Genomic DNA, 58,698 nt, shown 5'->3' on the forward strand with positions numbered 1-58,698 from the left:
GCCTCGGAATCCCCCCTGGAAGAGCTGGAGGAAGTGTCTGGTGTGAGGGAAGTCTGGGCATCTCTGCTAAGACTGCTGCCCCCGCCACCCGGTAACGGATGAGCGGATGAAGATGGATGGATGGACGGACGGACGGACGGACGGACGGACGTTAAAAACTAACCTCAATGCCCAGCAGAACCATTCTTAGCTAAAATAACAAAAGGGTGGTTCTTTTTTTTGGCACCTTCAGATAAATGCATCTGTCCCTACTAGATTCCAGATCATTCATACATAGATCTTTCAAGCATATTTTAAATCACATGAAGTTTGTTACACACGTGCCATGCACCAAACAAACGGACAAAAAACTAATTTTGTATTTTTAAACCTATAAAAACCATTTGCAGATAAGACAACGGTATGTTTAATATGCTTTATCGTGCTTATACTTCAGTGTCTTTTATGACAGGAAGCTGTTTTATTATTTCTTTGCTTCTCACTTTTTCAGGCACAAGTCACAGCACGGTTGTGTGCGTTCACCGCTTTGAATTTGTTTTGAGGGATGAGGCCCTGAAGGCTTCAGTGTTCCAGGAAGTTGTTTAACAAACTCTTTGTACTGTCCTAAAGTTTAGGGCACTGTTCTCTACAAATTACATTTTTCTGCTACTCATCTGACACCATCACCAAATGTCATTATTGATTTTAGACTTAGCAACTAGCAACTCTTTGGTAGCTTAGCGGTGGCCTGGTGTTTGTGTCTATCACTGTGTTGTTGCTCCAAGCATGGCAGGATGAAGATGTGAGACACAAGAAGACTGGCTATCAGTATGACTTTAATACAGCATGAACTATAATCACCACGAATAATATAGTCTCATTGTATACCACATATACAAAAAGCATTGTATATGTCTTTATAGCACCTTGTGACTGACGGTGGATGAAGCCTGTCTAGTTAAAAAGTGTATGCAGTCTACTTTTTTAAACTGGGTGTCCAAGAGATGGCTGGACAGCTAAAAGGCTGGTAGCCATGGTAATTTCAGAGAAAAAATGTTTTTTCCTGGCCACACCAACAATGACGTCTTTCCAGCACAGAGACAAATAATGCAGCTTACTTGCGCTACCCGCAGAGTTACACAGAGCTCTCTGCGTCCTGCCAGGTCACAGGGACCTGACACGAGACAAAGCATACAGCCTTTACTCAGCGAGAGTTAGACAGTCTCAAGCGCCACTCCTCAACCTCAATATTCTGTAATCTTGAAGAAAATAAATCACGCACTAGCTTTAATATTAGTCATGAATGTAATGTACTTTATGTACTTCATGAATATGTTAGTGAAAAGCAAGAATGTCAAAGTGAGCCTTCACTGTTTATCTGTTAAAGGTTTGGGAAAAGAAAGTATAAGTGTTTAGTTTTGATGATTGGTTCCAATTACGGACGATATATCACAGTTTAATATTTCTGTCCTTGTGCATCTACTCTGTATTAGGACTTTAAATCATACATTTTATGATAGAACAATATTACGTCAGTAAACTGGAAGATGGTTCGATGTTTACCAAACATTGCAGTGCTTGAAATCATTAAAATATATCATGTTGATTGAACACAATCACTGTCATTCATACTAAAATGCAGAAACAAACATTTCACATTATTAATTTTGGTTAATACAGATAACTAACACACTGTAGTGTGAAATGAAAAACAATCTGTTCCTTTAATAAAAACAGAAATTAAAGGGCACGTAACCCTATTAATGAAGGTTACATGTATTGATATCTGATCGATGTATTCCTTTTGTTTTGATGCATCATGGCACTCCTTCCAGGGCACCAGTGAAGCTGAGATACAATAAGTCAGCCTCTTACCGTATGGATCAAGTGTACTGTGATCACCTCTACGTCGGGGTTTTAAACATCCTGATTCACTGATGTTTTCAAAACAAGTGAATCCTGGGAGGGTCAGGACGGACAAAGAGTTCAACTGACTGATCATCTTCCCCTCCTACGTCAGACGTCAGCCAGGTAGAAAACAGAGATATTTCCTGACAAACACCTACTCAAATCTGTATCGAGCCAAGTTGCTCATTCAGTGTTTAATGCATGGATACATTTTAATTAATTCCATTTGGTAAACTGTTAAATAAATATCCAGTCCACACATATTTCAAATGGCTGAATCTTGAAGTAGTTCTGCATTGTTTATAGTTTAATCACCTTTTTCTACAATCATTAAATAATGGGGTAATTGGTTATTTAATTAAACAGTAAATTATACGGCCAATGATTGGGACTTGAGGATGAGCATAATAAACTTCACCTCAGTGTTTACCAGCCGGTTTTACAACTACAATTCTTTATCAGATGATGATGATGATAACGAGAAAGAAAAAGTTTTATCACATGATTTATATCACTGACTAATCGGATGACAATTTTATGTTTGCAGGAATCAAAACTGTGTCTACCATGACAAGATGTTGATTTAATTAGGAAAAGATTATGAATTATGAATATGATCAGTATGAAACAATGTAAGATGTTGTTTGAACTTAGTCACTTCTGTTCACATCAAAGTAACTGAAATATTATTTCTTGGTTCAACTGATCAGTTAAATGAAAAAAAACCTGTTCGTCTCAGCCATGTGAGCTTAATAAAAGGAATGAACCCCATATAGCTAATTAAATTTCAGTCAATATCCCACATACATTTGAGTGCTTGAAATAGTTTTCTTGAAAGCAATTTCTAAAGCGGTAAAAGGTATATTTTTTTGAGACCTCTTGGGAATGTGATGTGATTTTCAGGAAAACCTCGTTGCAATGACAGAAGTTTATGTTTATGTTTATGTTTATTAAGGATCCCCATTAGCCGACGCACAAACGCCAGGCTAGTCTTCCTGGGGTCCTATTTAAAAAGTACAATATAAATAACAATACACAATAACATACAATTCCAGTTACAAAACATACACAGATCAAATTGCAATTAAAAAGAGAAGAAAAGAAGAAAAAGAAAAGAATAAATCACAGTTCCCAAAATGAAAACATAACACTATTAACTCTCCAATCTAAAAAATGACTTAACATGTTTTTTAAATGATTTCTTGTTTGGAATGCTCCTAATATTTAAAGGAAGAGTGTTCCATGATGAAATTGATCTATACAACAGTGTTTTTCATTTAATTAGTTCTTGGTCTTGGTAATGTAAGTTGACGCTGAGTTGAAGCTCTGGTACTGTAATGATGAACATCTGAACTATAACTAATCTGATTTGAGAAGGCAGTGGGATTCCTGCTATGAATAATGTTTCGAATAAATAATAATAAACTGGTAGATAACCTATGGTTCACCTTCAAAAGTCAAGAATATTGTCAAGAAGGTGAGTGTAAATGCCATCTAAAAATTAATATATGTCCTTGTGCATTTAAATACAGAGGTTTTCAAGAAGGGGCAAACCCTTTCTAGAACAAGAGTGATTTTGTACTTCTCCATAAAACATTTGAAAGTTAAAGAAAAGTCTTCCGTGTTAGGAATCAGATCCTTTGTACTGATAAATCCAGAATGAACTGGTTTGTTGTTGTGTGTTGTTAGTACACTGGTTCTGAAAGGGATAAAAATGATGGAAGGAGTAAAGTGCAAGATACAAAATATAACACACAACGTGTCTAACATGGGCAGTAGGTGTGGGCAGTATTATGGTATGGGCATGCATGGCTGCCAGTGGAACAGGCTCACTGGTGTAGAACAACACTTCACAGTGCTGATGTTTAATGACCCTTAACATGTTGCAAAAAACAACTCAAGTGCAGAGCGTGATGTCAACCAAGTAGAGCAGCTTTTCAATCACTGAACACAAAACTGGGGAGATAAAAACCAACAAACAAGCAGCAACTGAAGGAGGCTGCAGAGAAGACCTGGCAGTACTCCTCCAGGTAAGGAAGGAGGTCGTATCCATGGGATTGAGATTCAGGTAGACATCGACTACAAAAGGATCTCCATGCAGCTATTTAAAATATAATTTACAGTTAAGCCACTTAATCCAAATAGCTTTAAGCCCTTGAAAATGGAGGCATGCTACTTAAATGGCTGTCTTCCTGAATAGTAAATGCAGCATTTTTGTGAAACGTAATTACAATTTAAAGTCTAAACTTTGATAAATTCTTGAAAACCTAGTGCGGTGATGTATAAAGGTGAAAATCCTAAAACTCTTATGTAGACATTGCTAAAAAAGGTATCAAACGTTAATTATTGTATATATTTCCAGAACAGGCTGCTGATTTGAAGGTTATGTGTATAATCTAAAAATGATCAGTTAAATTGGATCATTTGAATACTGTCGACAAAGTTAATACCCATAATAACTTTGTTCTCTATGTAGAGTACAAAGTTATTAGGAGTGAAAGTTGTAGGAGTGAAAGTACACAGCATTTTGACATAAAATTGCGAAGAGCTACTTTTCAAAAAAAAAAAAAAGTACACAAACACCTTAATTATATTAAATGTGGCTGCGTTTTAATTTGTCGCTCGGGCGACTTGACATGGTTAATGTTACTTTGCCACCACAATTTCATGTAATCTGTCCAATATTAATTAACGCCATTAGTTTCACCTGCGCTCCGCCGGCCACGCGACACGGCTGCAGGGACCAGTGATCATTTTACAAACATAAATAAAAAGTTTAACCCAACAAGTGCTTTTAAGATCAATAAAAACGTAATGATTTACTGAGTAAATTATCCGTAACTGCGTCTAAATATATAATTAAATAAAACTTTGAAAAAGAAACATATTTACACCTGGGAAACTGCAGGTCGCATAATTTAAAATAGGCTATTAGGCCTCCTTGCTACTTGCTTGGTTATTTAAGAAGCAAAAAGCTTGAAAAATAAACAAATAAGTGGTCCACTTTAATACTGTGATTAAAATAATGCTTGAAATATAACTAGTGTCATTGTCTCTATAAGACCAAATGAGCTCCATACTTGGCAGAAACGATAAATAGCCTAATGAATTAGAATAATACATAATGTGAAGCCTTACCTTGACATCCCGGCGATGACAGCACCGACATACAGCAGTTGGAGTCTGCCCCCTAGCGTAAGCTCCCTAGATCTGTGAAACCATAAACTAGTCTGAACATAGACATATATACGTAGACGCCCCATCGAGTGCTGAGCCGTACGTCAACGTCGCCGCCATATTGGATGTGGCAAGACTGCGCTGTAAACTAATACAAGTAAATTGACTTATTTTCATAAAGCGCCTTTCTACAAAGAAATTTAGGTTTTACGTCTCATTTATTCATTCACACACTCACTAATATACTTGGGAAACAGTTAGGCACCAAATATAATATATTACATTTTCTCAGATGGCAAAAATAAGAAGTTTATTGATCCCACATAGGAGTAATTCATGTTATATCAGCTATAGAGAACAAGGTAGTGACGAAAAACAATATATATCCCCCCTCACAAAAATAGGAAATAAAGAGAATCATATTTTCTCATCAACAAAACAAATTTTAAAATTTTCAAGTAACAAAATAACATATTTGAACCATTTTTCAGACAATAAAATAACATTTGAACCATTTTTCAGACAACGAAATTACATTTGAACCATTTTTCAGACAATAAAATAACATTTGAACCATTTTTCAGACAATAAAATAAATGTTTTTCGGCACTACCTTGTTCTCTGATGATATAACATGAATTACTCCTATGTGGTATCAATAAAGTTCTTATTTTTGCCATCTGAGAAAATTAAATATATTATATTTGGTGCCTAACTGTTTCTCAAGTATATTAATGCGTGTGTGAATGAATAAATGAGACGTAAAACGTACATTTCTTTGTAGAAAGGCGCTTTATGAAAATAAGTCAATTTACTTGTAGGCTATTAGTTTACAGTGCAGTCTTGCCACATCCAATATGGCGGCGGCGTTCACGTATCGCAGCAGCGGGCGAGCTGTCTATGGTTATAATAACCGCGGGTGCGAGCCTCGGGTGCGCGCCCTGCTCGTAGGTGGTCGTTATTGAGCTGCCTCGGTGCGCGTTCACGCCTCAGGTCTGCGGATGTCTCCGCCGTCTCCGCGCTCCCGCTGGAGGAGAGAAAACTCTGCAGTCTCCTCACAGGAGTCGCAAAAACTACAAAATGTTTAGGTGAGTCCCCTGGGAAAAAGTTTTTTTTTTCTTCTTCTTCACAGCAAAAGTGGGATTTAGAAGTAACTTCTTAAAAGTTATAGTTATTAGTTTTTATTAGATAAATAGTCATGGGTATGTGTGTTTTCATTGTTCTGGTGTGCAGGAAGTTTCATGTGAATTTGGTGGAAAAGTGGCCTCGTTTGTGGTCTTATATTTAATTCACATCTCTTTGAGGAATACTCTTTCCTTTTAGTTTTAATCTTATACCGCTTACACCAGCTGAAAGGTCCAAAATTCCTCTTTTCTCTCTTATTCGTTCTTGCTGAGTGCATTGAGGAGCAGCTCCATACAAGGGCCCCTGCAGTGATAAGTTTTGCAGTACTGATTGGCTGCTTTTAAATACCAAACATGCCTGATTAAACCACTAAAAACCAGCAAAATTACGATTTCAGTAGGATGCTGCTTATAATGTATCAATGAAAATAATCTTATTTGCCTGATGAAACACTGCAGCATCGAAAGAGTTCTGCACTCATAATTATGATGTATTTTTAGGAACATATTTAGTATCAAAAGTTTTTATGGTAATGTTATACAGTAGGTGATACGTTTTCAGCCTTGATTTTCATGCAAATGATGTCTTTACGTGTATTGAAGTTTAACAAGATGTAGTTAGAAAAGGGTTAAATTCCCCTCTCAACTAAGTCTAAATCCATGGTGCTTCAGTGATGACGCTGACTGACATGGAGACTTTTCTGTCAGCTAAAACACCCCAATGTGTTTCCCCTTTTAGCAGCCAGCTTCCCAGATTTTCAGACACTACGGGCCTGAGGAGGAAAAATGAGATGGAAAAGCTCTCGGGAGGAGAAAGCCCTGTGTGATGTGGCGAGTGTAACTCAGATTTAATCAGATTAAAGAATTACAACATTCCATGGCTGAAACACACATAATCATCCAGGAAAAAATGCAGGTTTAGCACGTTGTTATATTGGAAGTTTAGCCAGCATGTGGTACAACTGTGCTTGTAACAGCGTCTTAAACTGCATTGCTGTGTTGTAAGTGTTTTGTAAGGGTTATGTTAGATGAACTGTAGCCTACTCTCTGGAGAGGTGCCTATGCGGTGACAGCTTCCTTCCAGACGGTTTTCACACAGATGGGGAGTGGCAGGGAGGGTTAATGAGTGACTGGACGGCTGGGCAGAGGGCAGGTATACTACACACCATGACAGCCGAGCTAAATGTCACTGAAAACTGACTGTAGATCATCTGAAAACACGTCTGCCGAGTCTGGAAACAGATGGGAAGAAGAGGTCAGAACATGTTTTGGTATTCTGTAAAAGCTGCTACTCAAAGTGAGTGTGAACAGGATTTAACCACGCCGTGTTTGAAGCAGTTGTTTTTAATGACCAGCTGAAAGAATGACTCCAAATGTAGTTATTTCCTCCGAGCAGCATAAGAACGCTTATTATTATGCTAATCCTGAAAAACAAAGCGTAAGCATTATTCGGCTTCATATGCTCAATGTGGGTGTGCTTTATTCAGAAACAGCTAAACCCTCTCCACGGGTTCAAAGGGGACTTTTACTACAACAAAAACAACTTTCCCTCATGTTGTGTTGCAGTCAATGAGACTGAAAGTGTGCTCTCTCCAACAGATGAGCGGCCATCTTTGACCTGAGCTCGGACCGTCATCTGATCCTGACCGGACCCGTTTCCTGTCCGCCCTGCGGGGGACTCAGAGTTGCCATGGAGACGGTGGTGATCGTGGCCATTGGGGTGCTGGCGACTATTTTCCTGGCCTCGTTCTTTGCCCTGGTGGTGGTGTGCAGACACCGCTACTGCCACCCTCACGACCTGCTGCACCACTTCGACTCCAAGTTAGTGAATCGGCATGAGACCTTTTAATCCAGTTTCTATGTGGAGTTTTATAAGATGCATCTGTTGTGGGACATCTGAATGTTATACTTGATCCTCTCTCCTCCCCATATTTACTCAAATCTCTGCTGGGAGGGACAACAAATGTGAGGAAATGATTCAAGGTTGTGCAAATTAGGATATGAGATAAAGAGCTAACAGCACCTGGAACAAGCACTCCCCCTCTCCAAGCCTATAAAAGGATAAAACTGGTGTCACTATCACATTAATTAAATGTATGAGTGGACTATGTACACCCATTTGGCCTTTTAAGACACTCCTGAGTAAAACCATTTACAATATTCTCCCTTGTTGGCTTTAAACATGATATAACTCCTCATTTTATCTTGCTTTGGAGTTTCCACTACATTTTTCAAACTATGGATGCATATAGCTGGTGTTAGATTTAATGCTGTGGCAGTAAGTCAAGAGTAAGTTCAATTTAACTTGAATTATTTTTTATCAATGTATATTAACAAGAATTAAACAAAAAGTAACCAAAGATTAAGGAATATATCTATTTACATTAAGGTTTTTGATAAAATTGCTCTGTCCTAAATTGATTTTTTTCTTTTTTTTGTGCAATTTTTGACCCACATGAGCTCCAGCCGTTATGTGGAGATATACTGAGGCAGAGACGTGCACTAATAGTCTCCTTGTCTGCAAAATAGCTTCTCCTCTTGCCAGCCTTTCAGATATCCAGTCTAGTTTTAGAGTCTGTATTCAGTCAACCGTCCTCTTCTTCCTCTGCCGCTGCACAGACCCACAGTGGATCTGATCGGTGCCATGGAGACGCAGAGTGAGCCATCGGAGCTGGAGCTGGATGACGTGGTCATCACCAACCCTCACATCGAGGCCATCCTGGAGGACGAGGACTGGATAGAGGACGCTTCGTATGTCTGTTTTCTGGCATTCTGTAATGACAACTTCCTGTTTTGTTTTGTTGTTAACTGTAACTTTTGTCTCCTATAGCGGTTTGGTCTCTCACTGCATCTCCATCCTCAAGGTGACGCTACTTACTTTCTCTCTTCTAACCTTTTTTAATGCATCTTTCACATCTTATCCACCTGATGAGCTCATACTAATAAAATCACTTCAACATGCAGATCTGCCACACTCTGACGGAAAAGTTGGTTGCCATGACGATGGGTTCAGGAGCAAAAGTCAAAGCACCAGCCAGCTTAAATGACATTATCACAGTGGCCAAGCGCATCAGCCCGAGGTAACGAAGCAAACATTCCAACTCAACACAGCTTTCATATCATCACACATTTGGCACAAGCTGACCGGCTGCCTCCCTGTCCACTTCACAGGGTGGACGACGTGGTCCGGTCCATGTACCCTCCTCTGGATCCAATCCTCCTGGATGCCAGGTAATCGCATCTGAGTTTCACAGCCGTTGAAAAGGCTTGGAGTTCCAAGGATTGATTCTGAGGGGACTTCATTTAGCTAACATTTTGGAGATATAAGTACTTACAGGACTGTCTCAGAAAATTAGAATATTGTGATAAAGTTCTTTATTTTCTGTAATGCAATTAAAAAACACAAAAATGTCACATTCTGGATTCATTACAAATCAACTGAAATATTGCAAGCCTTTTATTATTTTAATATTGCTGATTATGGTTTACAGTTTAAGATTAAGATTCCCAGAATATTCTAATTTTTTGAGATAGGATATCTTAAGCTGTAAGCCATGATCAGCAATATTAAAATAATAAAAGGCTTGCAAAAAATTTCAGTTGATTTGTAATGAATCCAGAATGTATGACTTTTACAGAAAATCACAATATTCTAATTTTCTGAGACAGTCCTGTATATTCTTCCTTATATGACCGACAACCAAATATCTGCAATATGAGCATAAAGCATGTTGCCTAAAGATGCCAACGCAAGCATAGAGCATTGCATTGTCATTTTTTTTCTTTACTTTTGTTAATTTATACAGCAGTTGAATGCATTTCTTCTTCCTTGTCAGGGCCACCGCTCTGCTGCTTTCCGTCAGCCACCTGGTGCTGGTCACCCGCAACGCCTGCCACATGTCCGGCAGCATGGACTGGATCGACAAGTCGCTCCACGCAGCCGAGGATCACATGGTGGTTTTACGTGAGGCTGCTTTGGCCTCCGAACCAGAACGCAACTTACCCGGAGCCGACGCTCAGAGGGAGCAGGCCATCTAAAAGCAAACAAACAGCAGCTGCAGGGAAGATTTATGACTCAGCTGTGCTCAAATTCTGTACCAGATGGATATAAAAAAGGCTTGTTTTCTGTTGAAAGGTGATTTTTTTTTTTTTTTTTCCAAAACCTATCATCCTGCTCAGAATAAGAACATTTCTGAGCAGTGAACAGGCTGTTCTGACAGATGCAGGAGCTTGATATAATCCCTGCTGTTCACATCTCACATTAAAAAAACAAGACATGAAGTCATACTTGCACCAAGAGGTACGGGGAATTACTTTGCACTCACAATATTTGCAAGTGCAAGGTAATCAGTTTTATTCTCTGTTTGAAGTGTTACAGCAGATATTTTCTGTGAGGAAAAAAGTCTTCCTACGGGTTTCCTGATGTGTGCCATTGCCCAGCAGTGGACCTAAATCCAGTTTAACCAGCGCTACCCAGTCACATGGAGGCTTAGTCACCTAATCTACTCTGAGGAGAAGTAACAGCCACTAGTCAGTGAACCAGAAGGAGCTTCTACTCAGTGGATTCATGTAAGATTAGCGTGACTTCGGTTCTAACAGTATGTGGGGTCAGTGTGACTTCTGCAGGTTGACAGATGACAACTCAGATAGTCTGAAAGTGGTAGAAATTGTTGAGAGACCATGTTCAGTACCCTACACACACACACATATATATATATATATATATATATATATATATATATATATATATATATATATATATATATATATATATATATATATATATATATATATATATATATATATATATATATATACATACACACACACAAGTTTTATTTTCTTCCCCTTTTTTTTTTACTTTGGTAATAAATTGATTTATCAGGTTAAATTTGAAATTTGCTTGCCTCATGACTACATTCCCAGCTTGCCAACTTGCCAAAACTTGCCATAACGCTATCATGCTAATTTAAGCCTTTTCATGCGATATAGCTGCTGCATCCTCTGTAAAATTCCCAAAAGTCAGTATTACAAACACAGATGGAAATATATGAACAACAGAAATGAAAGAAATGTCTATAATTTTGTATCAAATGTATCCATTTAGCAGCTGTTTTCTTGTAGTTTGAGAAATCTAGACTTATAAATTTGAATTTGCTTTCCAGGTAAAACTTTCTATGTGGGTCTGATCTGTCAGGCTAGTTTTCTGTCTTATATTTTCACAAATAAGGAAAGACATTCACAGCATATAGCCTGGTGGTACAAATGTTACAAAACTGATTTATTTGTGTCTCATTAGGCTTTGACACATTATTCTGAGTATGTTAATGTATTCTTGTGTTGTGGGGGTATTCTGAGCAGCGTGTTGATTGAGGGGAAGCAGAATTAGCTTGTTGTTTTGGGCCGGGGGATGTTGTTGGAGCATGTCTACCTGTTCATTCATGCATAGCTAATAGTAAATCCCCAGAGAGCCCTAATAAGGCGTTATCAACAGACACTGCACGCTCCGGCTTCAGCCACAGAACACACGGCACAAAGCTGTGTGTTCACACGCCTGACACACAAATGAACACGTGTCCATTGAATGACATGTAAATGTGAAACACACAGTGGTGACAATCGTGAAGTAAAGAAGGCAGTTTTAGTTTGGTCATGAAACCTGAAGCCCAACTCTGACCCCAGGTTGACACTGAAAGATATCAGCCAACCAGGAAATGTTTAGAAAGTGGATGGCCTTGTTGTCTGATAACATTGTTTATTAGTGTTGATCTTTTATTTTGGTAAGCACTCTTGTTTTATCATTCTTAGCCAGTACTTTATGACCTGTGTCAGTCCTGTATGTCCACATTTCCACTGACTTGTACAGATACAATTATGCCTCATAGGAAAATGTCTTTTTTAATTTTTATTTAATAGTTTTTTTCTTCGCTTTCAAACATATGGTTGCCACAGAGAAAACCGTGTCCAATAAAAAGTTCACTCACTCATACTAAATTTGACATAAATAAATGTGACCCAGCCCCGCCTCTCTTTTATTACATTGTGGATAGTCCTTTGTGCGACAACGTGGCGCTAACATCCCTGTAGGATCGTACTCTCTCACCGAAGGAGGAAGTCGCTGCTGCCGGAGCTTCAGTCAGCCTCCGTTTGATCTGGATGTTTAACAAAACAGCCCTTTGCTTTTCTTCAGATCGGTTTGCTTCCAGCTCGGGAGGGAGGCATATTCGTCTCTCTTCATTTCTAAGATAGTCTGAAACAGAGTTGTTCGAGTGTATTTATGAAAGGAATCATATAGAAATCATTTAATAAGGAGAATATACATTTTTATATCAAAGTTGTGACTAAACATCCTTTTAAGATTATATCCATGGAAATGGTATTGTAATCTGTAAATTCTGGTGAACACTGCAGCCTGCTGGGGGAAACACATCCCTGCACTGCTGCTGCTGCTGCTCTGTCAGTTTACCTGGAAGTCCTGGTCAGACAGGTAAACCTCCAGGTGCTGGGGGTCCACTCCCTCGGGTAAAGGGCTCCTCAGCAGCTCCTCCAGAGGGTACTGGGTCTTCATGAGCTGGGCCAGGGCGTCCTGCACCACGGTCAGCATCACTCGCCCGGGTTCTCCCTGAAAAACACAAAGCACATGAATGAAAGAGGCGTCTTTGGCTTTCAGTACAGGCTGCACTGACAAATAGTTAGGTGATCGTATTTTACTTATTAAGCTGAAAACCATCACATATCCAAATTAACAGTATTTTTCTTGTGCTTACTCAACCGTCAGTAGCAATTGCCGACTATCAGCATCTTTTAAATCACCCTAACAATGATGCACCTGAGTGTCCTCTCATTATCAAGTGTTTTCAAAGATGCTCTCCTGTTCTATGGTCTATTTTAAGTTTTTTAGCAGTATGCACCAGTTCTTAATGTTTAAATATAAACTTTCAATCTTATCTGAGATCCTGTGTGTTCTGGAAAAAGTTCATATCCAAGATTGCTTTATATTTTTTTTTAGAATCAATCATCAATCTTTTACTGTTTCCTTACTAATGTCCCACAAATACACCTACATAGAATAACACCTGTAAAACCAAGTATGACTTTATGGAGCGTCCGGTTTTCTCGACACATGGCCTTACATCCTTGATTAATCTGGTCAACAACAGGACTCAGAAGCCTGTTGGTGGTTTCAAATCTCTTCCATTTAACACCAATGTGGAGACTGCTGCATGTTGCAGATATCTGCCAGCAAAATGTCAAAAAATATCAAATATATGTCACCTCTGTTGTTCATCCTTTACACAAATATGTGTTGCAGCAGAAGGGAGGATAGATTTATTTTAAAATACACAGATGACTCTGTTTTTGTCAGTTTGCTGAAGCACAATGAAACCTGTCACGGTCAAATCATACGTGACTTTGTCCAGTGGTGGGATGAATCTTTCCTGCAGATGAACATCTCTAAAACTAAAGACATGCGGATTGATTTAAGAAAAAAAACAATACAAGAACTGACAACTATAAAAAGGTGGGATAATGGAATGTGAATACGTACAAACATTTTGGTACAGTTATTGACAGTAAACTGACATTTGAGGCAAATTGTGAGGCTGTTTACAAAAGTTAATCAACGTCTTTTTTTGCCTGAGAAAACATCTTTTCATATCAACAAAACACCGTTGACCCTTTTTAAATCAAGCTTTTATTGAATCGGTTTTATCTTTTTGCATTGTGTTGGTTTGGAAATCTGTCTCTCAAAGATGAGACTAGTCTGAACCAGATAGTGAAGTTGTCCAGTAAGATGACGAGAGAGAAGCAGATGAATCCGGACATGCTGTTTTCCAGACAGATACAAAGGTTGTCTGGATCTATTTTAAAATATACCTCTCATCCACTACACGACCACTTCCAACTACTTCAGTCAGATATAAAGTACCACAATGCAAAACCAAACATTTTAAACATAGTTTTATACCTACTACTGCTATAACCCTCCTAAATAAATAGATACGGTTTTAGCCTTTTATGTTGTGATTATGGTTTATGCTCATGTTGTATGTATGTACTGATGGGTACAATAAAGTTGAACTGAACCGATCTAATCAATTTGTGAAGAAAAATGGTTGGTTTTAATCAGTGGTGGACAGTAACAGAGTAAATTTACTTGAGTACTGTACTTAAGTACATATCCAGAGGATTTGTACTTTACTTGAGTATTAGATTTCTTTGGTACTTATTACTCTTACTTGAATACATTTCCAAGACAAATATTTTACTTTTACTCGAGTAGATTTCTAGGAAGGCTGAAAAGTACTCGTTACTTTCAGGTCTGCTCTTTTTTCTTCTTCCCTAAAATCCTATTGGACACAAGCTGTTTTTGTCAAAGGAGGAGACCTATCACAGTGCACGCTCTCCACTGGGATGTACGTAAAGCGGAAATACGTCAAGCCTCCTCAAAACAATACCGCCAAAGTAGCCTGCGTTTGTCAAAACATAGCCGCAACAATGTCTACAACATTGAGTTATTGAAAGCAGAGATGTAGTTTTTTGTAAAGCAGTGGTCTTTGCGGGGGATCCAGACTTAGTTGGATGGTGCAGGTTCATTTGGTTTCAGTTCATGATTGTTAATAAACTATCATCTGCTGTCCTCTTATGATCCCATTCATTTGATTTGTTTTTGGTGTTTCTGCAGGTTTTATATAACATTGTGGTTCTAAAAGCAGCACATCAGTGCAGCTGGTTTAGTTAATTCTCAGAAACAAGAGTTAAAAGATCCTTAAATTAATTTAGAAAAAATATAGTAATTTACTGATGTGGAAAATAAGAAATTTACTCTTACTTTTACTTAAAGTTACTTTAAAAGGGGGGGCGCTAGTGAGCCAGCAATGGGATAAGTTGTGTGTTCGACGAGCTCTGCTGAAATCCGTTTAAAAAGTATTTTTAAGGCGCTGTATGCTTACAAAAAACAACGAAATATAGTTCTAAGTGGTTTACTTAAACTTTTTGCCGGCTCAGTTTTTGGTATTACTGCTCCAATGGCCAACAACTTGCGAAAATACAAATACACTGGACGAGTCAGCGCTGCGGGGCCTAAAGCCGCAGCCTCGGGTGCTTCGCCTGCAGGGAGCAGTAGCGGCCTCCCTCAGCCAGGTGAGCAGATGGAGGAGACGGACCTGAAAGCCGAAATCCTCGCCGCGATTAAAGACGACATCGCTGGGCTGTTCAGGTCGGAATTGAGGAGTGTGCTGGCTGAGGAATTCGAAGCTATTAAATCCGAGCTACACGCTGTGAAGGCGGAGGTCGCTAATAACACTGCTACAATCCGCTCTGAGGTGGAGACAATGAAGACAACCATATCGGATATGGAGCGGGGATTATCATCTTGCTCAGATGACGTGACTTCACTGCAGACAAAGATGGGCAAACTTGAAACGGAGGTAACCAATTTGCGGGATAAATGCTTGGACATGGAGGGGAGGATGAGGCGCTGCAACATCCGCATACTGAATGTCCCGGAGACCCCCGGCTCCAGCACTCCAGCAGCGGTCTCCAAACTCCTGAAGGAAGTCCTGAACCTGGACAAGGATTTAATGATCGACAGATCACACAGGGGGCTTCAGGCGAGGAGACCGGGTGGTAATCCTCGTGTTATTGTGGCAAAAATGCACTATTATCAGGACTGTGTTGAGGTGCTTCGGCGTGCCAGGGAGTCCGGTCCGCTTCAGTTCAAAGGGACCGCCATCTCCATATTCCCGGACTTCCCACCGAGCGTTGCGCAGGCCAGGTCCGCTTTCAGTGAAGTGAAGCGGCTGCTCCGCGGACGAGCTGACATCCGATACGGTCTCAGCTACCCAGCGCGACTTCGCATCACGCATAACGGCACTGAGAGACAGTTTCAAAGCCCAGAGGATGCCATGGTTTATGTGAAAAGCAAAATCCTGCAAGAAAAACCGAAGGACTGACCGTGACTGAAGTAATGTTTTATTTTCAGGCATGCTGAGACTGTCGTTTGGTGAGTAAATAGCCAGCACTGCTGCACTGTGACATCAACCTCTCTGACTTGTTGATACCTGTGTCTGTATAAGGCAATAAGATGCATGTGGACATATATTAACATATTAAGCCACTGGCTATTTGATATTATTTATTTTTTTATACTTATTTACCTTTTGTGTTTATAATTGTTTAAGTACATCACCTTTACTGAAATAGGGGAGATGGAATTTTTTATTTTTATTTTTTCTTCCTCCATCTTTTTTTTTTTTTTTTTTTTTTTTTAATTTATTTTTTATTTATTTATTTTTATTTTTTATTTTTATTTTTTATATGAATGCCAAATACGTTTTTCACTTTTGTTTTATAACAACGCTTAGGATTACTGAACCATGCAGCTTTGGCTGCTCAGTATGTGTTTTTTCTTTTTTTTTTTTTTTTTTTTTTTTGCATTTATTTATTTTTATTTATTATATTTTATCATAAGCAATATAATAATAAGCTAATCCCTTTTTAAAAAAAATTATTTTATGCATTTATTTTTATTTCATCATATTTTATTATAAGCAATTTAATAATAATGTCACTGGGCTAATCCTTTTTTTTTTTTTTTTTTTTTTTTTTTTTTTTTCTCCCCTCTCCCCCTTTTTGTTGATCTGGCCTCAATGTTAAGTTGTTGATAAATGGCTAATCTGTGGTTTGACATGCCTATCCATAGACTAGTGTGAAATAAACTGGTACTGTTATGGAGGTGCTGCTGCTGGACTCATTCCAATATGGAGACCGGTGAACAAGACTGAGCTTAAATACTAATGTTTTTTTTTTTATATATATATATATACATAGAATAGTACTTTTTTTTTTTTTTTTTTTTGTTGGGCAAAATATTCTGATATTCCAACCTGTTTAATGCGCCTTAAGTTATGTTATATTCAGCAGGGCCCGGTTTGTTAGGGCTAGTGAACCCAGCAAGCACTTGAATGTGTGGATACTATTGCGGGGGGTTTAGGAGTCACCTCGTTCTATTAGGTGACAGGGGTTGGGAATTTGTTGTACCAGACTTATTGTATTTTCTTTTCCTTTTTTTCTTTTTTTTCCTCTTTTTCCTTATTGTTGTTGTTGTCGGGTCCTTTCAGTGTTCGAGAAAACTCAAGTCCACTAAAACAGAATATGAGATCAATTTTCCCCCCTTTTAAACAAGACCATGGCTAACTTACAGTTTCCAAACAGATCAACCAGTTGCAATGTGACCTTTATAAGCTGGAATGTTAAATCTCTAAATCACCCTGTTAAACGTAAAAAAGTACTATCTCATCTGGAAAAACTCAATGTAGGAATAGCCTACCTGCAGGAAACACACCTGCGTACTTTTGATCACTTTCGAATTAGGGGAGGGTGGATAGGCCAAGCGTATCATTCTAACTTCCATTCTAAATCCAGGGGGGCAGCAATTCTTATCAACAAGAACATCCCCTTTGTTATGTCAAAGGTTGAGGCGGATTGTTCGGGTCGTTACATATTTGTGACGGGCAGACTATACAACATGCCAGTTATTCTGGCTAATATTTATGCGCCGCATTGGGATGACAGCTCGTTCTTCACAAAAACTTTTGCACAGCTCCCAAACATGGACACACACCATCTTATTCTGGGGGGGGATATGAATTGTGTATTATCACCCACCTTGGACCGTAGTTCAGCCAGAACTGTGAGCGCATCCAAGTCAGCTGTTCTAATTAAAACATTTCTCAACACAAATGGGCTATCTGATGCATGGCGCTTTCAGAATCCTACGTCTAAAAGTTACTCCTTCTTCTCGCCTGTTCATGGGACATACTCACGAATTGATTATTTTTTTTTAGACAAGAGGCTTCTTCCTTTAATTAGTAAATGTGAGTACCAGGCGATAGTTATTTCTGATCACGCCCCTCTATTGTTGACTCTGGGTATACCAACCTCTCATACCAACTATCGTCCTTGGCGTCTCAACTCATTGTTGCTCTCCGATAAAAGTTTCGTCAATTTTATCTCGACTGAAATAAGTTTCTTTCTCGAGCAAAATCAAACCCCAGGAATGTCTCCTTCGGTAGTGTGGGAATCAATGAAGGCGTACCTTAGGGGACAGATTATATCGTACAGTGCACAGTTTAGGAAACGTAACAACGCAAAACTTGAACAATTAACAAATGATATTCTTAATCTGGATGCAACACTTGCTCTCGCTCCAACTGATGATTTACTCAAACAACGACTAATCCTTCAAACAGAGTTTAACCTTCTGTCCACGAGACGCACTGAAAATCTTATTAATAAAACACAGAGTAGGACATACGAATTCGGCGAAAAGACTGGGAAAATACTTGCTCATCAGCTCCATCAAAAAACAGCAGATCGAAATATAGCTGAGATATGTGATGAGTTGGGCGCTAAGCACATAGATCACTCAGAGATCAATACATGCTTTCACAAATTTTATGAAAAGCTGTACACCACAGAATCTCTTGGAAATGAGTCATTATTTGATTCTTTCTTTGGGAAAATAGATGTCCCCACAATTAAGAAGGAAACAGCAGCTAGCGTTGAAGAACAATTTTCTGTAGAGGACCTCAAAAGAGCTATTAATTCCATGCAAAGTGGTAAGTGTCCGGGACCTGATGGGTTCCCGAGTGAATTTTTTAAGAAGTTCTCGAACCAACTTGCCCCTGTTTTGCTCTCCGTATTTGAAGAATCATTCACTACTGGCTCCCTCCCTCCAACCATGCGACAAGCAGTCATATCACTTATCCCTAAAAAGGATAAAAATCCCCAGGAATGCGGTTCATACCGACCTATTTCGCTCTTGAATGTGGACAGTAAAATTCTTTCTAAGATGCTAGCCTGTCGTTTAGAAGCTGTCCTGCCCTCAATTATATGTGACGATCAAACGGGTTTTATTAAAGGTCGGCATTCTTTTTTTAATATACGGCGCCTGTACAATATTCTTTATGATCCCACTCCACTTGATATTCCGGAAATACTAATATCTCTTGATGCGGAGAAAGCATTTGATCGGGTGGAGTGGGATTATCTTTTTTACACCCTCAAACAATTCGGTTTTGGATCAAGATTTGTTTCCTGGATAAGGGTGCTTTACTCTTCCCCGCTGGCAGCTGTCCGAACAAATAATAATCTCTCCTCCTACTTCCCACTGCGTCGCGGCACTAGACAGGGTTGCCCTCTGTCGCCTCTTCTATTTGCTCTCGCAGTAGAGCCACTGGCGATTGCGCTGCGTGGTGCAGTTGGCATTAAAGGAATACAGAGAAATGGTTCTGAGCATAAAGTATCCCTTTATGCTGACGACATGCTTTTATACCTTTCGGACCCGTTAGTCAGCCTACCAGCAACACTACGTTTTCTGGAAGACTTTGGGAAAATATCAGGTTATAAAGTCAACCTACAAAAAAGTGAGATCATGCCGGTGAATGCTGCAGCCAAACTGATTCCACTTGACACATTTCCCCTTAAAATAAGTACATATAAATTTAAACATCTAGGGATCTGGGTCACACATAATATCAAAGACCTCTTTGGGGCCAATTTCCCTCCATTGTTTCATCGCCTAAAACAAGATATAGAACGTTGGAATTTACTACCCTTATCACTAGGGGGAAGAATCAATACAATAAAAATGAACGTGCTGCCCAAATACCTGTATTTATTCCAATGTATTCCGGTATTCTTATCAAAATCATTCTTTCTGTCCATAGATAAATTGGTATCTGGATTTATCTGGAACAAGAAAAACCCTCGAATTCGCAAAAGCATGTTACAGAGACACCGTCAGCATGGTGGACTCTCTCTTCCTAATTTTCAATTATATTATTGGGCCGCTAACATAAGGATTTTGTTATATTGGAAGGAGATTTTATCTCATGGCACTGGCCCCAAATGGCTACAACTCGAAAACGCATCCTGTGGTCCCACTTCTTTACATGCCTTACTCTGCTCAAGACTCCCCCTCTCTGAACCTATATCAATGTATACTTCAAATCCTATTGTGAAGCATTCATTTAAGATTTGGAAACAGTTCAGACGAGCCTTTGGACTCAATGACTTCTCGATCTATGCCCCCATAGTGAGAAATCACATGTTTAAACCATCGATTACAGATGAAGCATTTGACATTTGGGCTAGAAGTGGGGTCACCACAATAAAGGATCTATTCATCAACAATACATTCATGTCCTTTGAACAACTGACACTAAAATTTAATATCCCCAGATCACATTTTCCATTTAGATTTCTGCAGCTCCGTAGTTTTATATCGACATTACTCAATCATTTCCCGTCACAACCACCCAGTTCTCTTTTAGATTCAATTTTGAAACTTAGTCCACTATCGAAAAGGAATATTGGGATAATCTATAATTTGTTAAACACGCACAATTTGGAACCTTTAACATCAATAAGGAATCAGTGGGAGGAAGATTTGGGGATGCAGTTTTCTGATGAAATTTGGTTGAAAGCTCTGGATAGAATTCATTCCTCTTCAATTTGCCTTCGACATACGGTCATCCAGTTTAAGGTTTTATATCGTCTCCACTGGTCCAAATCAAAATTAGTCAAATTTGTGCCCAATATCAATCCTATGTGTGATCGTTGTGGACAAACACCAGCCACCCTTGCACATATGTTTTGGTTTTGTTCTAAACTGAATAATTTCTGGCAATTAATATTTAAAACATTCTCAGACGTTCTAGAGGTACCCATAGGACCTTCCGCTACCATTGCATTATTCGGAGTAGCTCCACAAGATGTACACCTTAGTCGCCGAGCAAAAAATATGATAGCGTTTGCTTCTCTTTTGGCCAGACGACTTATTTTGTTAAAATGGAAGGACAAACTCCCCCCAACTTTTAAATTATGGGTTAACGATCTTGCACGTCATTTGGCACTGGAGAGAATTCGTTACTCCACAAGAGGGTGTGTCCAGACATTCTATGATATCTGGCAACCTTTCTTAACCTATATAGGAAAAATGGACGCCACTGAGATTGCAGGGGTGTGACACTGACCCTTATATTGTATTTACTTACTCGTTATCTGTAATGTTTATTTTTATTTATTTTATTTATTTATTTATTTATTTTTTTTTAATTTTTTTAATTTTTTTTTTTTTTTAATTGTATGTTTTTGTCTATTTTTAATTTTATTGTCTTTATTTTCATCTCTGAATGGTACAATAATTTAGTTGTAGGGATGGGGCTCCGTTGGAGCAAGACATGTGAGGGTTATAGGTGTTTATCCTATTTACTATGTTAATTCAAATCTCTTGTATGTAATTATTTTGTGAAAATTGAAAAAAAACAATAAAAAGACCTTTGAAGAAAAAAAAAGTTACTTTAAAAGCAAGTACTTTTCTACTCTTACTCGAGTAATATTTTGACTGAGCTACTTTTACTTGTAACGGAGTAAATTCTGACCAGTAGTATTTGTACTCTTACTCAAGTACTGGGGTCGAGTACTCTGTCCACCTCTGGTTTTAATACAACAGTGATTAAAAATAAAAAACCACGAGTTCAGAACATCTTGTCAAATGATGTCAGTCTGTGAACGTGTAACCTCCTTTCTCGATGCGAACACTGATGTGTAGCTGCATGTGTTGGTACCTGTGTGTGAGGTCCGAGGCTCCGCTCCCAGCGGGGGAAGATGTTGGTGAAGGTGAGAGGTTCTGACCCCTCAAAGATGAGGTAGGCCTGCGGAGGCCTTCTCGGGTTCAACTCTGAGGTACAGAGAAAAAGACAGAACATTGTGAAACTTAACAAACTGCTGCGATGCCTTCACTTTTTTGGGGTCACAAACATGACCTGCTGACCTTTGCAGTATTGCAGCGCCGTCTGCATTGCAGACTTTCTCTCGTCGTGCCAGAGGTTCCAGGCTGCAGCGGAGCTCTCCGTCTGCTCGGGCTGACCTCTCTGCCACAGGTAAACCTCCAGCCGGTTGTCCAGCAGGAACAAGGCTGATGACAAAGGGGAGCGCCACCAGTTCAGTGGAATTACATTCTGGTTCATTTGGACGCCCCTGGAGGATGTTTTGAGACTCGGCGACGAGAATTAAAAGAACAGAGAACCAACAGACCAAGCTTTGCTCAATGATGAAGCCCTGACAGCACTTTTTAACATGAGCAGTTGCACCTCTAACGAAGAATTAGTTTATTAGCTAGAGGTTCCTGCATTTGGAAAATAAGGCAGAACATTTGCAGTGAACATACATATAAAAACTGCTTAAATTAAAGCAGTTAACTGGTTCAATTAAAAATCTTTTGGGAGTTTCTTTCATTTTCACAAGTCAACATTTTATATAACAAATATATAAGCTGGAGTGCAGACACAGATCTTTATTTTATTTTTAAATAAGACCACCAAACAGAGTGAGTTGAAGAAACTTGAGTTGAATAGACGTGAAAAAGAAGAATAATTTTCCCAGTTTTCACCTGGTTGTGGCACAGAGTAGAGCGTCTCCTGGAGGAAGGGCATCGCCATCACGAGTCCCGCCAGCCGCGTCGGACTGCGGAGCTCCTCGCTCTGAAACCGTCCCGAGGAGGAACTCAGGTGGAAGAGGCGAGGAGTGAAGTTGTACTTTCCTGGATCTGTCGGAGAAGAGAGACTTTGCCTTTAATTATCATTTCAGTAACACGGAGGAAGTGAGGAAGTGTCTGTCATGTTGCACCTTGCAGCATGCTGTCATACGCCTTCCTGTCCATCTGTCCCAGCGCTGTCCAGAAGTCTGCAGGTTCTGATCCTTCCTCCACTACATGCACTTTCACAGGGGTGTTTTTGCTGAAACCCAGCTCTGGTGGACACCTGACACACACATGCATAAAAATGCATAATCAGAAACCTGCAAACTCACCATCTATGAGAAGATAAGACATGTGTGTGCCTTACATTTGAGTGATTTTCTCCACTGCCTGCTTGCTGACTGCTTTGGAGCTGCTTTGGGCTTTACAGCCGGTCCAGAGATACAGCACCGCCTGCTGGCTGTTTAGCAGGACTACACAGCCCCTGGACCTCAGACCTGCACAGCAGCAGTCCCCCTCCAGCAGCAAACCCTCCTCTGGGAGCTCCCCCCGCACGCAGAACAGGCGCCAGCCCGCTGCCAGAAAAATATAAATACAAAATCTATTTAAATAGGATGAAATAGGGAAACTGTATATGTGCAAGCCGAGGCTAAAACTGATTTTACTGCACCCGCATTGGTGGAGGCTTCCTCCCTTTTCCCCTTGTGAATCACCAGGCCGCCCTGGAAAAGCTGTAGGAAACAGGGGGGCTCCTCTCCTTGAGGTACGACCACCTACGGAAACAAACTTTTCATTTTTACGAGGCCTCTATCTGCACTATTTATTGTGCTAAAACTGCTTAACTTGTGTTCGTTTTCTCAAGTCATTTTGCAGCTTAATATCTCCTAACAACCAGGGGTTTTTCCAGACTTCCCGGGGGCCCTAGGCAAGAGAGACCATGGGGCCCCCCAGAATCATGATGAATGAAGTCCAGGAACACAGATCAGTAACACAATCTTTTATTAAACAATTCAGATAAATTATAAATAACATAACTTTCTTCATGCAAACTTTACATACCTACGAACATACAAGTATTATGTGGCTATGAATGTGTTTAGAAGAAAATGGCTGAATTCACTTTACAGACTTTAATGTGCAGTAAACTTGTTTGATGGATGACTGGGAGTTTGGGATATACAGTAGTGGCAGGCTGGCTTGCAGCACTACTTTCTTATAATGTAACACACATAGCTTACACATTCCCTCTTACCACTGTCACTTTTATTCTTTTCCTCCTCTTCTCTTTTTTTTTTCCATGTACTGTTTGTTCGGTTAATTTTTTTCAAATTGTGAATCACTATTGCCGCACGTCGATGCTGGCTATTAAGGGGGCCCCAATAGGGAGATTCTTGACTGTCCTTGCAGTGTCTATGGGGTTTTCAAGTTGTGTCGCTGGTATGGAGCGATATCAGCCGTCTGTCGGGCCCCCTACTATCCACTAGCCAGTGACAACTTGGAAAGGGCCCTGTGCAGGGCATTTCTGATGCATTGTGGTTGCAGCGTAAGAGTAGTTCCGTTATTTTGTCGTCAGCCGTCCCTCAGGGCCCCCTTAAGCTCGGGGCAATTCCTAGGCAATTGCCTGGGTTGCCTGCCCCGTGGCGGCGCCTCTGCTAACAACTGCTGGTAAAATCTCCCGAGAAAGGCTCAAAAGTAAACTTTTATAACCGTCAGTGTCTACTCTATCTACTATGTGTCAGTGTCTACTCTGCTTGGTTTACTTCACGTTGCATTGATCCCTGGTACGTCGTACCTGAGAGTCCTCATGGTTGCTCATCCCTATGGACAGGAAAGCTGCCGTGTCCCGTCCGCTCACTCCGGAGTATCGACCTCGCCACAAGAAGAAGGCGGTCCTTTGCTGTGATCCAGGAACCCTCTCGCACTCATTTAGGCTGCTTTGATTATCTTTACAAATAAAAACAGAAAAAGTGAACCATCAACCATCAAATTCCATGATATAGCTGAGCAGAAACCGGTTCTATTTGCTTTTAAAGCCCAGCAGAAACTGCTTCCAAACTACATTCAGGACCTGTTCCAAATAAAAGAAACCCGCTATGACCTGAGGGGGAAACTCATGTTTGAGACGACGACAGCAAGAACTAATATTAAAAAGAGATGTACGTCAGTTAAGGCTAGAGAAATTTGGAATAGTTGTGATAACGACTTAAAAATGTGCAGTTCTATCTTCAAGTTTAAGGAAATGTTTAAAGAAAATACTGTAAATAAATATAAAACACTATAATTATAAAGTATATTAGCAAAAACATTGCAATTTTATATTTTGTCTTGCTTATTTTTGTCTTCTTTATGTATTGTTTGTTTCCATGGAGTAATGCTAATGTCTCATATTTAAGCTGATCATAAGATAAAAAGCGTAGGCACTATAAGCTACAGCTTCAGCCTAGACCTTTTCTGCAAAAGAAATGTTTATTTTACCTTTTCATCTTGTTTTGTAAAAAAGTGTGTACAAGCCGAAATAAAAGATTAATTCATTCATTGATTCAATATAAGTCAAAGGTTTCCAAGAGATGCTATTATCCAGCTTAGAAAGTTAGTAGTTTCTAGATTTTAAGTGTTACATGTGCTCCCTGACCAACACGGGTGATGCTGTAGCTCCAGCGGATGACGTAGGAATCTCCCTCGTGAAGCTGCCCGGTGCTGTCCACTGGTGTTTCACTGTCGTCAAACTCCTGGACGTGCCAGGTGTCCACGGCAACGGTTTTCAGCTCCATCTGATGACCGTCCTCCAGCGTGATGATACCGCGACCCCTCTGGATGTCCAGCCCGTCCAGCACGGTGCGGACAGGTCCGTCTCCTTCCACCGACCCGGCGGAGACCAGAGCTTTGGCATCACAGGGACTCGGGAGGTCAGATGGAGGAGATTCAGGCTGGGGGCGGATTCAGAAAGAACCGTCATCATCCTCAGGTGTTTTATTTCAGCAGCCCTGAGAAGCTTTAGTTTGAAGAAATGTCTGTAAAGTTTCCTGCTTTTTAAGACGGATTTTATCCCTGAAGCTTTCTCATCATGTTCAAGAGAGAAATGCATTTACTATTCAAGGCCAGAGCGGCTCTGAAGGTATTCAGAGCTGAAGGGTTCAGCCATGTGATCGTTATGTGCAGTGTATCGCCGGAACCAGTGAACTGTGTGATTAACCTGCGTCTCGTCCCTCGCGGACGCGTCCTCCTCTGCTCCTGCAGTCCCGCCCGTCCAGCCTTCCAGCTTCTCCCTGAACAGAGCCGTCTCGTTGCCCTCGGCGACGATGGCGAGCAGAGCCCAGCCGGGACGGCCCTCTCCCCTCCTGACGACAAAGTCACGCCAGAGCAGAAGCAGTTTAAGAAAACATCACACACACTGGATGTCAAGCTGGAAATGGAGCCTGCATCAGCGTGTTCCCATGATGCTTGTTTCTAACGCAGCGCTGCCTGTGGCAGGTCTCACTTTTAAGATTTGCATCAATCATATCTATATATATGGGTGTGTTACTGTGTAGAGTAAGTTCTAGGTCAGGTGGAATACTCTGCTATGTCATATGTATTGTGCATTTGTAATTGTGACTTCTTGTTTTATTCTGTTGCCATCAACCTGACAAGGGACTGCAGATGAAAATTAGCCTGTTGGCTATATCTGGCATATTTACATTTATGCATGTACTTATTTAAATTTTTATTAATATGCGCTGTCCCTATCCTAAATAAATAAAATCAATCTGTTAGAAAAAGTGTATTTTATCACAGACAAATCTCCTATCTCTCCTTTTAATACCCTGAACTACTTTACTTTCTAATCTCCAGTGTTTCCTCATGAATAAGGAGTGTTTTTGCTCCATTTCATTTTGCGTGTGTGCATGAAAATGCATGTACAGGACTGTCTCAGAAAATTTGAATATTGTGATAAAGTTCTTTATTTTCTGTATTGCAATTAAAAAAACAAAAATGTCATACATTCTGGATTCATTACAAATCAACTGAAATATTGCAAGCCTTTTATTATTTTAATATTGCTGATTATGGCTTACAGTTTAAGATTAAGATTCCCAGAATATTCAAATTTTTTGAGATATTTGAGTTTTCTTAAGCTGTAAGCATGATCAGCAATATTAAAATTATAAAAGGCTTGCAATATTTTAGTTGATTTGTAATGAATTCAGAATGTATGACATTTTTGCATTACAGAAAATAAAAGGACTTCATCACAATATTCTAATTTTCTGAGACAGTCCTGTATATGTGATGCCTCTCTGGATGCGAGCTGGTGGTTTGAAGCCTTTTTACCTGTTATGTGTTGGGAATAACGGCATTAAAAATAGCAGCGTTACTAACACCGATATTTTTTCCCAGTAAAGGGTAATCTAATTACTATTTCAAACGTTACACCGTTGTTACCATTACTGACAGTGAAATGTGGCGCGATATCTAATTACTGTTATCCGACCTGACTCATTTTGAGTGAGTCAGGTCTGGTGAGTCACGTTTGAAATAGTAATTAGTTAGATTATTACCCGTTACTGGGAAAAAATAACAGCGTTACTATTTTTAACGCCATTATTCCCAACACTGTCTGTTTTACAAATAAAGTTTGACTGATCGATGGGTGCTAGCGAGCGTCTCAAAGACAAGCGGGGCTTTTAATGTTTGCACTTCTTTTGTTTCCAGCAGGGTGGACGTACAGCTGAATGGCGGGGTTACTCTGAGTGGGATCCAGCGGGTTGACCCGACAGTTGCTGTAGTCGTACGCCCCGCTCCACACTTGGCGTGTCAGCTGGAGGGCGACGTTCCTGCTCCGGGGGGGAATATCCCGTCCGTGCCAGAGATACACCTCGCTGCCAAAATCAAACACCAGAGCCTGATGGAGACACAAGCATCGTGTCACAAGTAAACTCCTCCCGGAGGTTGAATCATCTCAAATCGATAGATGACAGACAAGCCAGCAGAAGTGATCAGGCTACAGGTGAACCAGGACTCAGACCTCGCTGGAGCTCAGCAAGGAGGTGCTGGGGATGGAGGCCCAGGCCTGCTCGTGAGGCACCAGTCTGTTCTCCACCAGCCGGTACACGCAGTTGGACTCCACCACTCCCTGCTCGTAGAACTCATCCTGCTCTGGTGCACCAGCTCCTGATGGCAGAAGAAAAGAATCAAGCGTCTCATTTAGTCCATATTTACACAAACTGGCAGTCAGATCAGACAAAATCCCAATCATATGACGTCTGTTTTTAGATTTGACACCTCTGTACTGCATTCTTCCTCCCAGAAGACTCCAGAAGTCTGCAGCCACATCGCTGTCACAGTTCAGCCCCTCGTCCAGGTGGACGACGTGGGGCGCCAGGCAGCCGAGGTCCCTGCTGCTCTGGATGAACGATGCCAGCTCGGAGGCCTGAAGATCAGAATCATGGAGTCCATGAGAGGAAAGATTAGTGAAGTCTAGAACGTCCTATCAGGAGAAGGTCGATCTTCTTTTCAGTTGTTAAAAAAGATTTGGGAGAAGGAATTAGGCAGAACCTTAGAAAAAAATGCCCTCTAAATATCTGTGAAAGAAAGAGTACATTTTCCATTTACAAGTAATAAAATTAAGGAAGTTAATTTTAAATTCATCCACAAATTCTACTTAAAAGGAGCTTGAGGCCGGATTGTGGCAAGATTTATGAAAAAAATCTGTATACATTTTAAGTTTTCTAGTAATAATGTCAGATGAAGCGTTCCAAACCCAAAAGAATGAGCCCTCTAGTGTATTTCTCCTTTGCCTTGAACAGGCTGTGTGCTGCAAAATGTGCTGCAATTCGGTCCCGAATTTCCCGCGCTGTCCTGCGGATGTGACGTCACATGACGCTGCATGTGCGTTCTCCCCGTTCTCCCGTGCCGGCTTCACTGTTGGCTGCAGTACCCCCAACGGCCGTCGTGGTGAAGGGTGGCGCTAGAGAGTCGCATTTCTTAAAAGGAGCCTCAAGCTCCTTTAACTCCAATAAAAATGCATAAAATATCAAAACGATATTTCGTCAAAGTGTCCTAGATGTAAAAAGATGCAGCGGACATTCATGCATATGTTCTGGGAATGCGACCGTCTACAAAGTTATTGGAATTCAATTAATTCCCTTACACAATTAGTCCTGCACAAAAAATGTGATTTAAGCAGTAGTTTATATTTATTAAATGACACATATAATTTACAACTAGATAATAAAAAATGCAGGATATTAATTTTGATAACTTACTTTGCAAAGAAATGTATACTTTTATTTTGGAAGAACTTCATTGTCCGCTTAATGCTGTCATTTACTTTATGTATCTGTAGGTATTTGAGTTTTAGGGGTTAGGCGGGAGTAGGCACGCGTGCACAAAAGAAAATTGTAAGACCTACCATTATTAAGAATGTATCTGATTGTGTTTCTTTTGTGAAATAAAAAGATATAAAAAAAAAAAGAAAGTCCATGATCCCAGCATGAAAACGGACATGTGGTTGTTAAAACCCCGCAAATGCACAAAAAAAAAAAAAAAAAAAAAAAAAAAGATGTATTCACTGCACGAAATGCTCATCAGGGCAATAGATATTACATTTTATACCACACAAATTATCATAACTTCCTAAACTTCTATTTAAACAAACACCACCAGGCATCTGGGGATAGTTTTCTCAGAATCTATCCCCACCTTTACTTTCTGCAGCTATGACAGTGTCAGGGACGTTGCTACCTTGGCTCTCTCCTGCTCGTTGGCGAACTCTCCGGTCCAGGCCACGCAGTGCTCCGGAGTGACCAGCAGGAAGCAGTCCCCGCTGTTCAGTGACCTCGCCGAGGGCTCCACCAGGCGGACCTGCACATGCCGCCTACCTGTCGTCACAGACGCGAGTTAAAATAAACACCTCAACACAAGCAGCCACACAGGAGGGCCAAATCGTTCCTGACCTTTTATGTGAATGAGCATCAGGCTGCTGAACGGGGGGTGAGAAGAGATCTCAGCATCAGAGGAGGAGGTGTGTTCCTCTGAGGAGGCAGGATGAGGATCTGCCATGGAGACAGACAAACATGTAACCAAGGCTGGCCGAGACAAAGACAATAACATGTAGTTAAAGGTGAATGGAGTCACTTTTCTCCGCCTGGCTCCTCTCCTCGGCCGCTGGGTTGATTCTGTCCCCCATGTAGTCCTGCCGGATGTCCTCCCTGGCTGCCAGGGCCCTCAGGGGGTTCCTGGAGCCCTGAGTCCGGCGGGACGGACGCACCGCTCGCCTGTGCTCCGCGACCGCCGATGTCAGTCTGCACACGATCCAAGTTCAGTTCAGTTTCAGCCACAACTGGTTCGGATGTTTTAAACTATATTTGATGAATTAATTAAGTAGCAACTATCAGAGGAAAGCAGCAATGGAGATGTTGTTTCTCAAAAGTTGCAGAAAATGAATTGGGATTTAACTCAGTGCTCACTGAATCTAAAGGATCCAACATTATTGAGCTGAACAGTCTTCTCGAAGTATCAATAAACGCCAGAATGAGTGTCATTGGCAAAACCAAAGGCGTGAGTTATGAATCCCAAGCAGAAAAGGATGCTTAAACCAAATATGAGACGAGCAAACGTGCACAATTAACGTCAGAGACGAGATGTCATGGAATAGCTTGGAATAAGAGGACAGGCGGATGGGATCTGGGAGACATCGACCCACTGCAGGTGAGACGATGCTGAACTCAGCCAGTGACATTGAACATCACAGAAAAATCCCAAAAGTGACCCTGTGTTGATTCGGATCCAAGACCCGGTGATCCAGAGCGGACGGGAATGTTCCTGCCCAGTCCTTACGTAAGCAAAAGGACAGAAAGACACCTTTACTGTGTTTTAAACACAGTAAAGGTGTAATACTTATTATATTTATATACAAGCAACCCCTGAAAAGTAGCTGTGTTATCTGGTGGGGTCCAGTCCCCTCAAAGTTCCCCTGAGAAGCTGCTGTGAGATGTTTCAGTGCATGGAGGTGTGGTCCGGGAGCGAAGGCTCAGGTAGACACACCTGAAGGCCCGGGGCCGGATTCACAAAACATTCTTAGGAAAAAAAAATCTCCCTAAGTGTCATTATTTTCTTAAGAAGAAAAAAGAGAAGAAGTCATATTCTCCAAAAAAGTTCTAAGTATTTTCTCAACTTTCTTCTTAAGTTTCTTCTTAAGAAAAAACTTAAGAATAAATGGTATTCTTGAAATAAAAGTTCTCAAATTTGTTCTTGACTTTTTTCTTAACTTAACTTCTTTTGAACAAATTTAGACTAGTAGGTCATAGTTTGAGGATATACTTTGTAATTAATTACACAAAGAGCCTGTTAACTGTTTGTTAGCATGTTAGTTAGCGTGGTAGTTCATTATTATTTATTTTCCCCAATAGTAATTTTTTTTGCACATTAATCTCATCCACCATAACCTTGAAAAGTTCCTGCATCTCTTTTTCTCCTTCTCCATGTTTAGTGAGTGACTGACTGTTAAAAGACGCAAACTACCTGTATAAATGTTGTTTGTTGGGCATGCAATGCAATGACATATTTTAAGAAGTTCTTAAGTAGGAAAAATAAGAAATTTGTAAGAAATGACAGTTCTTAAGACGGTTCTTAAAAAAATATTGAGGAATTGCACTTAAGAACTTTCTTATGAACTTCTTAATTTTAGATCTTAAGACATTTCTTAAGATCGTTCTTAAGAACATATTGGTGAATCTGGCCCCTGGTTTTCCTTAAACAGACCTAAAGTAATGCTGCTTTCTATTGTTCTGCATATCTTTGTGTCTACTGTGGTAACATGACCACACTCACATGGGTGCGTTGCTCTGGCAGAGGACGCCCAAGTCCTGCTCGCACTCCGCGGCAGCAGCTCCTCCACAAGGTGCGGGGATGCAGGCGGGAGGGAGCGGCTGCTCGCCGCCCAAACCCCCCGACGCGCTGGACTCATCAGCGGGCGTCTCCTCCTTCACCTCCGGAGAGAGCTCTGGGAGCAAGGTGCTCTGTGGAGCTGCAGGAGAGACAAGAGCATGTCCGTGATACGTCCGCCTGAGCGCCGTATCTGCCGAGCAAAACAACGAGTGATGATACAAAAATCTGCTCTGACCTTCACATGTGCCTGCTGGAGTTTCACTGGTCTTTTTCTCCGAGAGATCGCTGCTGTCCGACTCAGGAAGTCCTTCACCTGAAAGTTGTAAATATAGTTTAAGTTAGAGAGACAAAGAAAAACCCAGCAGGCTCGGAGGAAAAGCCAGAACGAGAACACCCACTTCTGACTCCGAGTTCAGCCTCTGGTTCTTTGCCTTCGTGCTGCTTCTCCTCATCTTCAGCCTCCACCATCTGAAGCTCTTGTTCGGCTTCTTTAGCCTGCAGGAACGAGAGAAAAAGACCTGCCAGGATGCAGACGGACAACCTCCTCTGGAAATACAAACTTACAGAATAAATGTCACCTTCTGTCTCCACTGAGGCTGAGTCAGGGTCCCGGTAGGGGAGCACACTTCCTGAGCCTCGAAGGACAGGTTGGTCTGAGGATGAAGAGCAAACTAAATATAGCACAAGGATAGTAACGGGTGACATGCAGACATGCATGATGAGCAGAGACTTTCTGAATTCACAGTAATCAGGCTGCACAGTTCACATACTCCTTCTTTGCAAGAAAAACAACAAACCCAATCAGAAACCTGCTGCAGTGTCACTTGAAGAAGCCCAATTTAGTCTCGTTAGTCTGAGCGAGATGCAAAAATGGCGCACACCTCAACATGTGTGATGACAAAACTTTACACTGCATACAAAACACTCCAAGTCAAGTAAGCAGCAGCGGAGCTCCCATGCGGCGGCTCACACGGTTACCTGATTGAAACACACGATATATTGGGGCGTAACAACAGAATAGACAGAAGCAAAGACGGGCTCCTGGGGGAGAAGAGACAGGACCGAGGCTCAGGCTGTTGGAAACAATCTACATCTTCACTGCGTGGATGGAGGAGGATCAGTGGAAAACCTTACCCAGCACTGAAGGCTGACGCTGTCGAGACGAGGGCTTTCTGACTCCTCCTACAGGTGGACAGGAGGCCACACAGGGGAGAGGGAAACACAATCATGCATTAAAAGTCAAATAAACAGCTGCATTAACACTGATAAAGAGGTGTGTGTTATAACTAAGACTTTCAGGTCACACAAGGTTGACATGCAACCACCGAGTAATCAGCGTGTTTGCATTCCTTATCACGGGAGACAGTCGGTTTCATCCCAGCGTATAAACACTGACTAGTCTCGGTATAAGTCCCAGTAACCCGAGGGCTCATCTAAAGACATCATGCACATACCAAATCCATAAAGCTGCTGCAGAGATTCTATATCTGGTGTCAAAGGCACGACAAACAGCCGAGTCCACACTGGTCGTTCTCCCATTTGGATTTAAAACCGGCCGGGGGACTGAACCCACTAACCCTCCACGTGACAGGGAAGGTTTTCTCAAGAACCTGCGACTATTGGGCTGGTCTGTCATATCCTCAGACTGCCAATGATCTTATATAACAGAACCTTTCAGGTGGCAAGAAATGCAGTGCAAAATTAACCAGAAATGATCTCCTGATCTGAGTCGATGCTGGCGAATTTTCCCTTTTGAAACAAACAGCAACTCTAAACTATTAGTTAAACTACCAAGAGCATGTGATGTATTATCAGTACTCGAGTTGAGGGGGGATGGCATCCCCCCTGAAATAAAAACGGTCAAAATCATCCCCCCTTTCCATCCCTTATGTCATTTCATCAATGAATGTGGTTTTACTGCTATTTCAACATTTAGAGTCATCACCAAAAAAAATAAAACCAGAAAAATAACTTATTTGACAATTTTCACCCGTTTCAAGTAAATTTTCACTTGAAATAAGTAGGAAAAATCTACCAATGGGACAAGATTTATCTTCTCATTACAAGCAATAAAATCATGTTCCACATGCAGATTTACTTACTTTAAATGAAAATCTACTTGAAACAGGTGAAAATTGTTGTTTTTTTTCCAGTGATGAGTCTTGTTTTAAGTGTAATGAGATTTTTTTACTAAAATGATAAATTTTAACTAGAAATAAGACAAATATTCTTGTTAAGACTTTGAGTTTTTGCAGTGATCCATTTCACTTATCCTGTGAAGGACAGAGTCATATTGATAAGTTCAGAAAACTGTTTTTTATTTTTGTGTTTTGATGTATTTGATGTAAGCCCAGTGGATATTTAAAGCTTACAGAAGGCTGCATTTAACTGCTGCTATGTCATTCCTGCAGTATTTCTGCAGGTGTTTTGATCAGTGCTATTATTTGTAATATATTATATTATTTGTAATCAGCACAAATTATCTGTCCCCATATGACGAAATCCACCCTCCCCCCTGATTTTTTTTTTACAACTCGAGTACTGTGTATTATGCAGCTAACTTGCAGAACAATTATGCAAAGCTTTGAACATCACAGCTCAGCTCTGCATACATGTATGTACCCACAAGGTTGGCCCTTGCTGTGTAAACCACACGCTGGTTATAATCCATCACAGCTGATAGCTGCAGCCCAACCGTCTGTAGAGCAGAAGCTACACCGGGGAGGATAACGCATCATTTAACAGTTGAAACACTGCAAGAGCTTGTTCTAAATGTAATGAAGATTTAATAAAGACTCAACAACGAGGCGTAAGCTGCAGCGACGGACCCGTAGCTGTTTGCAGCTGCATCCTACTTGATGTTGATGTGGAGATGCTGCTGTAACATGCAGAGGTGTCACGTTACTGAGCCGTTTTAGCCTGGATGTATTTGTTTCCTTGTTGAGACTCGTCCAGAGTTGACAAAGGAACTAATAAAGACTCGGATCAGTAAGCAGAATCGATACTACCTTCAGTATCAATGTTACAGAGTCCCATACCTAGTCAGAGAATTGGAGCTTGTTCACATATGAAAGCTTTTAAGCCACAAAATTGAGCTTCAATTAAATGCCTTGTAGAATCAAAAAGGTACCAAACAAAGATCTACCTTTCTTGTTTAAGTACAGGAATGTCTCAGAAAATTTGAATATTGTGATAAAGTTCTTTATTTTCTGTAATGCAATTAAAAAAACTAAAATGTAATACATTCTGGATTCATTACAAATCAACTGAAATATTGCAAGCCTTTTATTATTTTAATATTTCTGATGATGGTTTACAGCTTAAGATTCCCAGTTTTTTTCAAATTTTTTGAGATGGATTGAGGCTTGCAATATTTCAGTTGATTTGTAATGAATCCAGAATGTATGACATTATTAGGGCCCGAGCACCTTCAGTGCGAAGGCCCTATTGTATCTGTAGGAATTCTTCGCGTTATTATTATTAGGGCCCGAGCACCTTCAGTGCGAAGGCCCTATTGTATTTGCAGGAATTTTTATTATTATTATTATTATTATTATTTTCCTGACAAAGTGAAGGCCTTTTTGCCCCCCTTAACATGCCCAAAAAGTCACCAAATTTTGCACCCTAGTCAGGCCTGGCGAAAAATTTGATATTTAAAGGTTTGCATTAATGGGCGTGGCAAAATGGCTCAACAGCGCCCCCTTGAAAACTTTGTGCCTCAAGCCCCGCGATACGGTTTGACATACATGCACGAAAATCGGTACACACCTGTATCATGGGACAACTTAAACAAAAGTCTCTTGGGGTCATGCCCGAAACCGAACAGGATGTCGGCCATTTTGAATTAGTCGTGTCATTTTGGCGAAATTTATGCCATTCCTTCAAAAGTTAATTCAGCCCGAACCGTAACGTTCCCCCAAGTGTGTTATACATCAAAATGTGCGTCTCCATCCTCCGACCCCACGCATTACTTTTCTCTTTCGAAAGCGTTACCGTGGCGACGCTAGACGCCAAAAAGCGTGCCCACCCTTCATCTGATTGGTTCAGACAGAAAAAACTTTGCGCCTCAAGCCCCATAATACGCTTTGACGTACATGAACGAAAATCGGTACACACCTGTATCATGTCGCAACTAAAAGAAAAGTCTCTTGGCGCCATGGCCGAAACCGAACAGGAAGTCAGCGATTTTGAACATTCTGCATTAATCGTGTAATTTTGGAGCAATATATGCCATTCCTTCGAGAATTAATTCAGCCCGAACCGTATCGTGAACCCAGATGTGTTATACATCAAAATGTGCGTCTCCATCCTGCGACTACACGCATTACTTTTCTCTTTCGAAAGTGTTACCGTGGCGACGCTAGACGCCAACAAGCGCACCCCCCCTTCATCTGATTGGTCCATATTTGATAGTTCCCCAAAAGGCACCAAATTTGGCATGCAAGCCAGGCCTGGTGATAAATTTGATATTTCATGGTTGGTATTAATGGGCGTGGCAAAATGGCTCAACAGCGCCCCCCGGAAAACTTTGTGCCTCAAGCCCCACAATACGGTTTGACGTACATGCACGAAAATCGCTACACACCTGTATCATGGCACAACTTAAAGAAAAGTCTCTTGGAGCCATGGCCAAAACCGAACAGGATGTCCGCCATTTTGAATAAATTGTGTCATTTTGGCGAAATTTATGCCATTCCTTCGAGAGTTAATTCAGCCCGAACCGTATCGTGCACCCAGGTGTGTTATACATCAAAATGTGCGTCTACATCCTGCGACACCACGCATTACTTTTCTCTTTCAAAAGTGTTACCGTGGCGACGCTAGACGCCAAAAGGCGCGCCCCCCCTTCATGTGATTGGTCCATATTTGATAGTTCTCCAAAAGTCACCAAATTTTGCATGCAAGCCAGGCCTGGTGATAAATTTTATATTTCATGGTTTGCATTAATGGGCGTGGCCTAACGGCTCAACAGCGCCACCTTGAATACTTTTCTCTGCCATAACTTTTGAATGGTTTGACATAGAGAGTCGTGGGTGGTGTCATCAGATTCTGTATGGAGTCCTTGACCTTCATTGGCCTGAATTAGCCCCGCCCCTTCTTCTGATTGGTTGTCCCTTTTTTCTGCTATAAACTTTGAATGGTTTGACATAGGAAGTCGTAGGTGGTGTCAAGGGACTCTGCAATGAGTCCTTGAGCTTCTTTGGCCTGAATTAGCCCCGCCCCTTCTTCTGATTGGTTGTCCCTTTTTTATAATAAAATCGCCACGAGCCGCCAGTCGCTCTCGCGCTGACTCCCGCTTCCTGATTCAAACGTCTGCCGGCCCCGCCCCCCGACCAATCGGTGGCGAGTAGGGTGATGACGGCCCCGCCTCCCGACCAATCAGTGGCGCGGAGGGTGATGACGGCCCCGCCCCCCGACCAATCGGTGGCGAGTAGGGTGATGACGGCCCCGCCCCCCGACCAATCAGTGGCGAGTAGGGTGATGGCGGCCCCGCCCCCCGACCAATCAGCTCCCTGTAATGTGGTGACGTCAGAAATATTCCCAGCTCAGCCCGGTTACAACCTTGGCAGAATGGTTACAGAAAAAGTAATAATTAAAATAGTTGGGTTTTACTAATATTTATAACTTACAAATATTTTAAAAAATTAGAAAAAACAGCTCCAGACTTACATTACTAAATATCGATATGTTGGTCTCTCCTAAGTCAGTAGGTCAAATAGAAATGAGAAGCTGAGTCTTAGCTCAGCCAGAGTGTTCCCGTCTTTGGAGTCAGAGATCAGAGTTCGATTCCCGCAGTATCCAGACTTTTTTGTCAGCAATTTTTTTTTTTCTACATCAATATGTGCGTCCCTGTCCTGCAACGACGCACATTACTTTTCTCATTTAAAAGCGTTACCGCGGCAACGCTAGACACCAAAAAGTGCGCCCACCCTTCATCTGATTGGTTCAGAGGGAAAAAACTTTGAGCCTCAAGCCCCATAATACGGTTTGACGTACATGAACGAAAATCGGTACACACCTGTATCATGTCGCAACTTAAAGAAAAGTCTCTTGGCGCCATGGCCGAAATTGAACAGGAAGTCGGCCATTTTGAATTAATTGTGTAATTTTGGCGCAATTAATGCCATTCCTTCGGCAATTAATACGGCCCGAACCGTAACGTGCATCCAGGTGACTTATACCTCAAAATGTGCGTCTCCATCTTGCGACTACGCGCATTACTTTTCTCTTTCAAAAGTGTTACCGTGGCGATGCTAGACGCCAAAAAGCGTGCCCCCTTAATCTGATTGGTCCATATTTGATAGTTCTCCAAAAGTCACCAAATTTTGCATGCAAGCCAGGCCTGGTGATAAATTTGATATTTCATGGTTTGCATTAATGGGCGTGGCAAAATGGCTCAACAGCACCCCCCGGAAAACTTTTCTCTGCCATAACTTTTGAATGGTTTGACATAAAGAGTCATGGGTGGTGTCATGGGACTCGGTATTGAGTCCTTGACCATAATTGGTGAAAATTAGCCCCGCCCCTTCTTTTGATTGGTTGTCCCTATTTCCTGCTATAACTTTTGAATGGTTTGACATGGAGAGTCGTGGGTGGTGTCATCAGACTCTGTATGGAGTCCTTGACCTTCATTGGCCTGAATTAGCCCCGCCCCTTCTTCTGATTGGTTGTCCCTTTTTTCTGCTATAACTTTTCAATGGTTTGACATAGGAAGTCGTGGGTGGTGTCATTTCTGATACTTATGGGGGGCGGTGGCCGTGAGTGCGAGGGCCCGTTCATCGCTGCTTGCAGCTTTAATTATTATTATTATTATTTTTCTGACGAAAGGAGGGCCTTTTTGCCCCCCTAAACGTGCCCAAAAAGTCACCAAATTTTGCATGCAAGGCAGGCCTGGCGAAAAATTTGATATTTAATGGTTTGCATTAATGGGCGTGGCAAAATGGCTCAACAGCGCCCCCTTGAAAACTTTGTGCCTCAAGCCCCACGATACGGTTTGACGTACATGCACGAAAATCGCTACACACCTGTATCATGGCACAACTTCAAGAAAAGTCTCTTGGAGCCATGCCCGAAACCGAACAGGAAGTCGGCCATTTTGAATTAATTGTGTAATTTTGGCGCAATTTATGCCCTTCCTTCGGCAGTTAATTCAGCCCGAACCGTAACGTGCACCCAGATGTGTTATACATCAAAATGTGCGTCTACATCCTGCGACACCACGCATTACTTTTCTCTTTCAAAAGTGTTACCGTGGCGACGCTAGACGCCAAAAGGCGCGCCCCCCCTTCATGTGATTGGTCCATATTTGATAGGTCTCCAAAAGTCACCAAATTTTGCATGCAAGCCAGGCCTGGCGATAAATTTGATATTTCATGGTTTGCATTAATGGGCGTTGCCTAACGGCTCAACAGCGCCCCCTAGAATACTTTTATCTGCCATAACTTTTGAATGGTTTGACATAGGAAGTTGTGGGTGGTGTCATGGGACTCTGTAATGAGTCCTTAAGCTTCGTTGGCCTTAATTAGCCCCGCCCCTTCTTCTGATTGGTTGTCCCGATTTTCTGCTATAACATTGGAATGGTTTGACATAGAGAGTCCTGGGTGGTGTCATCAGATTCTTTATGGAGTCCTTGACCTTCATTGGCCTGAATTAGCCCCGCCCCTTCTTCTGATTGGTTGTCCCTTTTTTCTGCTATAACTTTTGAATGGTTTGACATAGGAAGTCGTGGGTGGTGTCTTTTCTGATACTTATGGGGGGCGGTGGCCGTGAGTGCGAGGGCCCGTTCATTGCTGCTTGCAGCTTTAATTGTTTTTGTAATTGCATTACAGAAAATCACAATATTCTAATTTTCTGAGACAGTCCTGTAAGGATTAAAGTGAGAGTTGAACCCAAGGACTTTCCCATCATTACCAGCCTCTGCAGCCTCTACAACCAACCGTCTATGCAGCAAACATCTGTTTTACAATGAAGCATAAAACAAGTGAAAAGGAGGCTCAGTCTGTGTTGACAGAACAACTTGACATTTCAATCTTTAAAAAGAGTTGAATTATTTGTTGAGATGTCATCCTTTTGTAAACCATAGTTCATCTACCTGTCTATTCCATATCTCCCCCTCATGACATCCATGCATGCTTTGTACTGTAATCCTACCGCCGTAGGACTGTTACACAAATGTGTCTGCTCTTTCAGACGGATAAAACAAAGATAGAAACTTAAGCATGTGGCAAACAGCTGCACGTTCTGCCTTTTAAAGCGACAGGACGATGTTCTTCTCACCACACTTCTGCTGGCGTCGGCCGTTCCCTGCAGGTCCGATGTGCTGTCTGCCAGGACGACCTGAACCTTTCCTTCCTCTGCCTTCCTCACACTCTCCTGCTCTTCCCCAGTCCTTTAGGACAGATTCACAGCAACATAAAACACATGTCAACACAAAAAAATAAACTATAATATTTGTGCATATGATAAAAAAACTCAGGATTGTCATTGTCCAGAATATACGGTGCGTTACAAGTAGGCCTGTGTTGAAAAAAATCGATTTCCCAATTCTAAATCGATTCTCATATTAATTCCTAAAAATCGATTAATATGTCTAAAGATCGATTTTTTTTTTGATTTTTTTTATTTTATTTATTTATGTTTTTTTTTTGTCATCATTACAACTTTTTTTTTTTTTTTTGTTTTGTCCCCAAAAAAGGAATGTTTTGTTGGACACGAGAATAACTGGTGCCATATTTTTGCCTTTAAATATGTTTAAAGGTATGAAAACATTAAAGTGTTATAATTGCATAAATTGTCTATATTTCATTACTTTATATACTGTCTTGGGGTTACATTTGCAAAAAATGCTAAAAACCAAAATAGACCGAAAATGGAACAAATAAAAACGGAATGTGGGAAAAAATAAAAGCGATTTCATCCGTCTCTGTTTCCTCCCTGGATCTGTTTGGTAATTCTGACCCACATGATGTTTCTGAAAGCAGTTTTATCAGCATTCTGGGAGCTGATTGGTCCTTACAGCATCATTAACTGCCAATACTTGCTGTTTAATCTCAATATAATACTAGTATTAATGTGTTGCAGAACTACAGTCATATAATTCACGCAACAGCTCAAAAAACAGTTTTAATAACACTAACCCAAATCAATATCGGAATCGAATCGGATCGAATCAAATCTTGATAATTGATTCTGAATCTTAAGAATCGGAATCGATTCTTGACATTTGAATCGATCCCCAGCCCTAGTGACGAAGGTTTAACATTACTTACTGGACTCTTGCAGTCTCAGCTAAGCTGTTTCCCACGGAGGGAAAGCTCTGTTCCTGAGGTATCTGACAGGGGTTCCCCTCCCGAGGAGCATCCTGGTCTGATAAGGCATTTACTGGTGTACAGGCAGTAGTTTCCCTCCTCTGAGCCCTCTGCCTCCAGGGAGCAGCAGCTCCCTCCACGCCCGAGGCCACGCGTCTCTCCCTCTGTGGAGCTGCAGAAATGTCTTGGCTTTCAGTGTCCTCCGTCCTCTCGGCTCCTCCGCCGCCTTCACCGTTCTGCTCGTGGCTGAGCGGCGCGTCCAGCTGACCGCCCTCCGTCCGGTACCACTCTGAGCCTGCAGAGCGGCTCTTCTTCAGGATTCCCTTCAAAGCCGGCTCGGGGCTGTGCTGAGGGTCCTGCTCGGTCGTAGCAGGCTGCGTGGCTCTGTGCGGGCCGGCGTCGGCTCTTGGCTGCGAGAGACGCACCTCGCTGGGTTTCAGGTTGACAGACGAGGCCTGCTGTCTGTCAGTCAGAAGCGGGGACAAGCCGAAGGCGGGGAGCTGAACGGGGCCCGTCTGGAGCTGAGATGAGACCAAAAGGTGACGTAAAACATGTCAAATGTGCAATCAGATTACTGTATTTTCTGGACTATAAGCCGCACCTGCATATAAGCCGCATCCGCTCTATTTAAAAAAAAAAAGATATGAAAGCCGCAGATATTTATGTTGTTAGATTAGATATTTACTACATGTACAGAAGGATTTTGAACTGTAAATGATGTACATGTTTGTACCTAAATAGATCCTTTCCTAACAGTGTCTTTTAACACGACAGCAACTTTGCTGATTAAAACGGGACAGAACGAAGAGAAAATAAACAGTATTTATTTATCTATTTATCTGTTTGAAATCTGCTTCTACCTACTTCTATCTGCTAAAGAAAAAGTAGCGTATTCTTCTTTGCATTTATTTTGTCTTAGCTTTTATTCTAATTCCGGTTAGAGCGCCCCGAGCGGTGGAAGAAAAATCCACAGAATAGCCGCACCTTTGTATAAGCTGCATGGTTGAAAACCTATGAAAAAAGTAGCGGCTTATAGTCCAGAAAATACGGTATATGAATATTAGATGCAGGGTCGTCAATTGGGTATGGCAAGGTTTGGCAGCTGCCACACCTTGGCTCCAGGGGAAAATGTAAATGTTTGTTTTTTAAATAAATGTATGGAATTACTCTGTCTATTTCTATTGATTAATACATATAAAATAACTACAAATGCAAATCAGAACATTATCAATTTCACTAGGTATTATCTTTCCCAACACTTGTATCTCCCCCCTCCCATATCTTGAAATGTGATGTCCCAGCGTCCCTGACGACAGTGGTCGCTATCAATCTCGTTTTTAGGGCACTTTGCAGTGTTACTAACTTACCAAAATGAAAAGGAAGCAGGCAACCCTGCATTTTTTTTTTTTTTTCAAAAGAAGGCAAGTGATGGGTCCAATGTTGCCCCAGCAGCAGAGGGAGAAGGACCAGGTAGCGAAAGCGAGAGTCAGGCTATTAACGAGGCTGTTAGCCACCCCATGTCCACGTGATATTGTTGCACTGACTTAGTGAATGAAGTGAACAGAATGAGTTAAATTGCATTTGTCAGATATGCTTTTTCTGCTCTCTAACTCTACCACTTGCTGTCCATGGTGCCGAAAACGGATGCGTTTTGCGTAAAGGCCCATTGACTGAATTGATCAACACGTTGTTAAAGTGCAAAGTTCAAATTTTTTTGACCACGCAGATAAGCTACATAGCAGACCTCTGTGATGAGTATTTGCCGGGCATGTTGATTGATACTGTAGTTAAGTTCTGTGACTCGTAACCTTGCCATACCTTAGCTTTGACTGAATTGACGCCACTGATTAGATGTGAGCTTAGCAACCTTTTTAACTTGATTTGCTTCTCCCCTCTCACCTGACCGACCTCTTCCACAGTGATGGGCTGTGTCCGGTACCGGGCCCCCTTCTGCCGTCGTCTCTCAGGGGTCCCGTCAGAGGGACCGGCCCCCTGCCTCCCAGGCAGGGACAGTTTGTTGAAAAGGGCCAGTTTCTCACTCATGCTCATCTTGCTGCTCTCATCGGAGTCCTCCACCGGCTCAGCCTGCACAGAGTCGGCCTCCGCAGATGTAGGAGCTGCAGGTGCTGCAGGAGCTAGAGGGGCTGGAGGGGCTGCAGGAGCTGGAGGAGCACTACCAATTCCAAAAATGAAAATAAAAATCAAGACAAAAACAGTCAAATGTGTGCAATCATGTCATCAGAATCTGACATTTCTTCATATCATTCATCTGCTCACTAAACAGTCACACTGCACACAACCAGGGGTGCAGATCCGATGTCAGGATTGGGGGGGACACCAACGTGATTTAAATTTTTTGTCAATATGCAACTCATACCATGCCATAAATTTGTAAAGGCTCGGCAAAAAATACTGCACAGGGAATCATTTATTGTGCTTACCTTTCTTGTTTATTTGTCCTAAACAGCCAACAGTGTGTGTCACTGCTTACTTAACTTAACTTTTATCCTATGGGACTACTTTATGCACGATCAATTGATATATGGATGAAATATGGAGCCCTAAACAAGTTGTTTAAACTAACTGATCATGTTTTAACACAGTTATGGTGGTAAACAGTTCTAAAAAAAAAAAAAATAACCCATTGCTTTCATTCTGTAAACCTCAAAACGCACCGTGGATGTATTATTGTTTTAGAAATATATTTTTAATAAATATTCTACGTATTTAACCTTTAAGTCTGAAAATACATTTGTTCAATTTTGAATAATTTAGGGTATTTTTATTGGGGGGGACAATTCATGTTTTTCAGAAATTGGGGGGGACATGGGGGGATCTGCACCCATGCACACAACCCATATTTATTCCCAATAAAACATTTAAAGGGGACCTATTATGGCATCTAATACCTATTTTAAACAGGCCTTGAATGTCTTAAAAACAAGCTTTTGATTTTTTTGCTAAATAAATTAGAAATTCAGCCTCTGAGCCATGTCTTTATCTTCCCAGTCTCTAACCTCATTATCTATGCAGGATTCTGAGTGGGCGGGGCTATGATAATGAGGCTCTGTGCTGATTGGCTGCCTGAATGACACGATACAACACCGCTACGGAAAAATGTTAGTTGTGGGTGTGGTTTCACGCATCGGAGGCCAACCGATGTAAATCGCGCCCGTCGTTACATAAAGACGGGAGCAGAATCTGAACGGCTCGTAGATCCACATCACACTGGACGGCTCATCCGGGCTGCTGTACAGACACTGCAGAATTTGGTTGTTTTCCTCCTTCTCTGAGTTGGCAGGCTGAGGGGAGACCACTTTATATATGTTAAAGCATGAAAAAACGTGTTTTTCATAATAGGTCCCCTTTAAACAACATATTGGATGCTGAAACTGAGACATTTTGAAGTTTCGTGGAAATATTAGTTCAATTTGAACTCGATGGCAGCAACACATCTCAAAGAAATTGCATCAGAGGCAAAAGGCTGGAAAAGTCAAAAATAACCAGAGGATCATTTAATAACTAATCAGGAAAAAAAAAAAACAGTAACATGACATGGGTATAAATAGAGCATTTCAGAGAAGTCGCTTGGATATGAAGATGGGCAGAAGTTCACCAATCTTCCCCAAACGTTTTTTAAAAAGTGTGGAACCATTTTAGGAAAATGCTCCTCTGTGAAACTGTGGGAACTGTAAAGATCCCGCCATCTACAGAGTGTAACGCCATCAAAAGATTTAGAGAATCAGGAGGAATCTCTGTGTTCAAGGGAAAAATGCAGCTTACAGCTCTAACGTGAAAAGAAGCAGCCAAAGGTGCCCATGGTCTAGAAATGCTGCCGTCTTCTCTGGACCAAAGCTCATTTAAAACGTTTTGAGGCTAAAATTTAAAACTTCTGTTTTAAGATGACTCGAAATTTGAATTTATTTCAGGAAACATGGACACCGTGTGCTGCAGACTACAGAGGACCACATGCTGCATCCATGTCAACAGCAAAGCTTCACAGGGAAGAGTCCAGGTGCTGAACTGGCCTGCCTGCATCCAGACCTTTCACCTATAGGAAACACTGGAGCACCAGTAAAAGAAAGGTCCAGCGACGAAGGTCCAGGGCTGATGGGTCGCTTTAATCCCACATTAAACAAGAACTCATGATTCTATATAACTCTCCATACTCACTCAGGCATATGAATTTTCCTTTTTTCTTTGTTCCTAGAATTTTAAAAGGTTGGGAAAAGATCATTTTAATTTAAAGCTCCATCAGATTGGAATAATCTTCCCCTCTTTTTGCGTTCTATTACCTCTTTTCATTGTTTTAAGTTGGCATTATATTCTCATCTTAAAACAAATTGCCTATGTTTTTAATGTATTAATGTATTTTTTGTGTCCTTTTCTATTTATTTGTATTTATTTATTTTTCTTTTCTCTCCGTTATGTTATATTTATCTCATTGTTTCGGTTATTCAATTAGTCTACTTTGTAACTAAACTTATGTGGGTAGGGGTTGTTTGTGGGAGGGGGTGAGCAAGATGTCTGTGTTTGTTTTATGTCATGTATGTCTGTACTGTAATGTAATATATTGTAATGTTGTATGTTTTATGGGACCCCCTTGAAAATGAGATGTTACATCTCAAGGGGCTATCCTTTAATACATTCTAAGTAATTCCTCTCCTCACTTCCCAGATGTTTAGCCACGGATGTTGAAAGGCGAGAAGATGCCACACAACGGTAAATATCACCATGTACCAACTTTTTTTTTTAGATGTGTTGCTGCCATCAAGTTCAAAATTAGGAAATCTTTTCCATGAAATGCAAATCATTGTCTTCTGTTTTTATTGATGTTTTATACAGACTGAATAGACCAACATTTATACCAACTTGGTTTGAATTTGGATTGTATGTTGCAGTCATTGATCGGTAGGTTGCACTGTGTAAAAGAGTTCAAGGTTCAATCTGATCTGTGTAAAAGTGGCATCGTGGTGGTGTTGGAGTTCAGATTAGACTAAAACCAGCAGTGACACCCCCCCTCACCTGACTGCAACCATTCCTTCACAGGTGACTGGCTGCGTGAGAGCGTGCTCGTCGTTGCCACGGTGCGTCCTGCGTTCAGGACAGGGGCCGGCTGGCCGGGGCCTCAGGGGCGCCGAGGCCTCGGGGGCAGACTTCTCCAGCTCCTGCAGAGGAGGCGGGAAACTCATTAATGTCACCTCATCATTAGCAGGAAGCCGGTGTGAAGCTCTCAGGCTTCAGTCGACAGCCTCCACCTGCTGGGACCAAAACAAAACTCCTGATGGCCGCGGTTTTATTTGTCCGAGGGACAAGAGGGAGGGAGGGGAAGTGGCATAACGCTCCAAGCTGTGAGGTGGAGCATCTCAGATATTTGCTATGTGCCAGCCCAACAGGCCGCAGCGTAACCAGAGACCGGCGGCTTCAGTTACCCTCCCGCCTCCGCAGCTCAGCAGGCTAATTATAACACAGATGCTGCTCATTAATGGCACTGCGGCGTCTGGTGCGTTTTCACCTGATGCTTCCGCGCTGAAATATTTCACCTTCCGTGTGAAACGAAAGCCAGAACTGTTTCAGTTCTGCACTTGTCACGGGAGAGATGTTGGTTTCTCTTTTTAAGCAAACTGAACCCAGATAGCAGCTGTTGAACTACCTCGTGTGCTCAGCTTGAGTTCTGCGTGATCAGCGCCGGATCACCCAGCTGAAAGGTGATCAGCTGAGGTGCCCGCTGATGACTGGTGAAGAGTTTTCCTCAGCTGTTCGATATACCTCCCAACATAAAACATCAGCTTATGTAGAAAAGAGGTTTCATTGTTTTTTTCCCCCTGCATGGTCTCTAACTGGCAAGTCGCGGTGGGGCCTAGGAGCCAGTTTCACCAGCACAAACTTACTTTAAACAAAGACATCTTGGCTGCCACGCTCATGCTGGATCGGTCATCCGTTTTTACATCCACTGTGAGAGAGAAAACGTAAATCAGCAAGTGGAAAACAGAATAAAGTGGAAAGTGTGACAACAGATAGAAATAAGTTGAGACAGCACTAAAGACAGCTGCTTCCTTCAATTATTTCAATGTTCTACCACTTTAGGTTCTACCTGCACAATGACTAGGTTCAATTTTTCTTTTAGCTGTAATTTCTCCTTTAGAGCATCATTTGCTTTGAACCTTCTGTTTTAGATCTCTTAAAGTTGTCTTCCCATCTTTTCCAATAGTTCAAACCCCTATGAAGTGAAATTATCCTACATTTGTTACAAAAACATAGAAATATTTGTATTGTTTTTGTTTTTTTTGGTAAAATCTTTCTGATCTCTACCTCAACTTGTTTTCTGTAACACAAAATGTGCTTTTTTTTTCCCATAACCTTTTAAAATGTATGCACATTTTAAGTAATTAAATACTGCATTTATACTTCCATTTAATTAAACAATGGTTGGAAAGGCTCATTTCAGGCCATTTGGTTTAAAATTAAGACTTCAAATGTCCAAACTGCAATAAAAGGTCTGTGTTTTGTCCTGCGGTTTGTTTAAATGGTGCTGTAAACTCTGAGTGAACTGATCTCTACTTAGACTTTTAATCTTTTTATGGTGGAGCTCAAATAGAAGTAGGACTGACTTCAAGTGCACATGGTTTGTCCGATATAAATCTGTCATCAGTGGGAAGATTCCACATTGTCAGCCTACAAATAGAACGAAGTTCATTTCCGAGGATGGTCAATGAATTTATTGACGCAGCTTGGATGTACACACACAATAACAAATATGTAAATAAAATCTTATGTGACTTTGGATCCTGTTTCTTTTATATTGGGTCAGATATGGCGTCTAACATGCTCTTTGTCGGGTTTTTAACCCACAAATGTGACAGTGAAACACACAGAAGTGACATATGAGGAGAAAACAAGCAGGAGACAGTTGTACCTTTCTCTTTATCCCCCGCTTCTGCATCCAACAGCCTAGAAGAAGTAAAGGGGGAAAAAAGTACAATATGAGGCCAGTGGTTGACGTATGAACACGCACTGACGAGGACTTTAATCTTGTCTCTAATTTTCAAAGCCCTTTAGTTTCCAGCTCAGACAGAGAGCATAGTGTGTCACATTTGCATTCTCAAAGTCATGACAGACAATAAACTCATGCAAAGCAGCCATCTTTTTTGGCCTTTCCTTTTTTTTTATGTAAAGCTGCTGAGCTTTTCACCCCTCAGCTGGAGGGTTGAAGCCAAATCCAGCATAGACTGTCACAAGTTTTGAAGTCAGGTAACTAAAATACATTATTTCATTTCCATTTATTCCGATCATGGAAATATGCAAACAAAAGAAACAAATAAGTAAAATGACAACACAATCAAAAGCATATTCCATAACCAGAAAGGAGCAGGAAGAAGAAAATCTTATTATACCTGCCCTCCCTCAAAACAAAATTGAACAATGATAACAGATGGTCTGCACAATTACTTAGTTAATATCACAAGAAAAGAAAAACAAGAAAAGAAAAGATAGATTGTCTGTCTCCATACGCATATATTATACATTTTGACTATTTCATCCATACATTGCTATTTTTTTCTCTTTAAATTTATTTTTAAACTGAAATATGTTTATACAGCGCTTTAAATCATAATTTAATGAATTCCATAACTTAATTCCAACAATTGAAATGCTCAACTGCTTTAGAGTTGTTCGGGCAAATAAATGTTTAAAATTAAATTTTCTACGACTATCTTCATTGTTTGAACTGAAAGTAAACATGTATTGTAAGTTTTCTGGTAATAATTTACATTTAGCTGTGTACATGATTGTGAGTGTCCGAGTGTTTATTGAAAGTCAACAGCTGGATGTTGAATAATACGTTTTTTCTATTAATTGTTATCAAAAGAACACTTTACATAAAAAACAGACTGCTTCCAAGTGCAGGTGTTCTAAGCCGCACCGGACGTCTCGTCTACCGTTTCCTCGGGAGTGGGCCCCTACCCGCTGCTCTCCTCCATCTCATTGGCTGTGATTGGCTGTGTCCTGAAGCGTTCGCCGCTCTTGCGACCCCCACTTGACCCACCAGGAACGTAGCGGCGGGTGCGCCGCCGGCCCCCGTCCGAGCCGGTTTTCCCGGCCAGGTCCAGGGAGGATGTGGCCCGCCCCGTCTCAGGGCTGCTAGCACCCACAAACACGAAGGAAGCGAAGAGGAAGGGGAAGAGAAGAGGATGCTGAAACAAAAGCAAATACTCTGACACAGGTACACAGTCTGCGTCACACACGTGCAGGTGACCCTACGCTTTCTCGGGCTGCGCCGCGCTCTCCGTCTGCTGCAGAAGGGCGCTTCTCAACTGGCCCACCGACACCCGAGTGCGGAGCTGCGGGGCATCGTGCCCAACAGACACATGGTGCCCCTCCCTACCCGGCGTGCTGGCAGAGTCCTGGTAACCCTGCCTGGAGGGGGGTGGGAATGAGGGGAAGCAGGTGAGGATGCAGGAGCGTGGAACGTGGGGGGACCAGAACTCTCATAATCAAAGAACAGTCGTGAACCTTCCCATCAGATGATGCAGAGGAAGATGCGCGACCCCGGTGATGAAAGCTGCTATGCTGCGACTTTGCTCGGGGATGAAAGCCACTGCCAGTCGTCCTCCAGCGATACCAGCTCTCAGATTGCGTGTCAAGTGAAACTGTCCAACTGAGACAGTAAGTACAAGAGAATAATCGGAGTGGCTTTGAAATCCCCTGATGGGACTTTTGGTTTTGGTTTTAATGATCGGTAAAGACCTCGGAGTAATTGGCGTAATCAAGGATGTGTGCTGGAGGAGAGGAGGATGACTGGCTGGAGGGATTTACACTTCAAATCTCATCTCATTAGAGCAACACAAGGAAACTTTTGCCTTTATTTTGGTCACTATGGCTCTCTTTTCCTCGGATCTTACTCCGTTGGATTTGTGAGCCAGCTTCATCAGTGTTGCTATGTGAAATGCCACCATAAAGAGGTACAGTGTTGCCACAAGAGACGACCAGACGGGAGTCTGAAGTCAAAGTGGGTTCTGTTTGTGCTTTTATGTTAGATTCTCAGAGAACCTGATCAAATGTTTCCACTGAATCGTCCCCCCGAGGTCAGAGTTACAACATGGAAACTTTTCTGACTTAACAATCCAATGACTACTCGCATCCACAAAGTAAACATTAAGCCACACACTGTAAAGGAAGAAGCATCAGCCACGTGACCCACTGGCTTTTTTTGTGATGAGTGGTTTTGAAGCTTATTTTTCATGCTTTTTTTCATAGACTCTAAAAACAATGCTTAATGGTTAAAATAGTGCTGGGCGATATGGACCAAAAGTCATATCTCGATATTTTCTAGCTAAATGGCGATACTCGATATATATATATCGATATTTTTTCTGTGCCCTAATTGGGGTTTCCCCCAAAGCATTATAGCATAGCATCTCTGTTAGCTTCATTTTTTTCTGAGGCAAACCCTTAAAAAAAAAAAAACAGTCAGTTTTAATACAAAGCCTCCTGCCAAATGTCACACAGGTACCTCTATTGAGGTCTGGACAATGTCAAAATGTATAAAACAAATGAAATAGAAATAAAAATAAACTGCCTGCATATATAGAATAAAAATGCTTCTTGAATAAAATAAAACAAATGCATAACAATTAAATTAAAATACACTGTGCAATTAATACAATGTAGACAGTAACAGGCAGACTTTTTTCTTCAAGTCAATTTGTCACAAAATAAGCTATATCAAAATCATAAAAAAAAAAAAATTTAAATCGATATAAACGATATTGTCTTGTACCATATCGCGTTTGAAAATATATCGATATATATTAAAATCTCGATATATCGCCCAGCCCTAGGTTAAAACAATGCTGCTGGCAGATGTTTTCAGCCAAATTTGCCATTTCAGATGTTTCGGTTTAATGTATAAATCAATTGTCATATGTGGCTGTTATTATTCCACTAATTTCCTGACTAACATTTGGTATTTAACTCTGGAACCAAGCTCCAAGCCCTGTGACTACCACTTCTCAAACGTGCCCAAAATTAAATTATATTTGTGGAACAAGGTTAAACACAGCTTTCCCGGTGGTTATTAATATGATGCCACGCTGGTGTAGTTGCCAAATTCCCACAATCCATTCTTCTATTTAGAGACAATACAGAGCGCCTGTGCTCGTGTCAAGGTGAAAAAGCTGAAAGCAGGAGACAAGTGTCATCGGGGTTATGTGGCTGGAACGTAGTTTTATTGCCGTTTGGACAATTTAGGCCCAAAGCACCTGCTCTCCCAAGGGGCCATGCAGGAAGACGGACACTTTCACTGACCTGCGTCCACGCTGCAGCGTCTCCAAACAGAGATGTGCTGGCTGACCAGGATGATTGGCCGCCAACGGACCGGTATGGATGCCCCACCTGCCACCCACGACACACACCATGAAGACATGACTTACCTTCTCGAATGGTTGACCTCTGCAGGAGCGTCTCCCCCCATTCCATTGGTAACTTCTTGTGTTCTCCCGTTTACATTTTCATCGTCTGAGTTCAACGCCCCTCTGTGAGACCTGGTTACTGCTTCAGGATCCTCTTTCCCATTCCTCCTCACCCACTTGGAGGGAAGCTCCTCAGAGCCCCCGAAGCGTTCAGCCAGCTCTCGCCTCCGCTCTGCCTTGTAGCGGGCAATCCGCTCTGCTCGGGGCTCCAGGACTGGGTTCTCCGTCGCATCCATGTCCATCAGAGGTATTCAGGGGTTTGTCTGCTCCTCAAGTAGATGCAAAGCATGAAGAAAGGACCAGCAGACCTCCACTGTTCAGCTGTAACAAACCACGGATAGCAGACTTTCTTGGAGTAGAATTCAGATTCCATCAGCCTTGGAGACTTGTCGCTTTTCTTTGCTTATAGATCCATTAGTGAGGGGGTGGAAATCAATCTCCTCTTCAGCGAGATGTTGCCTCTGAAAGAAATAGAAAACAAAGTAATACTAGACTGTCCCATTAATGGAGATATTGTGGTTGGACTGGTCTTTAGACAATCATTATTTGTCTACTAATAACTGCTTAGAACAGCGTTTCCCAACCCTGGTCCTCAAGGCCCACTGTCCTGCATGTTTTAGATGTTTCCCTTCATCATCACACCTGATTCTAATTAATGGTCCTAATGAGCTTGTCATCAAGGTCTGCACAACTCTCTTTATGCTCCAATTTAAAAATTACATACAAGATCTTCCTTCTTCTTTTCATAATTTCTTTTGTGTTAATTCCGATATTCATTCTTATGCCACAAGGCACAAAGATGATTTTAATTTACCGTTTTGTAGAACATGGAAATATCAATCTTTCATCACTTACAGAGGCCCCCACTTGTGGAATTCACTCAATAAATCTCTTAAATCATCAATATTGGCAAGGATGCCAATATTCAAAAAACATTTAAAGAACTTTCTTATTGTTTCATCTTTGTAATGTTCATTATTTGATCTGAGTTACATTTTCTTGTGTTTTTTTTACTCTCCCTTGTGTAGCTTTGTTTTGTTTTTTATTCATATATGGAAAGGATTCTATATAAGCCACCAGGCTTCTTCCTTTCCTTGCATGTTATTTCATTGTTTTTTATTTTTTGTTCATATTCGTCTTATATTGCTAAATAAACTAAACTAAACTCTGTTGATGACACAGCCACTTGTATCACGTTGTGTTGAAGCAGGGAAACATCTAAAACATGCAGGACAGTGGGCCTTGAGGACCAGGGTTGGGAAACACTGGCTTAGAAGTTCCGACTGTGGGACATTTGGAGGATTATTGCGCAGGAAAGGCACGTCTGCTGGCTTTGAGAGATATTTCATGACCTGCTGGCATATTTTCATAAATTTGAATGGCATACACAATGTTACAGCTAGGGAAAACTGTGGACAGCTATGGAAAAAAACTAGAAAGAATTATAACAGTAGGACTGGTCTTCCACAACGATGCCACCAACTAAATGTGCATTTTTATTTATTTATTTATTTCCTCTAAGCCCACCTCCTTTCCTCGTTCTCTGCTGGATGTAAGATGACCTGCACCAGCCTGCAGCTCCAGCCAGTAGTCTCCTCTTGCACTGAAACTCAACACCCCACTCAGCCCCACTCTGGGTCCCGGCCTCGTGGCACACAACCGCCAAGGTTGCTGCTCTTTTCCACCAAACTTCACTTGACTGAAGTTGCAAGAAGCCTCCACTTTCTCATCCATATACAACAGGACACATAACTGCTTTTAGTGTTTTAACGTCAACACAGAGCATTTCATCCACCTAAAACGAAGACTTGACCCTACTGGCTATGGTGCCAAATTTGTTTAAGCACAGATATGATGACTGATTTTAGAAATATAGTGTTCCCAGGCAACATAGATACACATACAACCAAGAAAAGTCTGAGGTTGCTAACAACAAGAAGAAAAGCTGAACCTGTAAACCATATATAAATAGCACTAACACTGTTGCACAGTTTGCATTTAGCCGAGGCAGATATTCATCGCCACATCATGAGTGACGATGTGGACTTACAGATATGTACAAACATAAATGTGTGTATGCATATGTGCGCGTGTTTTCCAAAACTGTGGACGTCAGCATTCCCGCTGCAGGAGGCACAATGGAGCCCGAACAAAGAGGTGGGAGCTGCAGACTTAGTGCACCAGATGGATCTGCTGCAGCTGCTGAATGGAACTGTTGGCCGCAGAGTTCACAGAGTAAAAGATCCCACTTTTGATCGGTGTCACTCCAACTCTGCTGAGAAACTGAGCACTACTGATGGGAGTTATTTCAAAAGAAAGATTTAAGTCCACTAAAGGCTGGTATAAACCATGAGAACTTAACAGAGCTGGACTGTACAACCAGCTCATAACCTGTTGTGGTCACAAACACCAGCACATCTGCTTTAGGCAACAACTTCCATCCAACCAGGACAGAGGAGCACACCTCTCTGTACATGGAGAGCAAAACATCCCCAGTCTCACTAATGCCACTTTCATTTCTGTTATTTTTGTTGGTAAGAGTCAGTAAGAGTCCAGCATGGCCACACTTTTTCAAAGAACAAAAGTCATGTGACAAGCTGCAGGATTGTCGATTGGAAGGAGAGAATGCATCGAGGCTCAACGGGGATCATAGGCTTCTAATCCAACAGCATGAGTTGACACAAACTTGAAATACAGCCAGTGGATGGGAGCAGGACTAGCTATTTTCCTCATGTCAAGGCTGTAAACTTTGATCGTAATAATCAAAATTCAGGCAAATAAAACAAAAGGCTGATATTTACTGAATTAAAGTATAATTCAAGCGTTTTAGTCCTGGCTTTCCTAAACACACACAAAGATCCAACCATTATAGACCTTATTACTCAACTGAACCCTCATTGTTTCACTCAATATTTGGAAATTACTGCCATAAGCACAGCTGGGTGTCTGGACAAGCAGTGTAAACCAGATTGAAGGCCAAGAATAAGCCCCCGACCAATTGCATCTACCCCGCTGATACCTGCACTAAAGCCCGCTGTTGATCTCTGTAATTCAAGGACCAATTCCCAGAGGAAGTTTTGGGATGGCACAAAGGTCGTCTGTCATAATAAATCGTTAATGTAAATGTGTTCCTGCAGGATTGCATGATCCAGGGTTAGATTAACTGTTGAGCCTCTAACTCATGTCTGCTTCAGAGGCATGTGTCGGAAAGGCTAACAGGAAGAGCAGCTTTCTCTCAACCTTCTCATGCACCCCCCTAATCCACTCATCAGCTTCCAGTAGGATGGAGTACAATAACACCAGGCCAGTCCCATTTATACTACACATACTATATACATCACACCTAATGTCTGTTCAGAAAATTCAACTTCTATCACTGGTGAGAAAGTGAGTATTGGACCATTCCTACATTTTCTTTAAGACACGTGATCATATGCAGTGGCTCGTGAAAATGGGCAGTTATATTTTATTTTTTATTATTTTTAGAGGAAAATAACAATACATTATGTTTTACACCAGTGTTTCCCAACCTCGGTCCTCACGTCCCACTGTCCTGCATGTTTTAGATGTTTCCCAGCTTCAGCACACCGTGATACAAGTGGCTGTGTCATTATCAGAATTGTGCAGGCCTTGATGACAAGCTAATTAGGACCATTAATTAGAAACAGGTGTGATGATGAAGGGAAACATCTAAAACACATGGACAGTCGGTGCGTAAATTGTGCGTAAAACGCGTAAAACCCCCAAAATATTAGACAATCTATAATAGTAAATAAATAATCGCGCAAATAAATACGATAATAACTACCTTTTAATTCATAACTCAAAGCAAGGGCATCGCAGCTACACTCTTCTGTTCAATGCACCGCATGAACTTGACCAGGTCACTCTACAGGTGAATGATCGTACCGAAGCACTTGAGAGGACTTAACTCACAATTTAGTCCGAGATGTCGCCTAGTCTTTACTGTAAATGTTCTTGTAGAAATATAGCTTGTAAAGTTAAGTAGTGGTTGTGTACTTACGTGCGCGGTCCCTCCCCACTGGTCCTTTACGCGCAGAGCGCTCCAAATGTAGCCAGAGCCGCAGCTGCGGAGCTCGCAGTGTTAAGGGGACAGAGTATAAATAGATTCCCAAACCCTGGGACGCCCCTTGCGCCGAACACAAGTGAGCAGTGAATGCAACGGGTTCTTTCTTTCACGGGGCTGGGGTACAAATGTGCTCGTCCAGTTTTTACCAGCAGGCTCGTGTCCAGCTTTTCAGGGTCCCTGTGCAAGAATCTGTTTGGGGGAAGTCACCTGAGCCAGAATAGTTACATATTGGGGACATTTTAGTGGATAATATGACTTTATAACCTCATATTTGAAAGAAAAAAGCTATAGTTTGGGGTTTTTGGTCTTAGTTTGTTTTTTGTTTTTTTTTTTTGGGGGGGGGGGTCTTTTTTATCCTGTTTTAAGTCGTGTTTGCTTGTAACTGGTTTGCTTTACTTCCTGTTTTAGTTTGAAAGTCCATGTTTAATTCATTCATTTTTTCAACTGAATATTCCGAGTTTACACTCATACTTCATTATGTACACTTTTTATACAGCACTCACCACTTATCCCATGGTGTGTAAATACATACACTCACCACTTCTTTAGATATACCAGGGGTCCTAAAGTGGCTAGTGATATATAGTGAGTATACAGGACTGTCTCAGAAAATTTGAATATTGTGATTTTCTATTACAAAAACAAAAATTTCATACATTCTGGATCCATTACAAATCAACTGAAATATTGCAAGCCTTTTATTATTTTAATATTGCTGATCATGGCTTACAGCTTAAGAAAACTCAAATATCCTATCTAAAAAAAAAATTAGAATATTCTGGGAATCTTAATCTTAAACTGTAAACCATAATCAGCAATATTAAAATAATAAAAGGCATGCCATATTTCAGTTGATTTGTAATGAATCCAGAATGTATGACATTTTTTTTTTTTTTTTTTTTTTTTTAAATTGCATTACAGAAAATAAAGAACTTTATCACAATATTCTAATTTTCTGAAACAGTCCTGTATATTGTCTTCTCTTTTCCCTTTTTCCTTCAGTCTGTCTGTTTTGCTGCTTTGTTATGAATCTGCTGTACTTTCTGTGTAAATGGCCAGTTCTGTTGTCAAATCTGAGTTTTGTTTTTGGATTTTGTGTCATCCTGCCTGGCGGGGAAGCATTTTTAATCCCCTGGTTCTCTTATCAAAGGAAACAGCGTTTTTATCCTTATATTATTGTTATTCCTCCTGACCTCCTGCATTTAGGTCCTCAGCCCTTGAAAAGTGATAATAACCACAACAAATACAATTCCCGACTTTGCAAATTGAGAAATTGTGACTTTACAACTTGCAAATTTGTTTAAGAAAAAGAAAAATATTCATAGTAAATAGTTAATAGTAAAGTCATGGCTAAAACTTCAAATTTGTCATTAATATTATTCAACATCTAAGCAAATAAAACTAAAAATGTTGTACTTTTGGGTGAACTGAACCTTTACAGAGAACATAGGAACATAGGGAGTACTTAAAAAGACGTTATATTAAAAGAGAAAGAGTAACTTTATGAACAATTTTTGCTCACACATGGAAGGATGTGGAAAACCAAAGTGGTGATTTTTGTCCTATACTGTTCTAGTCACCATTTGTACAAAACAAACACCATATTTACTTACCATATTGATTAGCACCAGGACACCCTTGATTACAGCTCAATGACTGACTTGGACCTGTGATCATGTGGTTTGGACACTCAGGTGGAGAGAGGAGCTGCAGTGTCACAGGTGATCACTTGATGCCAAGTTGTAATGGGTGGAGAAGGACGTCATACAAGTATTCAGTAAGGCTGTGCAGGGAACATTTGGCAGATGCCTCAATCTGGGAGCTATTTAGTCCCCTCCTGCAGTAGAGCAGTGCCAACATTGAGAGGAATGCTGGGCCACTGCTGATGGCGCTTTAAGGAGCTGCACCCTTTAAATGGCTGGCGTTATAGTCGTTTGGTGTCCTGCAGGTGGACAACTTCATCAGTTTATCCTTGCTCGAACACCCAAGCGCACCTGGAAGTTTGTTCAAACAGTCTACATACATTTGTGGACCTGGAGAGGGCTGACTGCATCTCTCAGTCTCCTATGCTTTCCTGTTGTCCATTCGGTTGCTGCAGAACCACTTTGATAGCTTGGTTTGTATTGCTAGCCGTTAGTCAGTCAGGTGCTGCTATGGTTGCCACCCGTCCCGTAAAATACGGAATTGTCCTTTATTTGAGAAAAAAATGTTGCGTCCCGTATTGAACTAATACGGGACACGATTTGTACCGTATTTTCATTAACTTTTACACCATATTCTAGTTGAATTATTGAAATAAGTTAACTTTTACACCATATTCTAGTTGAACTATTGAAATAAGTTAACTTTTACACCATATTCTAGTTGAATTATTGAAATAAGTTAACTTTTACACCATATTCTAGTTGAATTATTGAAATAAATTAACTTTTACACCATATTCTAGTTGAATTATTGAAATAAGTTAACTTTTACACCATATTCTAGTTGAACTATTGAAATAAGTTAACTTTTACACCATATTCTAGTTGAATTATTGAAATAAGTTAACTTTTACACCATATTCTAGTTGAATTATTGAAATAAATTAACTTTTACACCATATTCTAGTTGAATTATTGAAATAAATTAACTTTTACACCATATTCTAGTTGAATTATTGAAATAAATTAACTTTTACACCATATTCTTCACCTGTAGGCTAGGAAATCAGGGCGTCCCTTATTTCTATTTCTGAAAGGTGGCAACCCTAGGTGCTGCACTCCTTCAGGGATGATTTTAGTTCATTATCTTTATGGATAAAACTTCCAGGTGGAGCCAAGTGAGGTTAAGGGTTCAGTCGGTTGAGGACTGATCTTTGTTTTGTTTTCAGGGTGGACCGTTGAAATGCAGACGGCTCCTAGATTGCTTGGGGGCACATTGGTGCTCCAGTGGAAGAGGTGCAGGATGTGGCTGGAAAAGCAAAAATAATATCAACCAATAATTCAAATAATTCAGAAGACAAGAGCACAAACTAAGTCGTTTGGACGGAGTTAACCTCTTATAACTCACTTCTATTGCTGAGGCAATGGTGAAACAGCTCCCCCTGTTGGCAAACGGTGGACTTGCAAGTAAATGACATCTAAATTGACGGTTCACACACGTGTGTAATTTAAGGCGTTGCGTTCAAAAGCAGAGACGGATGTGAAAAAGCAATTAGAAAAAGTAATTTATAGTAATTTCTTGG

At 41.1% G+C, this 58,698-nt stretch overlaps 2 protein-coding genes across 4 annotated transcripts; one reads left to right on the forward strand and one right to left on the reverse strand.

Moving 5' to 3' along the window:
* The first annotated feature begins 6,039 nt into the window (after window positions 1-6,039).
* On the forward strand, window positions 6,040-10,894 carry tmem98 (transmembrane protein 98). 3 transcript variants are annotated; one of them, XM_061711574.1, is made up of 7 exons: window positions 6,040-6,152; window positions 7,788-8,009; window positions 8,808-8,939; window positions 9,019-9,052; window positions 9,153-9,268; window positions 9,360-9,419; window positions 10,025-10,894. In XM_061711574.1, exons 2-7 carry the CDS (start codon window positions 7,879-7,881, stop codon window positions 10,224-10,226), a joined length of 675 nt encoding a protein of 224 aa, XP_061567558.1. In that variant the 5' UTR covers window positions 6,040-6,152; window positions 7,788-7,878; the 3' UTR covers window positions 10,227-10,894. The 3 variants fall into 3 exon arrangements, with proteins under 3 accessions (XP_061567558.1, XP_061567557.1, XP_061567559.1); XM_061711573.1 differs by lacking the exon at window positions 6,040-6,152 and adding an exon at window positions 7,310-7,443; XM_061711575.1 differs by lacking the exon at window positions 6,040-6,152 and adding an exon at window positions 7,357-7,485.
* A 1,186-nt stretch (window positions 10,895-12,080) lies between these two features.
* On the reverse strand, window positions 12,081-55,524 carry svilc (supervillin c). Its single transcript, XM_061712599.1, has 33 exons — window positions 55,407-55,524; window positions 51,344-51,843; window positions 49,173-49,328; window positions 48,876-49,049; window positions 47,827-47,861; window positions 46,802-46,863; window positions 45,936-46,078; window positions 42,810-43,083; window positions 40,872-41,431; window positions 39,880-39,991; window positions 32,737-32,784; window positions 32,581-32,643; window positions 32,181-32,255; window positions 32,001-32,097; window positions 31,838-31,915; window positions 31,546-31,741; window positions 29,851-30,017; window positions 29,670-29,768; window positions 29,458-29,594; window positions 27,997-28,144; window positions 27,740-27,885; window positions 27,441-27,616; window positions 25,928-26,072; window positions 25,367-25,661; window positions 24,527-24,678; window positions 23,405-23,507; window positions 23,102-23,309; window positions 22,884-23,017; window positions 22,648-22,803; window positions 22,030-22,173; window positions 21,824-21,936; window positions 12,655-12,810; window positions 12,081-12,438 (listed from the first exon to the last, which is right to left on the reverse strand). Exons 2-33 carry the CDS (start codon window positions 51,622-51,624, stop codon window positions 12,349-12,351), a joined length of 4,923 nt encoding a protein of 1,640 aa, XP_061568583.1. The 5' UTR covers window positions 51,625-51,843; window positions 55,407-55,524; the 3' UTR covers window positions 12,081-12,348.
* Window positions 55,525-58,698: the final 3,174 nt, after the last annotated feature.

This window comes from Cololabis saira, chromosome 21 (genome assembly GCF_033807715.1).
Source record: "Cololabis saira isolate AMF1-May2022 chromosome 21, fColSai1.1, whole genome shotgun sequence".
Taxonomy (NCBI): domain Eukaryota; kingdom Metazoa; phylum Chordata; class Actinopteri; order Beloniformes; family Belonidae; genus Cololabis; species Cololabis saira.

Excerpts from the sequence above, each read along its gene's own strand:
- tmem98 (XM_061711574.1), top strand. The coding sequence starts at position 7,879 with ATGGAGACGGTGGTGATCGTGGCCATTGGGGTGCTGGCGACTATTTTC. Across the intron at positions 8,010-8,807 it reads CTGCACCACTTCGACTCCAA|ACCCACAGTGGATCTGATCG; the intron begins GTTAGTGAATCG and ends GCCGCTGCACAG. Across the intron at positions 9,053-9,152 it reads ACTGCATCTCCATCCTCAAG|ATCTGCCACACTCTGACGGA; the intron begins GTGACGCTACTT and ends TTCAACATGCAG.
- svilc (XM_061712599.1), bottom strand. The coding sequence starts at position 51,624 with ATGGACATGGATGCGACGGAGAACCCAGTCCTGGAGCCCCGAGCAGAG. Across the intron at positions 39,992-40,871 it reads GCTGAGACTGCAAGAGTCCA|GACTGGGGAAGAGCAGGAGA; the intron begins GTAAGTAATGTT and ends TCTGTCCTAAAG. Across the intron at positions 31,916-32,000 it reads GGCTGAACTCGGAGTCAGAA|GTGAAGGACTTCCTGAGTCG; the intron begins GTGGGTGTTCTC and ends TACAACTTTCAG.